Genomic DNA, 60,948 nt, shown 5'->3' on the forward strand with positions numbered 1-60,948 from the left:
TTTCACGAGTTTTAGTTTGTATTAATTATTGTTCTTTTTAATATTTTATCTTGTTATCACCTACATCCCCACAGTATAGGTTACTCCTACTGTAATTCCAGATTATAAACATCTCTCATGGGTTTCAATTTGAACTTCATCTCTTTTAACAGTTACTTGTTTTTTTTATAATTCAGCTGGATAGTTTTAATGAACAAATTGTACAAATATTGCCTAAGGAAGTTATTGAGATATGGAAGATATATTGGATATGGTGACTACTAATATCTATTATATAAAACAGAAGGGAAAACGATGACTGAGACAAACATCCTTATTTAATTATGCATATTGTCTAGAAGCCCTTCTCAAAATTTAAAATATAGTCCTTCGTAGAAATAAAGTTACCTATTTAAAAAATAATAATCCTTTCCTTATAGTACTTCGTAGAAATAAAGTACCTATTTAAAAAACAATAATCTTTTCCTTCTTAGAAATTAAAATAACTAATTTAAGAAAAAAAGAGACAAAATAAATTTTAAGGGTTAAAAAAAGAAATTAAAATCCTTCTCTCTCAATAAAATAATAACTAATTTAAGAGAAAAGAAACAAAAAAGTATTACAAGAAAATAATAACGAATAAAAATCTCCCAATAAAATATAACAATAAATTTCGTAACATTTGATTGATACAAGTGTCGTCCGTGCCCTAGGGCACGGGATATACCCTAGTACAAGATATGGAAGATATCGGAAGATACAAAATATATGAGATGGATCGAGATGAAGAGATCCGAAGATAAAAGAAGAGACCAAGATATATGAAGATCAGAAGATATATACACATATTCAAGATATCTCTTATATTGTATTCTTTCCTAAGAGATATCTTGAATATGTGAATATAATATAAGAATACAATATAAGAGATATCTTGAATATGTAAATATATCTTCTGATCTTCATATATCTTGGTCTCTTCTTTTATCGTCGGATCTCTTCATCTCGATCCGTCTCATATATTTTGTATCTTCCGATATCTTGTATATTAGTAGTCACCATATCCAATATATCTTCCATATCTCAATAGAAGTAATGATGATGCTTGCAAGCCAATAAGTAGTTTTAGTTGGACTTACTGTTAATCTTGAGTTACCAGTTTTACATAGCAATAACTCTTACATGGTGTCTCAATCGACTTTTCACGGATTTCTCAAGGCAAAGAAGAAAGACCAAATTTAGAGAGAGAGATTGCATTAAACAGAAAATTATATGATGATTCTTCTCTAATCTACAATCTTTAGCCATGCTTTCTTCACCAATCTATAGTACCTCGTCCTCGTGAGAATGGGGAAGAACTTCACGATTGTGATGGGAATTTTCCCTTTCCCAAATTTCCCAAATAGAGATGAAGAGGTTCAACAAAAAAAATAGAGATGAAGAGCATACTAACCAGGCAAGGGTTGGCCCAATGGGTTGCCTTGTGAAATAAACTAGGGGGTCCTAAATGTAATATCAATTATACAAGGCTAATTTTGGAAAACGGAATATTCCCTTCTGATTCTGCCAAAAGGGAGTCTAAATTGCAACAGTCCAAACAGCAAGTGAATTATAGGAAAGGGAGTCCAAACAGCAAATCTCCCTAAAGAAGAATCTCAAGAGATTTGACTAATGACACATTTTAATTATGGATCCAAAAATAAGATATTTGGTTATTTACCCCTAGTCTTCATCTCTTCATCATGACTTTCTCTCTCCTTCTTTATGCCTCTTTCTCTCTCAGTCTCTCTTTACATGTCGCTCTCTCTCTCTCTCTCTCACTCACTCTCTCTATAGATCTCTGTCTCTTCTTGAAAAAGAGAGAGAAATAGTTAGAAGCTTATTTAGGTCAATAAAAACACAGTCTTTATTGTTCCTGCTTATTTCAACGATTCTCAAAGACAAACAACGAAGGATGGTTGACCGCTAGTTTGGATTAAACGTTTTAGAATCATTAATGAACCTACTGCCGCTGCTATTCCTTAGGGATTAGATAAAAAAGCATCAACATGAGGTAGAATATCTTGATCTTTGATATTGGTGGAGGAACTTGTTATTAAAGATGGAAGAAGGAATTTTGAACTTAAAGCCACAACTGGTTATACTAATCTTGGTGGTGAACATTTTGATAATCGATTAGAAAATAATTTATTTATTTTTACAGGAATTTATATATAAGAAATACAGTGAAAAAAGATGAGAAACTTGTTGGGAAGTTAGATACGCATGTTGTAGTGATTTTGGAAGGAATTTGTAATCTAAGATATATCAAGCAAGTGTTCGGTGGTGAAATGCCTGGTGTGGCGGTTTTGGTGATCATGACAATCAGAGTAAAGTCTCTATAACATCTCCAATGGGAAATCCTACCCCAGCTAGATCAATGCCAAGAGGTTAAATCAGCCTTCATTCCTTCATCTCATAATCTGCAATTAGCTAGGAAAAGGTTGTTTGTTTGTTACAACAAGAACAACAAATAAAAGAGGTATATGACTTGTTAGGTGACTCTAAGATGAACTTTAGTTGCAGCAGTAAAGATCTTGAAAGTAATTACAATCTAAACTAAACATATTTACCTAAGAAACACTCAATAATTAATCCTTCTAAGAACATGTAAGATAATTAATATGCTAAATGGTTTCAAGGAATTAAGGAAAAGATCATAACAGTCATCTTCTTCAAAACCAGGTAAATCAATATTCATCTCCTCTGTTTCAGAAAACTTTTCTAAATTTCATGAGCTTTCTTTCTTCTAGCTCATCCACTGTTGGAAGTGAAGAGGAAGAATCAAAAAAAAAATTTACTTCAATTATAATAGGATTTTCCTATTTTTCAAACTTTTCTTGAACATACTTCTAATCATATAACACATTTCAAAATTTTGGATTATGAAAAAAAAAAGGAAGAAAGTAGATCACGAGGAATTTGTGAAAAATATTGTTGTGGAGTCCTTGACTAACTACACCTTAACTTACCATATTGTATAGTAACCGGTTTGATTATTCTTTTACGATAGTTTAAAATTGATTAAACCAAAATTGATGGAATAATTCAATAGTGGTGTGCCAAACTCTCATAAAGTAACTGACAGTTCTTCTAACATTGAACAACTTAAAAAAAAAAAAAAAAGATAAATCATTTCCCCCATTTTGGAATAACCAATTTTATGTAATGTCACCCATCAAAATACCCGTTACATTTGATGCAGATGAGATATAAACCTATTAAAAGCCCAATTAAATGGGCAAAAATTATGTGATTGTTTTTTTTGAGAAATCGACTACGATTTACGTTAGTCGTTACAAGACACTAATACATCATTAAGATTTGATAAACACGATAACCGTCTAAGGTGCTGTTTGTTTTTTTATTTTTTCAGATCTGAAATCTGAATTGGATTTCAATTCAGATTTCACATGTTTGTTTTTAAATTTTAGAAAATCTGAATTTTTTTCTGAATTGGGGTATGATCTGAATTGGCTGAAAAAGAGCCCACATATTTCAGACTTCAAAACAAGTCTGAAACATTGGCCCAACATCTGAAATTCGTCAAATGACAATTCTATCCCTCTGATTTAGAAAAATCACCACCATATTCAATATTTCACCACCAGCAAAAACCACCACCACCACTGAAAACCACCACCACCGAAAACCACCACCACCACCACCGAAAACCACCACCACCACCACCGAAAACCACCACCACCACCAGCGAAAACCACCACCACCGAAAACCACAACCACCACCAAAAACCACAACCACAATCGAAAACCACCACCACTGCAACCGGCCAAAACACCACCATTGCAACCGGCCAAAAGACCACCATTGCAACCGGCCAAAACACCACCATTGCAACCGGCCAAAAAACCACCACCAACACTGCAACCGGCAAAAACAACCACCACTGCAATACCACCACAATCCAGCCAACCACCAACACCAGAAAAACCACCACTAGACCGGCAGCACCACTACAAAACCACCACTGACTATTTAGAGAGAGAAATAGAGTGAGAGAAGACGAACCCTCGCCAGATCTGGCGAGGGTTTAACTTCGCCGATCTTAAAGAGGGAGATCGAGAGACTGAAGCCGCCGGGTCTTTGGCTAGAGAGAGTGGGACTGAGAGAGACAGAGATAGAGAGAGGACCGAGAGAGAGATCTCGCCGGAGAGACTAAAAGAGAGAAAGAGAACTCACCGGAGAGTCCGAGAGGGAGAGATCGCCGGCGAGTTTGGGAGAGATTCAGAGGGATAAAGATATAGAGAGAGAGAGAGAGAGGAAAGTTAGGTTTTACACTTTTTAGGGTTACATTTTCTTTATATGATAGAGAGGAGTTTTTAGGGTTTTGTCCAAAATATCATATACGGGGGTATAAAAGTAATTCTTTTAATTCAGACTTAATAATTCAGATTTTAAAAACAAACACCTAACTTGGAAAATATTTAAGTCAATTCAGATTCAGCCATTTCAGATTTAACCATTTCAGATTCAACAATTTCAGATTCAGACGTAAACGAAAAAACAAACAGCACCTAAGTTAGATCAATAATTAAAGAGGTCTAAAATCCGACAACGAAGAGCCTAAAAACCGACAAACATCTACTTTTATTTAGTACCTAAATTACATATGATAAATCTTGGTGATAAAATGCTTCCACCGAGAGTCCAATCCAAAATCTCGTGAGCTTAAAAAGGATTTCTTACTGGCTACTACTATACCAAAAAATTTGGTGGAAGTTAGACCATTCTATTAGAACTACCCATATTCTATACAAAAAGACCTCGATTAAAATATGGCACCGAGGGTTAATTTGTCAGCTATGATCTTGCCAATATTTTTTTATCACCCCACTGACAAAGGTTAGAGGTGGTGGTGGTGGGGTAGAAAGAAGATGCCAAATTTTCTCCGAGGAAAGCAAAGATTCTTTTTCCACCCCAAATTACAAGATTCTTTTTCCGCCCAAATTAAGACCAATTAAAGATCAGATAAGAAGATTATTTCGTGGGTGTCGCTGCCCTAATTCTCTCTGTCTCTCTCCTCCGTCATCTCCCAATTTTTTATCTTCTCCTGCAATTGTTGGTAAGAATTTAATGGCCGTTTTGATTTGGTTTATTAATTCGGCAATATCAATTCAAATCTAGTAATAAATCTGAAATTGAAGCATCTTTATAATCTTTTAAACCTAGTTTCTAGGGTTTGTTTTTTACTTTCTCTCATTTCAAAGGTCGTAACCTAAACATCGATTCTTCACCGGTAAGAATCAATTTTGATACTGTGGTTAATTGATATATTAGATTACTGAATTTGTCTTTTAGGTTTTCAATTATTCGTTCTCTGCTCAAATTGTATGGAATTACATTTTTGAATTCAATTGACTGAATACTTCATTACTCTTAAAAATCATTACTTTTAATCTGGTTGCTACTAGTATCCACGAACTGTAGTTATTTTAGGTTTTAAATTGGGCAAAGCTTACTCAACTTTTTTTTGAATTTGCAGAATTTAATCAAGAATCGTTTTTATTAGTTGATTTAGCTCAAATTTGCTTGGATTCGGCAACTTTTCAGTGATTATGGATGATGGAGAACTCGATTTCTCGAATCAAGTATTGAACATGGATGATCAGCTACCTAGCAGTTGCTCGATGGATAGTTTTTTCGAAGAAATTCTTAGAGATACCCATGCTTGTACTCATACCCACACTTGTAACCCTCCTGGTCCAGATTTATCTCATACCCATACTTGTTTACATGTTCATACCAAGATCCTTCCTGCCGTAAGTGATGATAAGGTAGGTACAGATGATACAGCTGAATCTGTTGAAACTAAACCTAAAAAACGTCCGGCGGGTAATCGGGAAGCTGTGCGGAAGTATCGTGAGAAAAAGAAAGCTCGGGCAGCTTCATTAGAGGATGAAGTTTTCAGATTAAGAACCATTAATCAGCAGTTGATGAAAAAGTTACATAGTCAAGCTGCTCTCGAGGCAGAAGTGGCTAGACTGAAGTGTTTGCTTGTCGACATTAGGGGGAGAATTGAAGGGGAAATTGGATCTTTTCCTTATCAAAAAACAACAAAGGGTGTCGATGGGATTTCTAATTTGCATCCTCAATCTAACTTGCTAGGTGCTTATGCTGTAAATACGTGTGATCTTCGATGTGACAATCAAGTTTTTTGCATGCATCCTGGGTTAGATAATAAGGGGGTTGGGGAAACTGCTGGTGGGTTTGGTACTGGTGAAGGATTTGGGGCTTGTGATGCTGGTTATATACCGTGTTCTGGGACTGCTAATCTAACAAACAAGGACCTTGCAGAATGTGGACAACAAACTATGGGGTCAAATGTTAATCTTCATCCTTCTACTGCGAGAAAGGGACGAGATTAGATCTTACATTATCTCATTGTTTCTTTCTCTGTTTCTATTAAACTCGCTTCTTGAATGTTTTGCTGGAGAACCATTTTATACTTAGTATTGTATTTGCTGCAGTTTTGACTTTTGAGTAGTTGTAGTGAGTAATTGAGTATATTGATCGTGTTCCTTGTTCATTAGAATGTTTATATAACCTTTGTATTGCTATGGAAGTGAATTTTCTGAGTATACTAGGGTCATCTTTTCAAGAATGATGTTTCAGATACCACATTTTAGGTTATCCCACTGATTGCTTTCTCGATAAACATAACACGTAGTGATGAAACTACTATCTTCTTTTTTACTCATCTACTTATTGTGGGTTGTGGGTAGTATTATTGACCTTCTTCATTAGAATGCCTTCATAAACTTTGTATTGCTTTGAAATCGAATTGACTGAGTACATGGTACTAGGGTCTTTTTTTGATAATGATGTTCTTTGATACCACATTTTAGGGTCCTCACGGATTGCTTACTCAGTGAACAAAACACTTAGTGATGGAACTACTATCTTGTTGTTGACCCACCTACTTATTGTGGGTTGTGGATAGTATTTGTCTTTTCATGTCTCATATACATCATACTTTTTGCCCTTTCAAAACTCGTGATTGCTTGCTCCGTTATAAGAAAAAAAAAATCATGTATAGGCACTTTGGTTAAGTTTGGGATTGCTTACTCAGTCATAGATCAAGCTTCAGTGCCCTCGGTTTTGATCTTTCCATTCATGATCTTTTTCTTGATCTTTTTTCTTCTGCATTACCACTTCTTTCCAATGAAGGTGATGACACTTACGATGTTATTTTCTTGATCAGGAGGAGCCCGTCGACCGATATAACTTGGTGAAATGGCTTATAAGGGGGTAAATATTTACTACAAATCAAGTAATTTTAGTAGAAGAACTACACTCTCTATCTTTACCCTCAAGAGTCTATCTTCTTTGTCTTCTATGATTTCACTGGGTCGGAAGTTCGTATATTTCCTGGTCTGAAATTTCCTTAAATTAGAAATTTGTTTCTCCAGTTGTGTTTGATTCTTAGAATATAAACCAAAATGTCACCATGTTAAGTTGGAATGGTTGGAGTTATTTTTGTTGTTGAGAAATGAACCTTAATGAGAATAATATGTTGATGGTTGCTTCTAATTTTGACCCTTTTAAGTTTGACTCTTTTGTGATCTACCTTGTATGAACTTGCATATTATTAGCAGTAGGATGAAATTAGAAACCCTAGCTAGGACCATGTTGATCATTCCTCACATACCTATTTGGTGCTTTCTTGTCATAAACACCATAAGCATATGGATGATCCACCTCTTCATATGAGTCCATAGGGTGAAGGTCACCTTCTTCCCTTCTTCCATTCCGCATGATCGAAATTGTTGATGCGGACTAGTCTTCTGAGTTGCTAGTGACACTGGTTTCCACATGATCGAAATTGTTGATTTATTCAGCGTCCGCTCTAAATTTATTCGAGAAAACTAATACCGAAATCCTATTCCAGGTGTTAACTAAAACGGCTCTATATCAAAAAACTAGTATGGTGATTAAAATGATGCGTACTAGTATTCTGAGTTGCTAGTGATACTGGTTTCTTTGACACTTTTGGTCTCATGGTTTAGGAGGTCTCGGCATTTCTCTAAGAAATTGTATTTAATCTCTTAAGAGGAGCACGACACTCCGTCTCTAGTATCACTGTAGGTTTGTCTACAACACAATCTCTCAATATTATCACATTATGGTGTCCGAGTCTTTTGAGTTAGCTAATGATATGTCTGCTTTAGCACTTTGTACCTTGGAAAGGCTTGAGTGGGAAATTGGGGTTACTCGTCTTTGTATTAGGTAGGAGACGTGGACAAACCTGAAATGTTGACACTAAAATACAATAGTACTCCAATATTTGACTACTTATTAGTTTTATGAGGAAAATGAAGGGGTGGGACCAACCATGCGTGACTCAACGTGGGAATCCTCGTGGTCACAAAATCAAAAGTGGAAGAGGGGACCCTTCTTTCTCTTTTATATCTTCTTTGTTTTGTTTCTTTACTACCCACCACCAAGACCAAGTAACCCAAGAAACGGTTCTCACTGTGTCACGTTGCTTTCCATTTTCCCCTATTGTCTTTTTTTTATCTTCTTCTTTGTTTTTCTTTTCTTTCATGAGAGATGAGTTTTTTCTTTTCTTATTTTAGATTCAAAGAATCATTACACACTATCAATTGTACTACTCCAAATTTTAAACACACACTGTGGGTATATATATTTAGGGGCTAAAGACCTAAGGGTGGGAGAGAGGACCCATCAAAAGAGATGTTTTTTTTTGTTGAAAAAAAAATAGATGTTTATATTAGTAATAATAAACACCATACTCTTTGTCTTTCTATCATAAAGAAGAAAAAAAAAAAGTAAATTTGTCACAATTCACCAGCTCTTCTTCCCAATGACCCCTACCACCACCACCAAACTAAACTGACACAACCCCTTTTACTTTATCTCTCTCTCTTAAAAAAAAAAAACAAAACAAATTCTGACTATTTCAACTTTCTCTCTCTCTCTATCTTTATCACACAGATGTGATATGAATTTGAACAAACAAATAGCTCTTTCAACAACGGCTCTGTTTACTCTGACCCTATTGTTTTGTCACAAAATCAGCATGTTATCTACTATTATTAATTTACTCTTTCTCTCTCCATCATCAATACCACCAATACACAAACAAGAAAGAATCAATCTCAATTTTGGATTATTCTCTCTTTTCTGTCTATTTATACAACCCCCATCTCTCTTTATCTTCTTTGATTTCTACTCATTTTACTTTCTCTCTCTCTTAAAACTAACCCCCAAAAAAACAAACAAATCAAAAGGTAAACAAAGAAAGCAAACCTTTTGTTGTGGTTGTTTGTTGTTGTTGTTGTTGTAGTTGAGAGGAGAGGAAAAGGTGGTGAAGGAGAAGAAGATAATGATCCATTCATGCAACTCTTCTGTTCTAACTATATACTAATATCATCAACCCTGGCCTCCTTCTCTTTTTCAGAGTCAGAAATTGATAGCTTTTAAATAGAGAGTTCAAAGTTATCTCAACTTCATTACTATCTGTTTTTGTTTTCCTAAGAGAGAAATAAAAAAGTGAGGGTTTTTTTTTTACCTTTCATTGATTGAGAAGAGATGGCTATTCAAGCACAGCAATATCCAGAGAATTTTGGTGGTGGGTTTCCATTTATGGGTTCTCAAGACTGGGTGGAAACTAGTGGTGGTGGAGGAGGATTTAATCATCTTTATAATTCTGTACAGCAAGAACAACAACAACAATTACAACAGATGATGATTTTTCAAAATCAACAGAGAAATCAAAATACTAATAATCAGAACTTGGGTTTTGATTGTGGGGGTCAATTTGTCAATACTTTTTCTAATTGTCATCTTCCATCATCATCAATGGCGTTTTCTCAGAATTTAGTGTCTCGGGTTGAAAAGCAACAGCGACATGATATTGATCAATTCATTGACTTACAGGTAAGATCAAGAAATTTTACAACATGAGTTTTGTTCAGATTCAAAAACCCATTTCTAAATTAACTAATTTCAATCTTGATTGATTTTGGTTTTTTTTTTTTACAGTATGAGAAATTAAGGGTAGCTTTACATGAACAAAGAAAACAACAATTAGGGGTTTTATTAAACAGTTTTGAATCAAAAGCAATGAGTTTACTGAAACAAAAGGAAGAACAATTATCAGACATGACAAGAAAAACAATGGAGCTTGAAGAATGTTTAAGAAAAACAGAGCAAGAGAATCAATCATGGCAGAAAATTGCCCAACATAATGAATCAATGGTTACTGTATTAACCAATACATTAGAACAAGTGAGAGAAAATGGTTATTTTTCATCATCATTATCAATAGTTGAAGATGCAGGTTCATGTTGTGATGATTCAATTGAAGAAGAAGATAATCAAAATCAAATTTTCAATGAAGAAGAGAAAAGGGTATGCAAAAATTGTAAGTCTAGAGATTCGTGTTATCTCTTTTTACCTTGCAGACATCTTTGTTCATGCAAGTTATGTGATGCTTTTCTTGATTCTTGCCCTATCTGTAAATCTGTAAAAAAAGCTAGTATAGAGGTTTACTTGTCTTGATCAAAACCCTAGAAAAAAACTATAATTACAGGCTTTCTTTTCTGTTTTTTTTTATGAATCAAGAAAGTAAATGAAACCCTTTTCGATTTCTGAGTCCAGCATTCTTGGGTAAGTAACCATATTTAATTTGCAGTTTTTTTTTCTGAGGGGAGTTTGAATAACAGAGCCGAAAGATTGAACTTTTTGTTCAGTTTTTTACTGAACAAATCAAAATTATGGTCTGGGTAGTTCTCTTTTTGATAAAACCAACATGGGGAAGATAAAATCATGGTGTCTGTCAATTTCATTTGAATAGTAATTCTTCCCGTTTTTGGTGGTCCTTTTTCGCTTTTAAATTCTGCCATTTCTGCACCTTGAAGGTACAGAAGAACCCCCATTGTCGTGAAGAAGAATAGTTACAGAGGGGACAGCATTTTTTTTTTTAAAAAATCTTTTTGGGAGGATTACATTTCGGTCCCACTATGTTGGTCAATTGATTATAAGGACTCTTTTTCGTTCCAAATCTTTTTGTTGGGAGGGACTAATAGGGACCTTCCAATTTGACCATAGGCGCTCACTCCGTATGGCTGGTTCAGACCGTTCGGATTAGGCCCAGTCTGAGTATCCTGGACTTCCCCGTTCGAGGGGCGCCAATAGAGAAGGCGGCCCTATAACGATTCTTGGGGCGGCTCAAGACTGTTTAAGAATGTTTTTTTTTTTTGAAACCCAAATAGTATTAATAACTGAATGTTACAAAGTCAGGATCAAATCCATAATAAATTACATATCAGGAAACCAACTAGTAACGTCGTCTATCAATCGGGGGTTAAACACAAACATTTAACTTTGGGAGGGTAAAACCGAGAGAGCTAGATCATGGGCGTCCTTATTGTAGATACGTGGACAATACTCTAGGGCCAGCTGTCTCTCATTCACTAACTCCCGAAGACTCTCTATCTCTGCCGCTAATCTCCAAGATGTAATAGCATCGACGGTCTTGATTAGATCAATCAGCACTTTTGCGTCGCCCTCTACTATAAAAGAGGAGGAAGGTAGCTCGGCCGCTAGGGTTACAGCTTCTTTGAGAGCGGCGATTTCGCTGTTGATGGGAGAAATAGGGTTTAGTCTTCTCGTTCTTGTACCTACTATTTCTCCATTCGAATTTCTAGCTATTGCAGCGCAAGATGCTTCGTTAACCTTGAATGATCCGTCAAAATTAATCTTTATCACTCCTTCTTCCGGAGGCATCCAGTTCATCTGCATGTTATCGTTAGTCGATGTATGAAGTTGAGGGATAGAGATATACCTGAGGTTTTCTTTAGCCTTCCACCAACATCGAGCCAGGTCAGGAATCTTGTTCTCGAAGTGAAGATCGCATCTAGCTTTCCACCACTCCCAATAAAGATAGGTTACTTGATACCATTTCTCCTCCGAAATTCTTTTGTCTTTAAGAATCGATGCTAGTGTTTTAATCGGGTCTTCTTTGATGAACTGCAGGTCGTCTAAATTGGCCAAATGAACCAAATCTTGAAACATTGGACAACTTCCAAAGAGGTGTGCGGTCGTTTCTAGTTCACCCGAGGAGCAGAGATGACACTCCTGATCAATGTAAGGGACTCTATCTCCTATAGCTTTTAGAAGTGGTAATCCTTCATGTACTAGTTTCCATGTAAAGGTCTGAATTTTAGGCATCATCTGATTTTTTTTCCAGAAGAGTTTCCATGGGAACTCATTTACCTGATCTGTTAGAATAGGGCTATGTTTGATTTCTTGATAGAAGGATTTAGTGGTGAACTTACCATGCTCTGTTGGGCACCAAATGAGTCTGTCTGATGACCTATTTCGATAAATTGGGACATTTAGAATAGCATCTGCATCTTCATGAGAAAAATGTGTTTGTATGAGTTGTTGATTCCAAGTTCCTGTTTCATGCACAATTAAATCACCCACCTTCATGTAATTTACAGGAAGGGTGTTAGGATAAGTTAGAAAATGGTTTGTGGAATCTGGTAACCATGGATCTGTTCTGATGTTAACCATAGACCCATCACCTATCTGCCAAATGATTTTATCTTTCAATAGAGGTTTAATTTTATTGATAGCTAGCCAAATATGTGAGTTGCCATTGGAATGAACATTACTCCAAAAATCAGAGTCTCTAAGATATTTGGCTTTCATTAACTTGACCCACATGTTATTTGGATTCGTGAGAAAATTCCACACAAGTTTTGCTATGAGAGACATATTCACTTCCTTAATGGATCTGATCCCCAGACCACCTTTGTGTTTAGGGGTACAAATAGTATCCCAGTTAATGAAGTGGAGTTTCTTCTCCTCCAAATTATGACCCCACCAGAAACATCTCTCAATTTTTTCTAGACTATCAATAGTGCCCTTAGGTAGTAACTGAAAACTACTAGTATAATTACAGAAAGAAGAAAGGATAGACTTAATCAAAATAGTTCTACCAGCCTGAGTAGTAAATTTTTGTTTCCAGTTTGAAAGAGAATTGTTAAATTTTTCCACTAACCAGTTGTAACTTTCAATCCTGTTTTCCTTCTTGAGTAAAAGGGAACCAAGATATTTCTCTCTATCAGTCATCAATGGAGCATTCAATTTGACAGTAAAGTCCTGAATGGTCTGGTTGGGAACACCCTTGCTAAAGTAAAGAGAAGATTTTGAGTAATTCACCTGCTGGCCCGAGAAGTTACTATAGTACTCCATTAATTCTATCACTTTATTGAGATTGTCTTGATTTGCTGTACCAAAAATAATAAGATCATCAGCGAATAGTAAATGTGTAATGCTAGGAGCCGCTGCATTGATCTTGATACCTGTAAATGTACCTTGATTCTCATAATGATTAAAAAGGAGAGAGAGAGATTGGGAGGTTAGGATGAAAAGATAGGGCGATAACGGACAGCCCTGTCTAAGGCCTCTAGAGGCCTTAAAATCACCCACCGTCACTCCGTTAATCTGGATGTTGAATTTAGGTGTAGTAATGCAAGACATTATCAACTGCAAAATGGTCCCATGTAGACCAGTAGCTCTCAGGACCGATTCAAGAAACTTCCAATTGACCCTGTCGTAGGCTTTAGCTATATCCATCTTAAGCGAGAAATGACCTTTCTTTGCTTTTGATTTATGCATTGAATGCAGCAGTTCCTTTGTTATTATTATATTTTCAATTATTTGGCGAGTCGGAACAAAAGCATTTTGGGTCCACGAAATACATTCTTCTAGATACGGTCTGATCCTATTTGCAACCAATTTAGTGATGAATTTATAAACAGAATTACATAAGGAGATCGGTCTATACTCCGAGGCTGTACTCGGATTCCTTACCTTAGGAATAAGGGCTATAGTAGTCTGATTAAGAAGAGGGTCGATCATACCTGTAGCAAATGCTTGTTGGATATACAAAGTTAGCTCGTTACCAATTGTGTCCCAGTTATGTTGGAAGAAAAAGCAAGGTAAACCGTCCGGCCCGGGACTTTTAATCGAGCCCATTTCCATGACTACAGCCTTGATTTCCTCTGACGAAGGAATCCTTGAGATATCAGTCAGTTGTTCAGCCGTGAACACCTTATAGTTATTCAAAACTTCTGTGGGAGCATCGTACACCGGTTCTTCCGTAAATAAATTCTGAAAATGGTTGATAAATTCTTCTGAAATGCTTTTTGGGTCTTTGGTTGATTCTCCATTTGATTTTGTTATTTGATTGATCCTATTTTTCTGTCTTCTAACGGACATAGCTAAATGAAACGCTTTAGTATTTCGGTCCCCGTTTTGGACCCACTTAGATTTTGCCCGTTGTTCTGCCTTTGTCCGGATGATCTCCTCCAAGAACAATAATTCTTCTTGAATTCTGCTTTCTGCAATAAGATTATCTTCTGAAGAGATCAAAGATTGGATATCATATAATCTCTTTTTAAGAATACTTAAGCGATTATGCAGAACACCAAAAGCCCTTTTACTCCATTTTTTCAAATGGTCCTTGACTTGGCCTGTTTTCTTCAAAAAATCTCCCGTTGCTTGTTCCCACTTTTCAGTGAAGGTGTTATGATACTCTTCATGACGCGTCCAAAACACTTCAAATTTTTCGATGGTTTTGTTGGGTTGACCGTCGACCTTGAGTTTAAGTAAAATTGGTGCGTGATCACTGTTATAACGGGGAAGATGGAACACACCCGATTCTGGGTAGTTCATTAACCAGTCCGGATTACATAAAACTCTATCCAGTCGCTCCTTTGTCAGATGATGGATTGACTTATTGTTAGTCCAGGTAAACGCCGGACCGTTGAATCCCAAGTCGATTAAGCCAGCATCCTGGATAAATTTCTGAAAGTGAGACATGAAGGGAATGTTAGAACTGCCACCCAATTTTTCTTTATTGTTACTCAAAGCATTTAAATCACCTATACAACAATATGGGTTGTTGATAGTTCTAAGGTTACTCAACAGGTTGGTCCAAAATGTCAGTCTGTAATTAACGTTTGGAGGTCCATATAGACAGAAAATGTCATACGGCGCTTCATTGGGTGTTCTAACAGTGGCGTGAATTACATTTTGAGAACTATGATGAATATACATATCTACTTCATGAGACCAATGGAGGATGAGGCCTCCACTCCTACCAACAGAGGGAACATACAAATGGTTCGATAAATTATTATTTAGAAAACATGGAAGAGGAATATAATTTACAAGCTTAGTCTCGGATAAAAATACAATAGTAGGTTTAATAGAGGAAAGGAACTGATTAAGAGTTTCTTTTGTCGGGGTGTTCCCAAGCCCCCGACAATTCCACGCTAGTATCTTCATTGATCAAGCGGCATTTGGGCTGCCGTTGCCCTATCATTGTCCAACACTAACTGATGAGGAGTGCGTTTATAGTATTTCAGTGCTCGTTCTCCCGATTGCGACATGTCTTCGTCCCTTTGAACTTCCGAACGGCGAGAACTACTAGTTGTTCCAGATCCAGAATTGTCTCCTTGATAGAGTACATTGGAGTGCATTCCTGTAACTACATAAGAATTTTCCATACCTCTTTTCCTGGATTTACACAAATGAGACAATAATTCTCCGAAATTAGTAGAGATAGAATAATTAATGTCTGATCCAGACTCTGTTTCAACTGATTGTTCTTGAGTAAATGAATCAACCTCCTTTATTTTATTTTTAGAGTTAAGAGGGACTTTAAAATCATCAGAGTAAGTCGGAGTCATTGCCTTTAGCACTTTGACTCTTTGTTCATCCGTGAGATTTTGTTTAAGGAGATCATGAAAGGCCAACATAGTAGGGCAAAACTTAATAGTGTGTCCCAAAAAACCACAATAAGTGCAGAACCTTGGGAGTTTTTCCACCCTAATAGAAATGGCAAGAATTTTAAAGTCAGATAATTTTAGATAAACGTTTGCCGGTAATTTGCTAGTAAGGCTAAGTTCTATCCTAACTCTGCCAAAAAGGCACCACTTCATAGCCTCCTCCTTGGTTGTTGGAACAAAATTCCCAAGGGATGCGGCCAAGCGATTAACTGTCTCCGAAGTAAGCCGATTCGGCGGGATTCCGTGGAGTTGGACCCAAAACCAAGCCGAATCGAATTTATGATCATTGGGCATCACGTCCGGTTGACATTTCTGAATAACGATGAGTTCCTCCTGGATTACCCAAGGAGAACTCTCCATAGCAATATCTAATTCCGTTCCGGTGGCAAATTTAATTAAGAAAACATTGTCTCTGACTTCCGAAAGATGGAATTGATGAGGCCCGTGAATCACTCTAGATAACCTAGATAACGCATTTTGAATTTCCACTTTTTTAGAACTTTGAAACCATATAACGCCCTGCTTAATAATCTCCCCTGATTGGGTATCCAGATCTTCTCCTTCCACCGTAATAGGGTCAACATCTTCGGTTGTTAATGCCGCGAATTGCTGAATAAACTGATTACTAGGTTCTCCCATACTACTTGATTGAAGACTAATCACTAACACCTAAATCTCGATCACAAAACCAGATACAGAGTCTCCTATAGAGCGACTTGAGGGGAATTCTCGGTTTGGAACCTTAATTCGAGAAAAACAGGAACCCTAAAACAGGGTCCAACTGCCAGAAACCGCCTCAACTGCAGTCAAGTAACCGTTAAAGTGACTGTAACCGCTCGAAAAACTAACTCTCCACCTAAAGTGGTGGTCCGATGACAAGAAAACCGAAATCTCCGCTCGGGAGCAAAAAACTTCTGAAACCTTGTTTGGATTTTGTTTAAGAATGTTAGGGAACAAAAAAACTTAAATTAATGTGCGTGCACTGTTAAGGCGAGTCTCGTATGCTTATACACAATTAGTCGTGATGTTAGGTTGAGATTATGCGATGGTAAGACACCGGCTTGAATAAAAGCCACATGTTGACGCGCGTTAGGAGAATATAATGTGAATGCTTATCTTCTGACACTCACGATTCCTCTAACAGTTAACGGTTGTGTGTTTAGAAAGTGAGTTTCTGACATCTCTATCCATCCACGTAATATATTCTTGTTCAAGTTATTATTGGAGCTCGGTCAAACAGAACTCATTTGACTTATCTTTTTACTCCAGACCTCGTATCAAGTCATGGCTCGGGTTAGGTATTCTAGAGTCAAGCTCTTACCAGAGCTGACCTGATTCAACGCGTCTCGTGCTAATCTCTCATGTCCAAACTCACGTTGCAGGGCAACGCCGATCTACGTCTCCGACGACTTGAGTTTCCATTGACTCGCGTGTTTCTTAGTGAAATTATTGACTTCTTGAATTGGTCAAAGTTAACCATGTCCCCTATATTTACTAGAAAGTGCTTCTTAGTTCATAGATGGTTTTTGAAAGGTGGTACACAGATAATGAAACTTCATTAAATATGGCAAAATACCACAAAAGCAGTTCAAAGAAAGATCCTCTAATATTTCACTCCCATAAGTGATAACATGGAGGAAATAACCAATATACCCAGATGCAGATTATAACAGTGAATAGACAAGAAATTGGGACCACTAGAGTGGATTAAAGTCATCATACCATAAATAATCCTCTAGAAATGTGAAATCTTTACTACTTTAAAGTTCCTATCACCTAAAGCATCACGAATCCCCCTTATCCAACACTAGTGGCACAATCTTTTAGAGGCCCCAAGGGCATAATGTAAAAGAGTTAGTAGCTATTGTCTTACTCAAAACACCTGCCAAAAACAAAAAAGTAGCTAATTTTGTCAAGTTCCATCAAATGTGACACATTTTGTTTTTTTTTTCAATGAAAGATGATAAATTATGTTAGCCATTATTATCCTATTCAAATACATATGGTGCTCAATTTCTTTCTTATCGGATCGGAAAAGTAAAACTAGGATAATAGGGGGTGGGGGGGACTTTTCACGATTCATGAACTTTGAGGGGCGAAACAGAGAGTCCAAAAGTGCCGTACGATACACGTGGGAAAGAGGTCGACGTGGATATAACTTTGTCGTGGGACCCGGTTTGGAGCACTTTTTGGAGGTAGCGTGTGGACCAAGCACAAAGAGATAATGGGGGTTTTGAGAATATCGAGGGAGACAGACGGTTTCCGTGATCTACGTTATTAATGAAATCACACACTAGTTAGAAGTAGACAATGACGTCATAAGACACATCATCTTATTAGATCTCCATTAATAATGATGTCAGATTTTGTTTGTTTTTGGAGTTTTTCTGACACATCATTACCCTGGTTGACGTGGCTCCTGTGAGCTCCCTTTATGTTGAAGGGATACAATGTGCCCACCCTCATAAGCTCACTCCCTATCCATTTGGCCCGCGGAATGCACCCATGCAAACATCCGTTGATAGAGATGCATTCAGAGGCGGAGCCAGAAATTGGCGCAGGTCCGGGCTAAAAGGTTAACGTTGACAAAAAATAAAGAAAAAAAGAACCAAACAAGCCTTTATGTTGTTGGTTTGTAGAAAGAAAGACTTAAGAGTAGGTGCTGGGACTTGAACTTGTGCCAATGAGGTGAACATCTCACCATCATACTATCTTATCAATGCATGCTTTTGATAAACTAAATGACTAACCTAGTAACTAGTTAAATATTTAGTAGGTTGACCCGGGCTGCAGCCCGGGTTAGCCTACTAACAGCTCCGCCTCTGGATGCATTGGTTTAGAAGATTTGGATTTCTGATACGCTTGTGATTTAGGGCGTACATGAATTTCCGACAGTATCTCTAAATATTTAATCTCCAAAATTTAAGCCTGTCACGTATGACAACAACTACAACTTTTTCTGTTTTAAATGGAGTTAACCCGTGATGCAGAGGCTAAAGGACCTCACGACCAATAAATGAGATTTAAGGCCGAGAAGTCGAGTAGGCCATACAATCAAAAGATGGGCCTCACAACCGAGAAGTCAACTAGGCTTCCCGACTAAGTAGTCTAAGTCAAGTTTAGGTATTTATTTATTTCTAAAATTATGTATTTTATTTGAAGTCTATAACATTAGGATCAGTAACAATCAAGAAACAAAAAGTTTAGTAATTATCTCTTTCCTAGTTCAAGTCTATATAGAAGAGTCTACGCTCAATAAAAAGGAGTCGAGTATGTCATTGTTAATTACCTAGGAATATTATCAACAAAATCTATTTTAATTTTAGTTATCTTCTTGTTAATTTTAACCGTTTAGTCCATCTCTGCTGCGACTAAATCAACCAGGGTCTGGTTTGTTACAACTGCAGTGCCCTTATAAGTTTCCTTTGTTAAGGCTCTTGGGGAAGCTCCTTTTAAGCCCAACCTTCTCTATACTTTACCAAGTTGGGCTAAGCCTTAATAATAGTAACCTTATTATTTGACAATTGAGACCCATTTTGAATGGGATATATTAGTTCGAAAGGCCCAGTAAGTAACCTACTTATTTTTTGTAGGAAATTTTCTTATTGGACTCGATAATTTGGCGCCAATTCAGTGCCGGGTAAGGTAAAACCCGCCTTAAAAGTCCAAACCCAGTCCAAGACTAGAACCATCCCCAAAATCAAAAACATATCTTTCTCTCTCTTCAATTGAGATCTCATCGTCTTCTTCGATTTTGGTCTTGTTTCTCTCTCTCTCTACAATTTCAAGAAGCAAAATATCAAAACCCTAATTGAAGATGCAACCAGGAGATTATAACAACACTCCTCCTTACTACCCATACCAATCTCACCTTCTTCCTCAACAACAACCAAACCCTAACCCTAATCATAACGATCTTTCTTCTGGTTCTTTACCTGTAAATTACGCTTCTGCTCCTCCATTCACGTCTCACTACTCTTCTTCTTCTTCTTCTGCTACTGATTACACTAACTTTTCTTCATCTGGGTACCCTCCTTATCCGCAGAATCCCGATCCTGTTATTAATCTCCCTCGGTCCGAACCTTCTTCGTACCTTCCACCAAACCCTAGTTTTCAATCCTTTAATCCATCTTCTCAATTGCCTCCTTACGCTACCGGACCAGAACCACAAGTAAATTATCCTCCTCCAACACAGCAATCGCCTTATTATCCACATTATGATCCTCACCAGACGATTCCAAATTATGGGTCTCCAAAACTTCCTTCAAACCCTAATCCTAATTCGAACACGAACCCTAATTCAGCCTTTTCATCTTCATACTCTTATGGGTCTTCGGTGCCATCAGTGTACGATCTTCCTTTTGAGAGTAGTTTGAAATTCGATCAAAGGGGTGGAGGAGGAGGTAATTATATTGATGAAAATTCTGCTAAATATGGGAATTTATCTATGTATGGTAGAAGTCAATCTGATATTGGTTCAGATTTTTACAATAAGAGACCTGGAAGTGGTGGTGTTCTTTATGATCGAAGCGGGCTTAACGACAATGGTATAGGAGATGGTGTATATGCTTATGATGGGGGCAAAATTGATCCTTATGGTGCTCGAGGAACTAGTGCAAAATCGTCAACTAAGTCCAATTTTGATGATTATGGGCGTTCGATTAGTTTCTCTTCTGGGAAGGATCAGGTTGGATCAGCTAAGGTTGTGAGAGCAGTACCAAAGGTGGAGGCACAGCAAGATGTGAAGAATGGTGTGCAGAAGTTTCGAGTCAAGCTTTTGACAGAAAGTGGAGGTCAAAGCCCTATGGATGTCCTTTGTCAGGTTTGATCTAAAAAACTTGAATTTTGGTTATCTTATTTTGAGTATGTTTATTTGCACACTTGAACTGTGTTAGTATGATCTTAGGGAGAATGGTTGGATCTTTGGAAATTAGATATCGTAAACGTATTCTCATCATCTTATGCATGAAGAAAAGATTTGAGTATGCAGCTATATTAGATAATAATTCAAATATTATCCATTGTTATATATGTTATTATGTTCTCTTTGTCACTGTTATCGGTGATTCAAAGCTATGGTCTTTTATCAACAATGATAGTCCTCTCTTATCTCTTAAGGCAATTGAAACAAGCTATTTCCTTTTATCGACAATGTTAAACAGTAGCATCTTGTGAAAGTATTCTGGCCCAAATAATGAATTTTTTGTACTCGTCTGCCAATTGAGTGATGTTAAGAGTAGTAGATCTCTAAGCCATTATGTGGATGTTCCACAAATAAGTTAGTGTTTATATCTTCATTCGAATACCAATCTAGGAAATACATGGACGACTTTTCCCCTTCCAAGTTCATGCTGAACTAGGATGGAGTCTTTGGACTGCGAGATATCCATAGAAGTACCTTTACATCTTTACAAGCGGTCTTGCAAGGGCTTCTTTCTTCTACCCACTTGACAAAGTTCTGACGTTAGTCACCCTAATAATAGTGAGTCTATATTCTATAAGACTCTGGATTTTACATCTATTGAGATTTTAGGTTCTGGTCTTTTGCTATCTTTGAGTCACTTGAATTCATATGGCATTATTGTTATGATTATGAGCAAAATGTAAATAACATAAATAAAAACAACTAAAAATGCTGACATTGTTTTCTTATACTCTATGAGCATGCGAGAAACTGATTTTGTTTAATTTTGCGTTACTTTTAATCTGTTGGTGGCTATGCCAAATTAATAGCTTTCAACAACTTTCTTTTAGATTGGTTTGGATGGTATCCGTATGCTCGATCCCAACACTAGCCGGACATTAAGAATTTACCCGTTGGAGACAGTGACTAGATCGGAGGTAAGGTGTTGGTTCTCTATTTTATTCATTGCATTAGTTGTTTATATCTTATTCGTTGTCTTCACACCAAAACGCTTCGATCTGTTTTTGTTTCATTAGGTAATTGAGTCTTCCATCTTTGCATTTTGGTCAAAAAGCTCGGTCGATATTGAACCAAAGCGCATCAGGTTGAAATCGAATAGCTATACTACCAACACCCTCCTCGACACTGTAACAGCTGCAACTATCCAGGTTGGGCCTATAGTCTACTTTACTTTCTGTTGGTCTGGTTGTCTTCACTCCTGTATGGAAGATCAAAACTGTACAAGTTTTGTGCTAGAATGGTGTTGTTGCTAAGATATACCAACTTGCAACGTATTAGGGCAACACTTCAAATATGTGCACTTTCTGCAGTTATTGGAGCACCATAAGTCTTCTGGGTTGTCATAAAACGAATCTTGTTACTGTTGTAAGTGTTGTTACTTGGACAGGTTGGAAAGGTGCCAAGTGTCCCTCAAGGCTAACACCTATGCGTGCTAGTTTAGTTACTTGGTGTGGTACCCGTTATATGTGCTGGAATGTAACACTTGACGGTTCTTATCTTTTACTAGGGGTAGAATTCTTTTTCCTTAATGCTAAATATGCAAGTCCATTTACAAAAAGCAATTCCTTTAATCATTTTGGATTCATTTGAAAAATTGTGTTAGTTTGTTGCATGACGGTTCTATAGAAAGTGCATTTTCTTTTTTACTTTGCCAGCACATATGGATGGTTAGGAGTCTATTGGTTGGCAAATTCAAAATTGAGAATCATGTAACTGTTTCCATTAAATAGCTGGGACAGATTTTATTGAGCTATTATTTGACTTCTGAATTCTTTGTCAAGTACTTCTCTTACTTCATGTTAATTATTATTCCAGTTACTTGTATCAACTATATTTCCTCTTTTGACGTTTATTATCGTCTAATGCATTCTTCCTGTTTGGGATACATTGTTAATCAATCGCCAGTTTTATTTTTACTGCCTGTGCCAAACTCTTATCTTCCCGTCTTGTTCATTGTTTTGTGAATTGTGAAGTTATGAACTAAACTTTTTTCCAAAATCTCCTTTTGTTTCCCCTCTTTAACAGTTTAAAGAGATGGGTGGAAAAGATAGTTTCAGGAGCAGTAATAGTGATTCTGGAAAGCCAGCTGAACAGACTAACGATAAGAAGAAAGGGTTGGTTGATTGGGTGAACTTGATAAAGCCTGGAAATGAAGAGAAAGATCACTGGGTAAGATTTGATTTGTCCCCAAGTTTCAAAAAAATCGATTTGTCCCCTGTGGCCATCAACAATTTAATATATGCTCTCTTTTACACTGCATGACTACTATGTGAGCTGATCTTGCCGATCAATAAAGAGTACAGTGGACCGATGTATCTACAAGATGTATCTACAATCCCATAATTATTTATCACCTATCCTTTTCATTAGGAATTTGTTCATTGACTCAGCCTGACAAGTCAGCCATTACACAGTTATAGTAAAGGAGAACTATATGGGCCTAAGGTCGCCATCGTTTTGAGATATCCATATATTATTGTTTATCTTCTTTACCTAATAAAGTTTTTGTTTTCGCATTTTGTTGTAATTTCGTTTCACTTTATTATTTTGAACTTCGGTCCTAAGATAAAATGGATTTGTATTTGGTTTATTTTTACCTGACAATCCTGGATAATAATTGATGACTCATTTTGGCATTTCCTTAAGGTTCCGGATGAAGCCGTTACAAAGTGTACAGCTTGTGGAACAGATTTTGGAGCATTTGTGCGAAGGGTATGTCCCTCGGCTCTAACCTCTTGCTTTACAATTGTTGATTTGACAGTTCTTCGTAAGGGCTTGGTGGTGTTATTTTTATATGTCTTAACGAGACATTTTTTTTGTTTTCAGCATCACTGCAGAAATTGTGGTGATATATTCTGTGACAAATGTACCCACGGTAGAATTGCTCTCACTGCAGAAGAGAACGCTCAGGCAGTTCGAGTCTGTGACAGATGCATGGTACACACTTCTGCTCGTTATTTACATCATTCATGTTTTACATTCACTCCATGAGTAAACTTTGAATTTAGAGATAGAGTTTCAGGCTGACACGAAATTCTTGGGCTTAGCTTGTTCACAAGACCTCACTTGAATATTGAACTTAAGAATCTTTTTGCCTATAATATTTTGAATGGCCAGGAATTGTTCCCTTTATTGGAAGAGGACATTTTGATACTAGAGTAGAATTAGGAAAGAACTACTTCCTGGACACCCCGGGTGATAGTCCTCTGCACATAAGTCCACTGTGAACACCTTCTATGAGGGACTTCAATACCTAAGGTGGAAAGTGAATGTTCTATTTAGGTTTGGTGGAAGTTAGGCGTCCCTAGTATAGGGTGCCCGCATTGATTTATGTGCACAGGATTGTCACTGTAGTACTCCTTGTAGCAAAAATTTGAAGAGGTATTTGCTAAATGTTCCGTGCTGCATGATGTGCAAAGTGGACAAGTCAACTAGTAATTGTCTGGGTACTCCTTCCACTTGCAAGAGTTTAGGTTTTGCCATGAAGACAGGCTAGAAAACGTTAGTAATTGCAGTAAAGAATCTTATCATGTAGTGTTCTCCTGCAGGCCGAAGTTACTCAGAGGCTCAGCAATGCAAAGGATTCTGTGAGCAAACCCGTTGGATTGCACAGTCATGAGGAATTCGCTAGGAAACTTCAGGTAACGAGATATTTCAAATATGTAGTCAGTATTTTATTTTTATTTTTTAATATACAGTTTTTGGGTTTTATTTCATTTGCATTTATTTTTGTGCAATCCTTGCGTAATTCTAGCTTGATACTGAAGTACTTCTTGGGGTCCATCTTTCTTGTCACTGACATGAGCATGAATCACATGACGCTTTTATGAAATTCAAAACTATTACTAGTGTTGCAATCTTGGAACATATTAAGTTCAAAATTTTCGTTTGCAATACTAAGTTAAACATCCTCAATATACCATTCAACGTTAATATTTTCAATCATCTGATGACGACGCTGATCATGTCATTTTCTCTCGCTTTTCTTTAGTGTTATTCTCCCTAGTATAACATTGTCTGAAAAAAGCTTTTTATGGCTACTGAAGCAAGATTCTTTTTTTTGAAAACTACTGAAGCAAGATTCTACGGAGCAGCTATTAATCATCTAGTATGCACTTCTAACTTCAGTAGATTAACACACATTAGAGTAGCTGTGGCTCTTCTGATTACCATCTTCTCGGAACAAAGTTTTGCCATTCGATATTTGACGAATGTTGGTTTTACGTTTGTAACAAGGTCAGCATTCTTTGAAATTTTTGTTCAAGAGTGACACAGGTGTTTGATACTTGTGGGCACACTTAGGTAGGTAAATTCACATTGTAATGTTAGGTTGTACGTGATCAGGTAGACCACAAGAACTGGTCTAGGTTAATGTTGTGTTCATTATAGATTGTTCTGGAAGTGTGAACTATAATGGGAAACCGAACACATGAAATAACTGAGGCTGGATATTGCGTGTGCTACCCTTTTTATGTTGTAGTTCTCCTAATCTCATTCTGGGCTTTGTACCAGTGAGAATCGGTAACATACTTGTCAGTTTCATTTTTATGTGGCTTTATAATGATGAGAGTTGCAACATTTCCTCTTTATCTTTAAGGAAAAAAAAATATTTCACTCATCTACTGATTTTGTGCATGTGTCATGTTTGTCTAACAGGAGGAGATGGACAGAAACCGGAAAGCATCATCAGGTATTCATCCATTATACTAGGTCTCAGTTAATTATTATAGAAACAGACTTATCAGTACCAAACTTCCCTGCCGAACCCATTAATGTTTGAACTTCCAGTCCTGCTGTGTCAGGTAGCATGCTAGTCGGGTTCTAATCGTTTTAAATTAGGGTTGTCATCTCAAGTAAATGTCGAACTGTGAAATTTTATAGATGTACCTGATCATGTTCTTTATGCATTCGAAACCTTCGGTCCCACAATCAAATACTTGATGTGCAGGTTCAAAATCCTCTGAAGGTTCCGGGAGGCGGATGAGAGAAGTTGCGTGTCCTACTTGCACCGTTCATTTGCAGGTTAGGAATCCCTTGCCTCTCCCATGTTTTTCATCTCAAGTTTGATACCTTGTTTCTTGGATTATCTTATGCAAATTCTCTTCCGAAGAAGTTGTCACTCCTTTTTATTTTTAGAATGATGAGTGATTTTTGATTGCAGGTGCAAGTCCCAAGCTCTGGTTCCGAGACAATTGAATGCGGCGTGTGCCAGCACCCATTTCTTGTGAGTGCTCACTGAATTTGTAATCCGTCTCTAATGCCATCATGTCTTAGCTATTCTAGAAAGGCGATCACTAGGAAAGCCCATTGCCATATCATGAGAATATTTGTGCAGTCATGTATGTCGTCATCGTGGATGTGTTGAACTGTGGTATTGGGTTATGGATTGTGAATATCATTTGTTTATTTCGTGTTTTTTTTTTCAAATAAAGAATGGTGAGCTTGTTGATATTTGTAATGGGATTTTCTTAAATTCTGCTTCTGTTTCGATCTATGTTGTGTAGGAAGTCTTTCTCACTAACGCATGTAAAAAGAACTTAATTTTTAAAAGAATTATAAACTGTTGCAACACAAGCAACTACGTGAACAGAAAATCACTTTGAATTCTTGGTTGAGTACTTTTAGAGAGAAGTAGAGAGAGTTGGTTCTGTCGAGAGAGAAGCGAGGGCAAGAGTTTGGGGGCTTGGGTTATGTGGTGTTTCCATATGGGATGGACCGTTGGAATCTTCAACGGTCCAAATCATATTTTAGCCGAAGGACCTAAAGCTAAACGCAGTTAAATGGTGGTGTCGTCTGGTTGGTTCGCTTTTCCAATGGCTTTGGCGTTCGCTCCAAACTGTATTTGTCATACATGAAATACTCTCGAGCAAGATACCTGAAAGTTCTAACTATACCATAATGTTCTTCAACCAAAGTATTTGGTGCCGTCATAGCAACCACGAAGCTGAACGAGTAAACCTTTGTAATGACTTGATTAACTTTTTCTGTTACTTCCATAACTCCGTTACATGTGGTGTGAATGTAGGGAAAAACAGGGTGTGACGACGCAACGGAAATAAAGCTTTCCCTCACTTGTGTTAGATTATAAGAAAAATATGTGGAAAAGTTGTAGCAATAATCTAAGAACATACACTTAATATTACGAATTTAACGTGGAAAACCTCCTCTATGACAAGCAAAAATCACGGGACTCCAGTCCCACTCAAATCCACTATGTCAATGAATGAGTTACAAGCAACCACGTTCTCCCTGTTTTATGGAACAACTCTCTGAGACTCAGACTTCAAAACAAAAATCAATCTCAACCACAAAAAAGACTCACTAGAAAGAGTAAAACAACTCGGAAGTTTGCAGTCTGAAGGGGCTCTAAATTCACTTGGATTCTGACAATCAAATACCAATCCAACTGTCTAAACACTAGATAAAGAAGTCTGCATATTTCCATCTCAACTAGAGAAGAATTCACAGTTGAATTTCCACGTCTAATACTAACATTAGTAGACATTGCCAGGTCTATCAATGTCCACAGCCATTAGCCCATTACTTTAACCCCCATAAAGTTGGTGAAGATTGGAATCCAAAGAGAACAACAAAAACAAAACAGCAAGCAATAAAAAAAAGTACTTTGGGGACAAGAGTACTTTGGGCCTTGGGGCGTCAGCCAAACATGGCGTGCTAAGTTTAACAAGGAAAGTTGTGATAAATCATAGAAAAGACTCAAGTTGGAGTATAATATAGAGAATATAGCCATGGATCAATGAATAGAGTAAGAGAAAGAGAAAAAGAGAGAGGTGCATAAGAAGGTGAGAAAGAGAGTATATTAATTCATTACTAAGAGAGAAAAACAGAGAGAGAATGGCAATAGTTGAGGGTCTAGTAGTTAATGGTGTAACTGAGATCTTGAAGAAACTGGTGGGTGTCATCTCAAATGAGTTTGGTCCACTTTTGAGTGTGAGAGGTGATCTCAAAACTCTTGAGAAGACACTGGAGATGATTTTGGCTGTAATATCCGATGCCGAAAATCGACAAGTGAATGATAATTCAGTCAAGCTTTCGTTGAAACGCCTCAGAGATGTCGCTTATGACGCTGAGGACGTTCTTGATGAGTTTGCATACGAATTAATGCGTCGACGTCACATTATGAACCTTCGTCGTAGGCGAGACAAGGTATGTGGTTATTTATTTTCAGTACCCAAGAACATCTCATTTGATTGCAAGATGGTTACTAAAATCAAAACTATCAACACAAACTTAAATGCTCTTACCATGGATATGGCTAGCTTTGGATTCAACCTGGTTACTACCACTACTAGTACAAGTACTAGTGATCGTCTTCAATGGGGCGGCCGAAACAACACTGACTCCTATGGCGATGACTCGGAAATTAATGTCGAAAGGAAGAAGGATATATCCCACATTGTTGGCTTACTAATCAACTCACATGGTGATGAAAAAGTTTCAGTCATATCCATTGTGGGTATGGGAGGGATTGGAAAGACAACACTTGCTCAACGAGTCTATAATCACCAGACTGTAACCGAACGCTTTGACTTATTAATATGGGTTTATGTCTCTGATCGTGATATTGTTGTCGATACAGTTTCAAAAGATATCCTTGAGTCGATTATTAAATCCACTTGTGACACACCAACTACTGATGTGTTGGTAGGTCGACTTCGTGAAGAGTTGAACGGCAAGAATACTTGTTAGTCCTCGACGATTTTTGGGACAAAGATATTGGAAAATGGGCAAGTCTTAAAAGTCGGTTGGTAGTCGGTGCTCAAGGGAGCAAAATTGTAATAACTACACGAAGCGTTGAGGTTGCATCGAATGTTAGGGGAGCGATTTCTCCTTACATTTTGCAACAGATTTCGGATGAGGGTTGTTGGTCTATTATCAAACACCGAGCATTTTCGCCTGGTGGAGCACGGGAGAGCTCAAGTATGATAGATCTAGGAAAAGGCATAGCAAGTAAATGTAGCGGCCTTCCCCTTGCAGCACAAACACTAGGAAGTCTCATGCACAACAAAAATCAACAAAGCGACTGGCTGAAAATAAATGACATGGGCATAATGACAATCTTAGACAATGAAAGTAGAATAAAGGAAATACTGAAATTGAGTTACGATCATTTGTCGCCTCGTCTAAAGCAGTGCTTCTCTTATTGTTCTATATTTCTGTAAGTGGCGGTTTCATGACTTGGATTGAGGCGGTTTCATGGCTTGGAAGAGAGGAGGTTTGATGAAATCAATTGGAGGCAGTTTTGGAAACCAAATTGAAGTCGGTTGGTGGAGCCAAATTGGTTTCCAATTTTATACTCAATTTGGAGTCGGCACAACCCAATCCCACCGGCTTATATTAAATATAAATAGGTGGGTTGAGTGCTTTTGTAACCACACCAACACAAGCAACAACAACTCTTCTTTAGAGAGCTAGAGAGAGAGCAAGAGTGAGAGAAATTTTTCATAGTTTTTGAGCGGTGTTAAATTTCTCGGTCGTCGAAGATTTAGTATAGAAGGTTAATTTCTATACGGTACCATCTTGGGATGAACTTGCGGATTGTGTTAGTCGTCTTCATCTATCCTTCAATAAAGATTTCTTGTTCGCCCGAGGACGTAGGCTTTAAAGCCGAACCTCGTTAAATTCTGTTCGCATATTTGATTTTGACTTAGCTTTTCGATTAATCTTCATAATCGGATCAATTTCTAGGATAGGTTCGATAGCTTCCGCGACTTTTAGATCTAACAATTGGTATCAGAGCCTTGTTGAGATTGAACGAAGAGAAGATGGGATCGAGAAGTGGTACGGTCAAATCAGGGAAATATGAGATAGAGAAGTTCAATGGGAAAAACGATTTTTCTTATTGGCGGATGCAGATGAAGAATCTGTTAATCTCGCAGAAATTACACAAGACGTTGACGGGAAAGAAACCAGGAGATATGTCAGATGAGGATTGGGAGAAGTTAGATCTCGAAGCACGGGCTACCATTATGTTGTGTCTTGAGAGGGACGTGGCGTTCCTAGTAGACGGAGAAACAATGGCGGCGGGTGTGTGGTTAAAGCTAGAAAGCAGTTTCATGACGAAAACTTTAACGAATCGGGTCTACTTAAAATCCAAATTATTCACATGTAGAATGGAAGAGGGTTCTTCTATTCAGGAGTATGTGAATAGGTTTGACAGGATTATCTCAGATTTGAAGGATATTGATGTTAATGTTGAGGATGAGGACCAAGCCCTCATATTGTTACTTTCATTATCTAAATCCTATGTGAACCTTGTTCAAACTTTGATGCTTGTTGGTGATGTCTAACCATGGAAGAGACGAGAAATTCGCTATTAGCGGATGACCTTCGTAAGGTTGCTACTAGCAGTATGGCGTCGGGTGGAGTAGACAAGGAACAAGCACAAGGGTTGTTTGTAACGAAGGGGAGGAGTAATGAAAGGGGAAAGGGAAAGGGCGGGAAATCTAGATCCAAATCTAGAGGCTCTTTCAAGAAAACGTGCTTTAGTTGTGGTGAGCTTGGCCACTTTAAAGCGGCTTGTCCAAAGAGAAAGTTGAAGCAAAAGAACGAAGGCTACAAGGAGAAACAAGAGATGCAAGAGGCGGGATATGTGTCAGAAGAGGCGGACGAATGTTTTTGGTGACAGAGGTGTCTGAGAAGATCTTCGATAAGTGGATGCTTGATTCAGGGGCGTCACACCATATGTGCCCAAATAGGGAGTGGTTTACTACCTATAGGAGTATAGATGGTGGTACAGTTATACTGGGTGATGATAGTATATGTAAAACTGTGGGACTCGGAACAATACGGATCAAGATGCACGATGGAGTGGTGAGAACATTGACGGACGTAAGACACATACCCGATTTGCGGAAAAATCTAATTTCCCTTGGTGTGTTGGAGCGGAACGACTGTAAGATAATTATAGAGAATGGCTCCATAAAAGTCATTAAGGGTTCTTTGGTGGTAATGAGAGGTACTCGTTACGGTAATTTATACAAACTTTTGGGGACAACAATTACGGGAGATGTAGCAGTAGGAATCAGTGGAAGGGATCCAACGGCTAGTACGAGGCTTTGGCATATGCGCCTTGGGCATATGTCAGAAAAGGGTCTATCTCTGATGTGCGGGAAAGGCTTGTTGAAGGACATGAAGAAGCCTTGCATGGAGTTTTGTGAGCATTGTGTGTTCGGGAAGGCACACAGGGTGACGTTCTCTTCAAGCAAGCACAGGAGCAAAGAGGTATTAGACTACGTACATACCGATGTCTGGGGACCGGCAAAGTTACCTTCCAAGGGTGGTTCCAGGTATTTTGTTACATTAGTTGATGATCATTCGAGATTTGTCTGGCTTTATTTTCTGAAGCATAAGAATGAGGTATTCAACACGTTCCTGGTGTGGAAAGCAATGGTTGAGAACAAAACTGGTCGAAAGCTGAAGACGTTAAGATCGGATAATGGGACCGAGTACACGGATGGGGCATTCAAGGAGTTTTGTAATCAGGAAGGCATTGTGAGGCACTGGACAGTAATAAACACACCTCAGCAGAATGGAGTCGCAGAGATATTGAACCGTACACTACTTGAGAAGGCTAGATGTATGCGCTCCAATTCGGGATTAGGCGTAGAATGGTGGGCAGAATCTGTTGCTACAGCTTGTTATATTGTGAACAGGTCTCCACATTCTTCTTTAGATGGCGGCATACCTTACGAGGTATGGTCAGGTGAACATGCAGATTACGGGAGACTTAAGGTTTTCGGTTGTACGGCCTATTACCATGTTAAAGGTAACAAATTTGACAATAGAGCAAAGAAGGCAATTTTCTTAGGATATGCTACAGGAGTCAAGGGTTATCGGCTATGGTGTACGGAAGACAAGAAGTTTGTAATCAAGCAGAGATGTGGTGTTTGATGAGTCATCTATGGTAGCTATGGCGAAAGCTACAGTGCCTAGTTGTGGTGATGTTGGGTCTACTAAAGCTCAAGTAGTGGAAGTAGAAGCCGAAGACCAACGAGTTTCTAGGAATCATGATCAGGTGGAGCATCAGGATAATACTCAGGATGAGGAAGTTGATGAACCCGATCATGAGGAGGTTCAAAGGGAAGGTACACAAGTTTTACAACAACAACAGCAGGATGTTTCGGTACACACTAGGCCGAAACGGTTATATAAGCCGGTACAGAGGTTAGGGTCAGACAAACCTCTTAGGCATTACGGGCAGGCAAATGTGGTTGAATATGCACTCTCGGTGGAAGACGACGAGCCGGTCACCTTCAAACAAGCTATTACCGTGGCGGAAAGAGAGAGTTGGTTGGTTGCTATGCAAGAAGAGATGGAGTCTCTTCACAAGAACCAGACATGGGAGGTTGTCCCATTGCCCGAAGGTAAGTCTGTTATTGGTTGTAAATGGGTGTATAAGAAGAAAGAGGATTCTTCCGAGATCAAGGGTACAAGGTATAAGGCAAGACTAGTGGCCAAGGGTTATGCACAGAAAGAAGGGGTCGACTACAATGAGATTTTCTCACCGGTCGTGAAACATACTTCTATTCGGGTGCTATTGAGCATTGTTGCTCATAGTGATCTTGAGCTGGAACAACTCGATGTTAAAACCGCCTTCTTGCATGGTGATTTGGAAGAAGAAATTTATATGGCACAACCTGAGGGATACAAGGTTGAGGGCAAAGAAAATCAAGTATGTCGTTTGAGGAAATCTCTTTACGGATTGAAACAATCCCCTCGCCAATGGTACAAACGATTTGATTTTTTCATGCTAAAGCATGGTTTTCGCAGAAGTGATTATGATTGTTGTGTATACATCAAAAAACTTCGCGAAGGTGACTTTATTTATCTCCTTTTGTATGTGGATGACATGCTTATTGCTTCTAGAAGCATGGTGGAGATAGATAAGTTAAAATCTCAACTCAGTCAAGAGTTTGAGATGAAAGACATGGGCGCTGCAAAGAAAATACTGGGAATGGAGATTAAGAGAGAGCGGTCAAGTAAGAAACTGTACTTGAATCAGAAAGGTTACATCGAACGAGTAGTTTCTCGGTTCGGGATGCAGAATGCGAAGGCGGTGTCAACACCTTTGGCACCACACTTCAGGCTCTCGGGAAAACAATCTCCCACTACTACGGTGGAGAAGGATCATATGGATCGTGTACCGTATGCTAGTGCAGTTGGCAGTTTGATGTATGCTATGGTGTGTACTCGTCCGGATATTTCACAAGCGGTCAGTGTGGTTAGTAGGTTTATGGCAAACCCGGGGAAGACACATTGGGAAGCTGTGAAGTGGGTCTTGAGGTACTTGAAGGGTACTACTGATACGGGTTTGTGCTTTGGTGGAGACACATGTCAGGTAAGCGGTTATGTTGACTCGGATTATGCTGGCGATCTAGATAGAAGACGATCTACTACTGGTTATGTATTTAGGGTACATGGTGCTCCAGTTAGTTGGCGATCGATGTTACAATCTACAGTTGCGTTATCTACTACGGAGGCCGAGTATATGGCTATGGCCGAGGGTGTGAAGGAAGCATTGTGGTTGTGGGGTCTTCTGGATGATCTAGGGATTAAGCAGGAGTGCGTGGGTGTATGGTGTGATAGTCAAAGTGCAATCCACTTGGCGAAGAATCAGGTTCACCATGCTCGCACTAAGCATATCGATGTCAGGTATCACTTTGTACGAGATGTCATAGAGGAAGGTGATGTTTCTCTCATGAAGGTACACACAGATGAGAATCCCGCGGACATGTTGACTAAAGTGGTGACGTGTAGCAAGTTTCAGCATTGTCTGGAATTGCTGCAAATCGGCTCGTGTTAAGTTGCCCGAAAGGGCGTAATGGCGACAAGATAATCTTTATGTGAAGGGTTGGTAGAACTACGGTAGGCTTGATCCTGTAAAAGGGTACGTAGGCAGTCATGGTCATATGGCGCAGTCGGATGAAGTTACAAGAAGCAGATATATCTTACAAGGAGTATCCTGGTGTTCATCCAAAATTTGAAGAGTATCAAATTGTGTACGAGGTGGAGAATTGTAAGTGGCGGTTTCATGACTTGGATTGAGGCGGTTTCATGGCTTGGAAGAGAGGCGGTTTGATGAAATCAATTGGAGGCAGTTTTGGAAACCAAATTGAAGTCGGTTGGTGGAGCCAAATTGGTTTCCAATTTTATACTCAATTTGGAGTCGGCACAACCCAATCCCACCGGCTTATATTAAATATAAATAGGTGGGTTGAGTGCTTTTGTAACCACACCAACACAAGCAACAACAACTCTTCTTTAGAGAGCAAGAGTGAGAGAAATTTTTCATAGTTTTTGAGCGGTGTTAAATTTCTCGGTCGTCGAAGATTTAGTATAGAAGGTTAATTTCTATACGGTACCATCTTGGGACGAACTTGCGGATTGTGTTAGTCGTCTTCATCTATCCTTCAATTAAGATTTCTTGTTCGCCCGAGGACGTAGGCTTTAAAGCCGAACCTCGTTAAATTCTGTTCGCATATTTGATTTTGACTTAGCTTTTCGATTAATCTTCATAATCGGATCAATTTCTAGGATAGGTTCGATAGCTTCCGCGACTTCTAGATCTAACAATTTCCAAGGGGCTGGATGTTTAAGAGAGAAACTCTGGTCCAGTTGTGGATAGCAGAAGGGTTTGTTCTACCACCAGTGGAAGAAGAAGAAGGAAATAAATGTTTTGATATTTTGGTAAACAATTCATTACTCCAAAAGTCCCCACGAGAAGTACGTGTATTCATAAATGCGTCACGGTCTATAGATAATAATTACAAGATGCATGATCTTATATATGAGCTTGCGCAAAGTGTTAGTGAGAATAACGAGTTCTTAAACGTGAAGGTGAGCGAAATAGAGGGCATTTCTAACCAAGAAGTTCGTCGTTTAGGGGTGGTTTTTGACAAGAAAGAAATTTCAATAAAACTACCAAAGAAACTGCGTACTTTTCTTACCTTCAGTCGGTGGGAAGCAAATTGCGTCTTTAGTAAGTACTTGCGCGTATTAGATGTGAAACATTTACGGGCTACGAATTTAGCTCCTTTTGCTAAATTGAAACACTTGAGATACCTTAACCTCTCATTTTGCTCACTCGAAGTACATGATTTGACTATCAGTGCTCTATACAATTTGCAAACACTGCTATTAAACAAATGCAATGATCTTCGAGGTCTACCTAGTGACATTGGAGCATTAAAAAATCTAAGGCATCTTTCCCTTGATGGATGTTCAGAAGTCGAAGAATTGCCCAAGTCTATTTGTAGCTTGTCTAACTTGCATTTTTTTTACATCCGGCTTTGTAATAGATTACAAGGGTTACCCAGTGACATTGGAAATTTGAAAAAACTGAGAACTCTTGATATCTATTGTACTAAGATAACTAAATTACCTGACTCCATTAATGATTGTCATGATTTGGAAGTGTTGAATGTTGACGGTTGTAGAAATCTTAGTGAGCTACCGAAAGAGTTGGGAGCTTTGAAACGTTTACGAGTCCTAAATATTTCTTCGACAAGTATAAGAGATTTGCCTGAAAGTATTACTGAATTGACGGAATTGACCGAATTTGATTTGCGGGGTAGTGGTGTAGAAATATTACCCAAAAGAATAGGAGATTTGAAATGTTTAAGTGTCCTAAATATTTCTGAGACAAGGATAAGAGATTTGCCTGACAGTACTACTGAATTGGCGGAATTGACTGAATTGAATTTGCAGTGTAGTGGTGTAACGGTATTGCCCGAAAGAATAGGAGATTTGAAACTTAGGAGACTCGACCTGAAAGGTACTAGAATCAAATTGTTACCACAGTCATGTACCGGGGGGCTATGCAATCTGGAGGAAGTAGATCTGGGGTGGTATTGTCAGCCTCCCGAATACATAGGAAATTGGATTTACCTGAAAAATCTTGATTTTACCTGCGACACCACAACAAGAATGTTAGGTTTGGATCGCTTAACTCGCCTTGAAAGGTTAAGTAATTATAATGTGAGTGCAAATAGTGGGTCACATTGTGGTGGTGGTGGTGGTGGTATTGGAGACCTGGGAGGTCTAAACCTCATTGGTGGTAAGTTAAGTATCAATCATTTGGAGAGGGTAAGAGGTGGCGGAATAGAAGAAGCCGAACGAGCTAATTTAAGGAAAAAAACAAATATTAACTTTTTGAGTCTAAGTTGGAGTCGTGTAGCTATTGACGTTGACGAAAATGGACATTTGGATGAAGACGTACTGGAGGGCCTTCAACCTCATTCTAATCTGAAGAATATGGTAATTGATGGCTATAAAGGTTTGAAATTTCCCTCATGGATGACTAGCACATTGTCTCTACCAAATTTGGTGGTGCTAAAACTGCGAAACTGTAACGGAATTCAACGACTTCAAGGCCTTGGTCAACTTCCCCACTTGGAATATCTTCAGTTAGATCATATGGAAAATTTAGAAGAATGGATTGAGGAGGAGACAGCTTCTTGTTATTTTCCCATGCTTCTTTACTTGGTGATTGAATATTGCCCAAAGTTGATTACAGTGCCAACTAATTGTCCCTGTCTTGTGGATCTCATCATTCAACAAGTCAATGCCAAGGTATTGAATATCACCAACTTCACTTCTCTGCGGCACCTTCGTATAAGGGATGTTCCACAACTTGAGTTTCTGCCACACCAGATATTACATCCTACACTTAGGGATCTGGTGATTAAAAAATGTCCTAATTTTCAAGGTTTCATTCCACATATACAAGATATTGATTTACAAGCCCTCGAGAGGATACAATGTTTAGATATTGAATGGTTGCATCCTCAATCTGATAGTACAAAGAAGGTTCTCTCAAAGCTCCCTCGAAGAAGATCAGGCACCTAGGCTAAACTAACATATACTACTTTGCTCTCAATCTGTAAGTGTTGTTACTTGGACAAGTGTGCCAAGTCTCTGTGAAGGCTAACACCCGCAGAAGAGAATGCTCAGCCAGTTCGAGTCTGTGATGGTAAGCACTTTCGCTTGTTATTTACATCATTCATATTTTACACTCACTCCATGAGTAAACTTTGAATTTCGAGACAGAGTTTTGTGATGACACGAGCTTCTTAGGTCTTAGATTGCTCACAATAACTCATGTGAATTCTTGAAGATTGAACTTAGGACCTATAAGTTGATAATGTCATAAGAAAACACTTCCTCTAAGCACATAAGAGGAGTTATGTCTCGTGTGATATGCATCTTCTCGGAACAATGTTTTGCCATTTGATATTTGACGATTATTATATGCAAATCTATTCCGAACCTCCACCTTTTGTTATTGGAAGCTGTTGAAATTGTATATCTGGTTATAGTTTATTGATAGTCCGCTTGCTCGAATATGGTTTTATCTTGTGTTTTTTTTTTCCGGAGACATTTTACCCACCACAGAAAATCTGAAATAAATGAATCAGTGGCGACATACTTGTCGGTTTCATTTTTACGTAGCTTTGTAATGATGACAGTTGCTATATTTCCTCTTCAGTTATTCATCCACTATATTGTCTCAGTTAATTATTACAGAAACAGGCTTATTAGTAGCAAGCTTCCTTGCGGAACCCATTAATGTTTGAACTCCCAGTACTGCTTTCAACTAGGGTTTCAATGGGTACAAAACGCCCATGCTTTAGCACCTGCATGCGCAACAACAAGCACCAGCTTGACTTGGGGAGGTGGTGGTTTGGTATCGGTAGGCGGCAAAGTCACTTCGTTTCCTATTCTATTAGGAACCTCAAATTTTTTGGTACATCACATTCATGTATTTACGATTCATGTGGCTTCCTCTTTCAGTTAAAGCAGTCCTCAAATGACATTCTTGGGGAATAACTCTGTGTGCATAGACCTGAGACCCTGGCCTTGATGGAGGCAAAACTTTAACTTTTCCAGATGTTAGCCTTCGAGCAGGAAACTGACACTGTGACTCAAGAGGTTCATCAAATTCCCTTAACCTTTTTCCGAACCAAGTAAAAACACTTGGTCTGTCTTGTTGCTGCTTTGGCTGAGGATGGTCGTAGATCAGGATTGAGGAGCCACGACCAGCACTTGTACTGCTTTGAAACTTTTCTTTGTTGATGGTTCGAGAATCACTACCTGTTCCTTTCCTTGTCTTGCCACTTGGTCTCCTGGGACGGCAAAAAGTGGTGTGAGGCCGGGTGTGACCAACCACTCTAGAGGTACTATGTTATTAGAGTTGTCATCTCAAGTAATTAAATATCGAATTGTGAAAGTTTATTGGTGTACCTGATCAAAGCTAAGAGTCGGAAAAGTATCAATAAGGTCTGGCCAGTCTGTTATTTATAATTGTCGTGGATCATGTTAGCATTTGATTCCTTCGGTCCCACAATCAACTACTGAAATGTGCAGGTCCGGAATCCTCAGAAGGTTTCGGGAGGCAAATGAGAGAAGTTGCGTGTCCTACTTGTACCGTTCATTTGCAGGTTAGGAATTCCTGACATCTCCCGGTTTTCCATCTCAAGTTTGTTATCTTCACAAGAAGTTGGTACCTCGTTTTTATTTTTAGGATGACAAGTGATTTTCAATTGCAGGTTCAAGTCCCAAGCTCTGGTTCCGAGACAATTGAATGTGGCGTGTGCCAGCACCCATTTATTGTGAGTGCCCACTGAATTCATAATCGATTCTAATGCTTGTGTGTGCTAGCTCTTCTAGAAAGGCGATTACGAGAAAACCATTGTCATACCGTGAGAATGTTTATACAGTCATGAATGTCGTCATTATGTTTGACTATTGTCTTGGTTTATGGATTGTGAATATCATTTGTTTATTTCGTGTTTTTTTTAATAAAGAACGGCGAGCTTGTAGAAATTTGTAATGGGAGTTTTTTTTTTTTATAAATCCTGCTTCCATTGTTTCGGTTTATATTGGATTATTATTTGAAAAATAGTATGCTTATTGTGTACTAATTAAATAATTATACTAGTAGATGGCAACAGACATGGACCCCATTCTCAACTGTTTTAGGTTTTATGGTTAGCTCCTATTTATTTTGGTGGAAATATATTGAAAGCAAAGTTGTATGGTATCTGTTAAAAGTAACATTTGAGTAATTTAATTAAGTGGTCGTCTTCGAAAAAAAAAAGAAAAAAAAAAAAGTTTAATCAAGTGGTCACATATGGTGGAGAATTTAAAGTTCCAATCCAATCTTTCTACTTACAAAAAGTGGATGAGTAATTTGAGATGGTAAGTTTTCATCTACCCTTTAACTGATTGATAAAAAGGTACAAAATTAAGTCTTAATGAGTTCATTTTACAACTGATAACGCAGTTGGTAGGGCGTGCATTCTTAAATTCTGGAAGTTTTGAGTTCGATTCTTAGTGGAGGTGAAATCTATAGTTGCAGTCAATTTTCAAAAAGACAAAGTATGTTTATTTACATTCTTAAAAATGAGGTCAGGTTGGGCAAGTCTACATGTAATATGTTCTCTTCCATTGGTCGTTTCCATCGAATCCGCTTTTTCTTATGATTGATTCTATCGACATGGGGAAATATGCGACAAATTGTTTTTATGTTATTTTTTTTTTAACTGCATTAAATGAAACTAGGTGTGTGTATTTGTTCTAGATTGAAATGAATGAACAGTCTTCTTTTTAGGAATAATCTTTTTTTTTTTTTTTTGTTAAGAATTTTAGGAATAATCATAGCCACTAAATGGAACCAGCTAAACATTGTTATTGTTATGAATAATTCTACCCAACCCGCCTAATCAAACCCTCAAGAGAGAAACCCATGTTTCTCTCTCCTCTCGCGTGCTTGTTCACCTTTGTGGAGCGAGAAACATGGGTTTCTGTCCTTGGCGGTTCAATTCGTGAGTTGATCATGCGGTCTGATTAGTCATATTCTATTGTTATTATTATCACCATCCTTATATTATTTAGTTGGTGTTAGGACATCTTCTCAACTGTTTCAATTCAATTCTTAAGTGGACATTGTTGTATGACATGACAATCTTATTTAGTTAGATATGATATATGTGTCTGATTTTACAGATGAATTTATTTTAGCTAAAATATTATTCTAAAATGTTGTCTGTAAATTAGATATAAAATATTATTCGTACAATTCAAAAATTGAAACACAACATCCATTTATTTTAGCTATATAATTTGAAAAAAAGGAATTGAAGTTGAGAATAGGAGAAAAATGTGGTTGTCAGAAGGCCAAGATGCAAATATACCACCCGACAGAATTTTATCGACTTCAATGGCTTTGCAGACAATATTTTAGAATAGGAGAAAAATGTGGTTGGAGATATTTATTATTCTTACAGTACGGTTACACCCAAAAGCTAAGCTATTCATGAAGAAGAAGAAGAAGAAGGTGTACCTACACATGAACTAAAAAAAATGGGATACTGCCCCAAATAGTTTTAATTGAATTTATCACAGGATGTCTGCCATATCATGACTATGACTAATAGATGATTTTACTGGCTTGATTGGTATTTATGCACATTAATATTGTTGGAAGTGTCTTGAATATGGATTAATATTTAACTTGATTTGCAGTGCGTTCATAGAATCTCGAGCCGTTTAACACGGTGGACTTCATGCTGGGATGACATGTATTATGAGGATTCGGTATAAGCGGTTATCACTATTATAGATATCCTTGTATATATATTTCTGAATTAGTAAGAAAGAGGCGGTGGATTTAATGTTTCAGTGGTTATATAAACTGAAAAATAAGACATCTCTTATGCGTCCCCACAAATTTCTTGTGTAACTTGTTATTCTTATCATAGTGAAAATCATTGCGCCGTTATTCGCCGTTGAGTAAGTTTAACAAACCGAACCACGTAAAACTCTTTAAGTTATATGTGACGGTTTATTCTCAATTACATTTTCTTGGTTCGTTGATTTCACCACAAAATAAATCACGACTAATCAGGGTAGCCCATTGGAGCCTAGGCGAATTAAGCGGCCGCCTAGAGCCTCCAAATTCAAAATGACTCTAAATTGTATAACATTCATATAAAGATAGTATTAGTACATGTATTCTTTTTATGTACATAAATATTAAATTTGTTTGGGAAGTAGAGTTCGTAGAGTAGGTGGTTAGAGAACCTAAGGTCTAAGGCTTGACATCTTTGAAGTACATCATTTTTTAAATAACTTTTTCTCTTTGATTAATAGAGCACTAAAAGAACAAATGTTTCAAATGTTTTTATAGGAAGTTTAAAAGACAAAATTATAACAAAGACGAAGACTAATATATGGTATAGAGGGCCCTCTGTATAAGGCCCCCAAGGGTCAATACTGCGACTAATAGAACTAAACTGATGGCTTACGAGATTGTAGACAGTAATTAAACTTCCCCACCCGAGTAAAACGAGCCACTCAAATTGGGTTGGTGAATGATTCTTAATTTTTCCCTCTCCTATAAAATCATTCTACATAACTTTTTATGGTTAAAAGTCACATTCATTTCTAGCTATCTAAATACACTAAATAATAAATAAATAAAATTATTGGGGAGGAAAGAATTGAATAGACAAAAAAGCGTGTAGTTATGAATACACAAAAAAGGTTGTAATTATGAATGGTTCCAGAGCCTCAAGACTTATGGTTCAATAGGCCCCTTTTAGCTTTTTTTTGTTGAAAGCCCCTTTTAATTTATTAGTTAAACAGATATGGTTCCTATTGAGGGTGACACATGAATATTGTGTCTTTCTCTTTCTCTCACTTCCACGTCTTCCTTTTCATTTCCTCTCTCTCTCGTTGTATCTGTTGTGGATAAAATCTTCAAATCTTAGTTACGAATGGACAATGGATTCAAAATGTAGTAGATATGAAGAGTGTGCATTGTCTAAGTATAATAATAAAATAATATTAATCTAAGCACACAAACGAACAAAGTAAAGATTCATCAATATCTTCAATGAATTGTCACTTCACATATATGGTTAAAGTTGTTTACTATAGGGTTTAATTATATTAGGTGGGGAATTTAATTATATTAGGTAGAGGATTTTAATTAAGGGGGCCATAAGGAGTGCATTACCTAGTATTGTTTCCTCTATCCCTCCATGTGAACTATAATGGGTTTCTTGTTTGCAGAATCAACAAGTGTGTCCAACATTATTAAACATGAAATCTGAGTCTTATGACGTGAGAGAATGCCAAACAGTTAATGGGATTTCAGCCCTTAATGATTTAGCTGAGACTGAAACATAACATTCTGCTGAATTTGATTTTTTACTGATTAGAAGTTAGAACAAAACATTTTGGTCGGTGTTACAGAAAAATAAAGAAATTTTTCGGGGTGTGAAGTTTTGAGTGAAAAAAAAAATAGAATTATTTGTTTATCCCAAACAACCAAATCCTTATACTTTTCATATTCTTCTTCCTTTTACCTACCACCACCATCTCGAGCGACAATTTTTTTTCACCTCTCGATCTCTGGCAAAGGGGAGGAGTCCCTTCGGGAGCTCTGGTTTTTGGACGAAATTAGATCTGGTTTCCTCTGAAAACCACACTAGTTCTTCAAACCAAATCTTGTCTGGTTTGTAGACCTGACGAGTCTAGTTTGTTTGAAGAAACCAGATCCCGTCTGCTTTGCAACCAGACAAGCTCCGGCGAAGGGGCTCCTCCTCTTTGCCGGAGACAGAGAGAAAAAGAGAACAGAGAGAAGAAAGAGATCCAGAAGAGAGAGAAGAAAGAGAAATAGAAGAGAGAGACAGAAGAGTAGAAGAGCGGGGAGAGATAGAAGATGAAGTCGCCGGTCGTCGCCGACAACATCCGACAGACGACTTTCTACCGGCGACATATAAGATGCGTTTGGTTTGAATTTTTTTCGTTTTTCACCGTCTTTTCCAGAAACTAGTCAGCTTTCTCCAAAACGGTGACCATATTTTTCATGCATGCCCACGAACATGCACACCCAAATTTAGTTATTTATTTTTTGGTCTAGCATACGAGTAATAATGAGTTCAAATAAACCTGACACATCAAGTTGGAGAGTTCAAATTATTTACTTGTGGTTTTTTAGCTTAGTCCCAGTGCACACCTTTAATACATATACCTACCATTTTATTTCAACTACCAACACTAAATCCAAGCTAGCAAATGTGGATGGCTGAAATTTAAACCTAGCTATATAGTAAAGATAGCTAGAGATCTTCACAAATCACAAGATATGCATCTATCTATTCAACCAAAACCATTGTGAGTGATCTTAATCTAATTATGAATACACAAAAAAGTGTGTAATTATGAATGGTTCCAGATGGAGCCTCAAGACTTATGGTTCAATAGGCCCCTTTTAGCTTCTTTTTTTTGTTGAAAGCCCCTTTTAGTTTATTAGTTATATAGATATGGTTCCTATTGAGGGTGACACATGAATATTGTGTCTTTCTCTTTCTCTCACTTCCACATCTTCCTTTTCATTTCCTCTCTCTCTCTCTCTCTCTCTAGTTGTATCTGTTGTGGATAAAATCTTCGAAATCTTAGTTACCAATGGATTCAAAATGTAGTAGATATGAAGAGTGTGCATTGTCTAAGTATAATAATAAAATAATATTAATCTAAGCACACAAACTAACAAAGTAAAGATTCATCAATATCTTCAATGAATTGTCACTTCACATATATGGTTAAAGTTGTTTACTATAGGGTTTAATTATAGTAGGTGGGGAATTTAATTATATTAGGTAGAGGATTTTAATTAAGGGGGCCATAAGGAGTGCATTACCTAGTATTGTTTCCTCTATCCCTCCATGTGAACTATAATGGGTTTCTTGTTTGCAGAATCAACAAGTGTGTCCAACATTATTAAACATGAAGTCTGAGTCTTATGACGTGAGAGAATGCCAAACAGTTAATGGGATTTCAGCCCTTAATGAATTAGCTGAGACTGAAAAATAACATTCTGCTGAATTTGATTTTTTATTGATTTTTTACTGATTAGAAGCTAGAACAAAACATTTTGGTCCGAGTTACGGAAAAATAAAGAAATTTTTCGGGGTGTAAAGTTTTGAGTGGAAACAAAAAAATTAGAATTTTTTGTTTCTCCCAAACAACCAAATCCTTATACTTTTCATCTTTTTCTTCCTTTCACCTACCACCACCATCTCCAACGACAATTTTTTTTCACCTCTCGATCTCTGGCAAGTGGGAGGAGCCCCTTCGGGAGCTCTGGTTTCTGGACGAAATTAGATATGGTTTCCTCTGAAAACGACACTAGCTAGACGAGATCTGGTTTGAAGAACAAACCAGATCTCGTCTGGTTTGTAGACCTGACGAGTCTAGTTTGTTAGAAGAAACCAGATCCCGTCTTGTTTGCAACCAAACGAGCACCGGCGAAGGGGCTCCTCCTCTTCGCCGGAGACAGAGAGAAAAAGAGAACAGAGAGAAGAAAGAGATCCAGAAGAGAGAGAAGAAAGAGAAATAGAAGAGAGAGACAGAAGAGTAGAAGAGAGGGGAGAGATAGAAGATGAAGTCGCCGGTCGTCGCCGGCAACATCCGACAGACGACTTTCTACCGGCGACATATAAGGTGCGTTTGGTTTGAATTTTTTTCGTTTTCCACCGTCTTTTCCAGAAACTAGTCAGCTTTCCCCAAAACGGTGACCATATTTTTCATGCATGCCCACGAACATGCACACCCAAATTTATTTATTTATTTGGTCTAGCATACGAGTAATAATGAGTTCAAATAAACCTGACACATCAAGTTGGAGAGTTCAAATTATTTACTTCTGGTTTTCTAGCTTAGTCCCAGTGCACACCTTTAATACATATACCTACCATTTTATTTCAACTACCAACACTAAATCCAAGCTAGCAAATGTGGATGGCTGAAAATTAAACCTAGCTATATAGTAAAGATAGCTAGAGATCTTCACAAGATATGCATCTATCTATTCAACCAAAACCATTGTGAGTGATCTTAATCTAATTAAAAACACACCCTAAAACCACATACCTTAATCAATAAATAGTACTACCAACTTAGCTAGCTCATAAGGGCAGTCAATAGTCTCTCTTTCTCCTTCATTCTTTCTTTCTTATATAATAACAATACACAAAGAAAGAAAGAGAAGCTTATTTATTAAGTAGCTACTAGTCTTAAACATGGCTTCTTCTTCTTCATCATCTTCAACCAAAACCATTTGTTGCTATCTATTAATAATTCAATTCATCCATATAGTTTCAGCCATTACTTTACCTCATGGTGCTAGGGTTCCGGCACTTTTTGGTTTCGGAGACTCCATTATCGACCCGGGGAATAATAACTTTATAAAAACATTAGTTAGATGTGACTTCCCTCCTTATGGGAGAGAATTCATGGGTGGTGTTCCAAGTGGAAGATTTAGTAATGGCAAAATCCCTACTGACATAATAGGTATATATATTTCTTTCAATATTCTCCTCACATAGTTTTAGTTACTAAAATGATGCATATTAACTTCCACTTTACAGATGATTCCATTAGTTCTTTCTTCTTATATCTACTTTAATGATGATGAATATAGTACAAGATTTTTCAAGTCAACAAAAAAGAACAAAAAACCTAAAATGGTTGTTTGTTGATTTTATATTAAAAAAAAAAAAAACCAAATTTAACATACATAATTAATTCTAGCTTTTCTACTTGAGGAATGCTAGAAAACAAGAAAAACTAGACAAGCTCTAGGCAAAAATCGTATGTGACTTACTGTGATTCGCAGTTGAGTGGATCAAAATCATCTGAAACACGAATATAGCAAGTCACATAAGATTTCTTCTAAAATCTACCTAGTTTTTCTTATTTACTAACTTTTTTTTCGTTTTTAATTTTTGTGTTTGTCATTGACAAAATTGTGGTTTAAGACTTTGAGACTACCATTCATAAAATATATTAAAGCATTTGCGGTTTACCTTTAAATAAATTCGAAATTAACTTATATAGTGTTGTCATGACATCCAACGACTATTATTATTTTTTCTCTATCTTGTCCCAAGAAAATCTCCAACCTATTTTTTTTTAGGTTTTAGAATAAATTCAACACTACAGAATTTGATGTATAATTGTTGTATTAACATAAACTATTATAATAACGTCTAATTGACGGCCATTTTTTTTATTAGAACCCTAATTAATGTTTCTAAGAATGGATATTTTTTTACAGCTAAAATATTAGGAATTAAGGATCTCATACCACCATACCTAGATCCATCTTTAACATCAGATGACCTACTTACTGGAGTGAGTTTCGCTTCGGGTGGCGCCGGATATGATCCACTTACAGCTAAAGCAGTAGTAAGTACAAATAAATAAAATAAGTTTCAATTTTAATTATTATAAAATATGATTATCAATTGAGAATTTTTTTTTGGCATGGGTTGAATATATATATATATATATATATATATATATATATATATATATATATATATATATATATATATCAGAGTGTAATTGGGCTAGAAGAACAACTAGACTTGTTCAAAGAGTATATAGGAAAGATTGAAGGAATAGCAGGAAAAGAGAAGGCTAAGGAGATTATATCTGAGAGTTTGTATTTGGTTGTTGGAGGAAGTGATGACATTGCAAATACATATTTTACTCTTAAAGTTAGGTCTAATTATGACTTCCCTGCTTATGCTGATCTTATGGTCCAAGGTGCTTCCAATTCTGTTCAAGTAATTCTCTCTCTCTCTCTCTCCTCTATATATATATATATATATATATATTATAAGCAATTCTGTTCAAGTAATTCTGGGCTGCTATTGATACGGTTTGTTTTGATATTTTTGGGACTCATGATTTTAAAAGACTTCACCAGGAAAAAGTGTTTAACTTCTTGAGAGGAGCACCACACTTTGTCTCACCACCGATGTGACACTGACAACACACCCTCCCAAGACCACACGTCCACACCGCACTAGAGCAATTTGTGTTAATAACGTGTTATAGAATGATGACCAGTCTTTTGGCTGTTAGGTTAATCCCACATTAGTTATGGAAGGGGCATGGTGTGTGTTAATAAGTGTGGGAGAAACCTTACCTCTTGAGCTAGCTATTGGGGTGAGAGAGACCCAAGACCACCTAACACTGGTATCAGGGCCCAGGTAATAACTAGTCTCGGCTCAATAACTATTGAAGTTAAGAGTCAATGTGTGAGGGGGAGATTGTTAGGTTAATCCCACATTGGTTGTGGAAGGGGCATGGTGTGTGTTAATAAGTGTGGGATAAGCCTTATCTCTTGAGCTAGCTTTTGGGGTGAGAGAGGCCCAAGACCACCCACATTATCAACATGATTCGCTCCCCTCTTGTCCTTTTTTGCTCGACAAACAAGTGGGGGTTAAGTACGCGCAAATTTTCATTGTCATTTTATGACGAGTAAAGATAAATTGTCTGCTTACTTGACCGTATAATAATAAGACAGAAGAGAGAAGAAATTAGAAATACTATATTGTCTTTAACTCGTATATTAGTGTGTTTTGTTATATTACATAAGATATAACTAATTTATACGTGTAAGTAGGAATTGTATAAAATGGGAGCAAGGAGATTTGGAGTATTTAGTGCACCGCCGATAGGATGCGTGCCATCACAAAGGACACTAGGTGGAGGAAAATCAAGGAATTGTGCAGCAAATTATAACGAGTTAGCTCAAATTTTTAACTCCAAACTCTCCTCTGAACTCGACCGACTTAACACCGAGTTCCCTCATGGAAGGGCCGTTTACATCGACATTTATAATCCCCTTCTCGATCTCATCAACAAACCTCGCAATTATGGTAACTTCATCTTTCTCTCGGCTCCTTTTTCAATATATTAATGATAGTCCTGGTGGTCGTATTTGTTAAATTTATGGTCATCCAACTCATAATTTTGTGTGTATAATTCTTATTTATTTTAGGGTTTGAGGAGGCAACAAAGGGATGTTGTGGGACAGGAAAGATAGAATCAGTGATATTGTGCAATGACCTAAGCCCATTTACATGTGAAGATGACTCTAAATATGTATTTTGGGACAGCTACCACCCAACTGAGAGAGCCTACCAGACCCTTTGTGATAGTGTTCTCAAAAAGTACCTAAATAGCTTCTTTTGTGGTGACACTGTTTGCTAAGCTCATTCTTTTCGTACACTTTTAACGGTCCCATCCAGATTGGATGGTTCATATTGCCTAATCTATCTTCGACTTTGTTGAAATTATTGTTGTCATATTAATTTTATATCAAGATTTATATATCAGTTTATTATAATTAATTTCAAGATTGTTTGTTAAAATTTATCATCACCTTTGGGTTTCACTGCATGCTTATTTTCTTGATTGTTCAATCCGAGGGCGAATAATACCTCAACAATGCTGGTCAAAATTGATTGACCCAAGTGAACGAAGTCATCCCAGATCAGATACTCAATTCCAATAATATTTTGGGTTAATTCTGTTTTAACCCCCAATTCTTGATCAGCTCACCATTTTGACCCCAATAAGTGTCCCACAATTTTATTGTTATCAAAAGAAATATGTATCTTCCTCGCGAACTAGTCACGAAGATATTAACCACCACATCTATTAGGACATCACTCTTCTAACCACCACATCTATGAAAATACTTTAATGAAAAAATTGTATACAATCCATTAAGAGAAATCTTTTATTAAACCGGATTCAAACACGAGTTAAGTGTTTACGGTGTACAAAAAAGGAAGTATAAGATTGCGACACATTGGGCAATCTTCTGAAACATTCAACCACTTAATAAGACAGTCGACATGGAATAGATGGTTACAATCTATTGTTTTGAAAACATTGACTCCATTCTCAAACTCATCTAGACAAATGGAGCATTCCTCTCCCTTACCACAATTGGCGTCGTCCTCGTCATTAAACCTCTTCAAGTGAAAGTTATTCAGTACAGTACAAGGTTTGTATAGTTCAAGATTATTAACACAAATCTGAACATCTTCGGGTATATCTTTCTCGTCTTCGAGATTTATTACTTCAATAACATCTATAGCTGCGGTTAAACTCATTACATCAAATTTTTCGCTCGCATGACGTTTCGCAAACCTATTACAAATCTTAGATGCTTTACGCAAAAAGAACTTCCAAAATTTTTTACTGTCAGATTCATTAGTGAGGTTTATAGACAGAAGCAACTGTAGATCGACGTTAGCAAAAGGATTTGGAGCAAATAGATCGAGCAAACTAAGCTTGAATAGGTAGAATGGTTCTTCTTCCTCTTCGTCAATTGTTAGTGGATGGTTGAGTATTCGACCATAGCTATTACGATACATAAATTTCAATCTAATTTGGACTTCAAAAAACACTTGAGTTTCTGTTTGGATGTCCTTCTCTTCAAGTTCATATGCAATTCCTTGAAAATTTTGCAAACGAATTGCCATGTTTTTTGTGATTAACAATTTGGCCACAACCCTATTCATATATATATATTTATACATGGAGAGAGAGAATGAGTAATAGAAATACTACAAGAAATAGAAATACTAAAAGAAATAGAAATATAGATTTTATTTGTGTTTGTTTACAAATTGAAAAACTCTATTAGGGCCGAAAGTCTTTGATCCGTTTTGCTGTAATTTGAGTTAAGTCCCTAAATATTTCAATTAGATCCACGTTTTATGTAAAGTTGAATTCTGTTCCCTAGATAAATTGAAAATGCCGTCAACCATACTTTGACTTGTGTTTAGAGAGATTCAAACTTCGGTAATGGTTTGTTGTTTTGATTGTTTGCATGTTGGTGATGTTATATATGTGCATGGAAGTCTTTAACCTGAGTTGGAAAGTTTGAATCAATTTTGATATATCAAAAGACCAACTGAGTTACTGAGATTCCTTATAATGTGGTCTATTATGTGACTTCTGTTATGGGCTGATCGAGGAGTCCAAGGATGGGCAAATAGGGATAGATGTTTGGCGGACCTAACACAGTTGCAGAATATATGTAGGAAAGACATGATCTTGACGTAATATGTCGAGGTCATCAGGTCAGTTAATTTACATACTGACTTGTATTCAGTGATTTACATTCGGACGGTGTAATATGAAACAAAATACTTGCTACATAAAAAAATGATAACGAATTTTAAGTTGTTTGTGGATGAACAGTTACCAAGAGGGATAAAATGAAGCTCTCAATCCATTTAAAACCAGTGTTTTTTTGGTTGAGTTCATAAGGCGTTCGGGTTTTCTATCATCAGCTAGATAACAAGACGGACCCGTCAAGTTTTCTGCAACTAAAGAAGAAATTAAGTTGTCTGGACGGTTAGGATTGACTTTGAATGCAGGGGATGTATCATCATTTACCCCAAATTTAATTTTTTGAGTTAAACCAGTATATTCACTCATATGTAGGAATTCAATCCAATACATTTTACATGATTTTGAGTCTTTTGGCTCCTAAGAGTGCAACACATGCATATCGTGAAGCTAGTTTTGATCATGCAATTTTCGACGTCAAGAATCGAACACATGCGTATTATAGTTGACATAAAAATCAAGATAGTGTATCTACAACTGTTGATTCTTTGTGTTTCTTCAACAGATACGTGGCATCTCGTTTGTTTGGTCGCAAAGAACCCAAAAATAAGAGAAGAAAAAAAATAAATATTTTTATCTTGAAAAGTTAAAATCTGACTTTTTAGTCAATACATAAAAAAAAAAAAACCAGAAAACGGGGTCATCTCGACATTTCTTATACTTTAGGGGGTCAGGAAGGAATGCGGTCATACATTAAGGGGCCAATCGGGTAATAACTCATGAAGTCGGAAGATAGTATAGCCCTATTGCCCGTTCCCCCTAACCAATTTTAACTAACTTTTTCTTGATTTTGTTCTTTAAGGCCTACAATACTTTCTCTGATCCTGCCTTTTCATCCGTTTGATCAAAACTGTCAAACCCTAACTGAAATTCTGTTGTTCTGTTTCAAGTAACAGATTTTTTTTTTTCTTCTTCAATTCTTGATTTTGAAATCTTGGGGGGTTTTAAAGTAGTATTAATAGGTGATTAGAGGCTCTTCCTTTCTCTCATCCAAAGTTAGAAAAACAGCTTCTCACTAATCTAATCAACCATAAACCCTCTTCTTCTTTCTTCTTCTTCTTCTTATCAGAGAGTGGATTCGTAGTGAGAGAGAGAGAGAGAGAGAGAGAGAGAGAGAGAGAGAGAACAGATGGAGAGTGTGGGCTCAGTTGGTTCAAAAAAGAGTGTGGGTTCAGGAATGTTTCTTAATGGAGGAAAGAAAAGGAAAGAAAATGCCAAGAAAAAGATGACTGAAGAAGAAACAGAGGATGATAAAATTGGTACCATTTCTTCCCAATTTATGGACAGATACGACAATAACAAGCAGTCTAGGAAGAAATTGAAGGAACAAGTACATAACAGAGATAATGAACATCTAATTCATTGGAGGAAGATGAATAAAGAGTCCAGTTTGCAGAAAAATGAAGACATAAATACCAAAAGAAACCCTTCTTTCTCCAATTTGAACTAGCATTGTGTAATTTGTTCAAGAATCAAGTCTGGTGGGGGGTTTCAATTTTGATGAGGGGGTGAGAAAACTTACTTGATATTTCTTTTGTTTTTTTTTTCTTTCTTCTTTTTTTACTAGTGTTCTTGATATTTCATTCCCTAATCTCTCTTATTGTATCATGATTTTTAATGAATGAAAGAACACTTGACATCATTTGTGTTTTCACTGTTAATTTTATCAAATTGTTTGCTTGACTTAATTAAAAACAAATATTTAGAGTTTGATTCCATGTTTATTTTCTTGATCCGTCAATCTGAGTGTGGATAGAGAGAGAGAGAGAGAGAGAGAGAGAGAGAGAGAGAGCTGGTCAAAATTGATCCAAGTCAAACAAGTTATCCCAATACTCAATCCCACATATTATTCTGAGTTGAAAATCATTGAAGAAAGAATACAAGGATATTGAAATCCTCTGTACAAGTCATCTGTAAATCCTGCCAAAATTACAAATTGAAGACATTTCATTAATTTAAGACTTTTTTTGTGATAACTTGGAGTTATTCGGCTTATCTTTACAACTTTTATTAATTAAAAATTAAAGTCCTTAATTTTGACTCTCAGTTTTGGTTGAGTTTGACAAATTTTGATTATTCCTAAAACAAAAAAGAGTAGTTTTCACGACATAAAATTTTAAACCATTGGGCAATTGAAATTTGAAGTCTATCTCATGAAAATGGCATCCCATTATGCAACAGAGGTTTTAGATGACAGACGTAACTAATCCGACCCTAAATCAATTTAGTTGGATTCAATGTCGGGTACTATTAACTTCCAAATAGATCAAGAGGAGAAGAAATAAATTAAGGAAACATTTCAAATCAGTAGACTCGTGCCAAATTTTGTTATAATAGTAATTCGACTTAAACCCACTTATTCAAGTCTAGAACATTCGAGTTGAATTTGGTGGATCTTGAACTGAATTTTGCAACAAAATTAAGACAAACCCCACTCTAGTAACATAAAAGATTAGTTGGCGCTGTGGTTTTAGCTGCAAGTATACGTGGAGAATGTTTGGAGTTCGACTCTAGTAGAGTTCCCACTTACCCTTTTTATTGGTAAATCCGTATGTCCCCTAAGTTTTTTTTTTTTTTGATGATAATAGTCCCCTAAGTTGTTATTAGTTATATCACATTGGCCCTATCTTACTTAATTTTAGCCCGCTATTCACATATCATTTCATTTTTTTGGCCCTTTTTCTTTGGACATTCGTTGTTGACACAAGTAAAGTTAAATTCTGGTCCCTTGATAAATTGAAAATGCCGTCAACTAGACTTTGTCTTGTGTTTAGAGAGATTCAAACTTTTGTAATGGTTTGTTGTTATGATTGTTTGCCTGTGGGTGACGTTATATATTGTATGTAGGAAAGACATGATCTTGACCTAATATGTCGAAGTCATCAGTTAATTTACATTCTTTCTAAATTTAAATTTAGGTCATTTGACGTCCAAGCGTTTATCACATTCAGCTGGTGTAAGACGGGTATGACGAAAAAGAGATTAGTTAAAAAAAATCATCACCAAACTATGGAGGATAATTTGATAAGCCAGATGCTTTAATCGTTTCTCATATATTTTATTCTAACCGTTTCTTTTTGCGGTTATTTAGAAAGAGAGTTATATAGTCTTATTGTTGGGTCGAAATCAATCTAATCTTAGCTTAGAGATCCTAATTTTAAGTTGAACAAATTTGGATCAAATAAAACCCACTCTTTCTCTTCCTCTCCTTCATATGCAACAACAATATAGGAAGAGAGTAATAATTCTCCCTAAAAAATGGATTCTTCTACATCTTCAACCAAAACCATCATTTGTTGTATTCTAGTCCAGTTTATCCACATTGTTTCTGCCCTTACTTTGCCTCGCGGAGTCAAGGTTCCGGCGATTTTTGGTTTCGGAGACTCGATTATCGACCCTGGAAACAATAACTACATACCTACATTGGTTAAGTGTAACTTCCCACCTTATGGGAAAGAATTCATGGGTGGTGTCCCAAGTGGAAGATTTAGCAATGGCAGAATCCCTACTGACTTGATTGGTACTTTTCTTTCTGTAGTCCTCAATTGATTGGTTATTTAGCATTTTTTGACATACATACCACTATAGAGGCTGAGGAACAAGAAAAACTAGACAGTACAAAAATTTTAGGTGTTTGCCGTAATTCATGCTTCCAATGATTCCGATACACTAAATTACGAATCGCGACAAATCACGTAAGACTCTTGCCTAGAGTCCGCCTAGTTTTTCTTGTTCCTTAGCATTTCTCCCACATTAATGTCCGCACCAATGTAAACCAAACCTAAATTCTAACATCTCTAAAATCGATTTCTTTGTACAGCTCAATTATTAGGAATAAAGGATCTTGTACCACCATATCTCGATCCATCGCTGAAACTACATGATCTACTTACTGGAGTAAGTTTTGCTTCTGGTGGTGCCGGATATGATCCTCTCACCGCTGAAATAGTAGTAAGTCTAGGTGTGCGTGTCTGTATATATATAATTTGTTTATTTGAATTTTAATTGAACTTAAAATTGTGATTATAGTTGGAATTAAGGTTTGACAGTTTTGGGGGGTTGGAAATCAGGGTGTATTGGGGATGAAACAACAACTAGACTTGTTCAAAGAGTACACAGGGAAGATCCAAGAGATAGCAGGAAAAGAAAGAGTTGCTGAAATTTTGGCAGAGAGTTTGTATTTGATTGTGGCAGGAAGTGATGACATTGCAAATACATATTTTACTGTTAGAGTAAGGTCTAATTATGACTTTCCTTCATATGCTCATCTTATGGTCCAAGGTGCCTCCTATTTAATTCAGGTAATATATTCTCTCTTTTCATATATATATATATATATATATATATATATATATATATATATATATATATATATATATATAGATATAGACATAGGGCTGGGAAAACCGCCGCGAGCCCGTGATCCGAAGGTGACTGCACGGACCAAGGGCCCACGCGCAAAATGAACTCGAGCGGGGCTTACCCGGCCCGTCACAGCGAGTTCTTCTAGCAGTCAAGACATGGGCAAGGCCTTCTACCCGAGTCACGGCTGTTATACCCGTTAATTAGGGATTCAGTGTCATCCGCTTGAAAATCCGCCCTTATTATAGAGGTGGGAAACAGGCAGGACCGTTCAGGCTTGGGCAGTCCTTATTCTAAATCGAGATGGGCTGCTAAGAATTCGTGAATTACTAAGGTTCATCGGGTATAACGAGCCAGACATTTTCTATCATAAGGGTGCCCATGGCCCGGTAGTGCTCGCTAGGAATTCTACAAAACGGTATCCGACAATGTCAACATAAGTTTATCTGTTGCAAACTTATTTTCTTTTAAGTAGGAATTGTATAGAATGGGAGCACGAAGGATTGGAGTATTTAGTGCACCACCGATAGGATGTGTTCCATCACAACGGACTCTTGGTGGTGGACTTGCAAGGACATGTTCGGAGAGTTCGGACAAGTTAGCTCAGATTTTTAACTCTAAGCTCTCCTCTGAAGTCGCCCGACTTAACTCCCAGTTTACCCATGGAAGAGCTGTCTACATTGATGTCTACAGCCCTCTTTACGATCTCATAAACAACCCTCACAATTATGGTAACCTAATTCTAACGCTTCTCTACAATGCCCCGCCGCTTCGTTATGATCCTTACCCATTAGTATATGACTAATATACATTTACATTTCTGTTTTAGGGTTTGAGGTGGCAACAGAGGGATGCTGTGGGACAGGAAAGTTAGAAACAGTGGTATTATGCAATGACTTGAACCCATTTACATGTGAAGATGACTCTAAATATGTATTTTGGGACAGCTACCACCCAACTGAGAGAGCCTACAAGGCCCTTGTTGGTCCTCTTCTCAACAAGTACCTCAATAGTTTCTTCTGAGATGACACTGTTTGCTAAGCACATTTTTAGTACACCTTTTGGCCGTTGGATTGAGATCTGATGGTCCACACTGCTCAATCCTCGTCTTTCGTTGTTGTGATTGTTTTCTCAATCCATTACTCTCGGCCTTTTTTGTTGTTTGGTCTAATCGATTGTTAATTTGTGACTCGGATTCTAAGTTGAGAAAATTTGAACAAGACGGTGAACTAAACATATTTTTAGGATTCTAAATCATCCACAAAGTAATGAGACAAAAAACTGAAAAAGAAGTGTTCAAACCCACATCTTCCATAACCAGAATTACAATGAAGTTTCTAAAGGCGGAAAAAAATCCTCGTGTTCTACTCTAAAGAAAAAACCTAGAGCCTCGATAAGCAAAAGAGAACGATGACAGGAAAGCCGTATCATCGGACAATTTTCGCTGTACACAGATAAATTAAAAACTCAAAAGGAAGTTGGAAGAATGGGTAATCAATATAGGCTAAACCCAAAGTACTGACTGACTAATATGGCAATTCCAAGAGCAATTGCAACTAGAGAAGAAGCCCAAGTCAGTTTTTCGGTTATCTTAGGAACCCTTTCTTTCAATGCTTCAGTACATGAACCTATAAACACAGTATAACTTCCCATGGCAATAACAGTTCCAAGCAAAAACATACCTAAAAAAGCTGCACCGGCTAATCGTGATGGCAGAGCAAGTGCGGGCAAGACCATCATAAGAGCATCTGGTTGAAGACCATGGATGATGCCAGTGGCAAAGGTTGCAAACCCGATTTTTTTCTTCCCCACTTTTTGATTGTCGAGCGGTTCAAGGGCATTTAAGTCCAATTCCCCGTTTTCTAGGGTAACAGAGGCCTCAGATGCCTCTTTGATTCCCATAGCACCTATAACAAGAAGAGTGAGGCCCACTACCCTTGTTCCCCATGTTTGGAGTACCTCAATGTGTAGACGATCCTTGAGTAATAGAAATAACAAGCCAAATATGACTTGGCCCGCTTCATGGCCTAAACCCCAGAGAGCTCCAACTGCAGCACTTCCCATCCGGGAACGACCAATTGAGAGAGGAGCCAATGCAGCAAGGTGGTCTGGTCCCGATAGCGTGTGTAAACAACCGGCAAAGAAGCCTGTCCAAGCACTACTTAGTAACTCGGTCCGAACAACCTTCCCCCCTACAGATTTAGTAGCAGATTGAACTGTGGCAAAGGCTCGAGGTGGGTTAATAACAACCAGTATTATTGCAGATAGCACCAATATAACAGCTGAAACGGGAGTCGCCTGAAACATTTAGAGTATGAAAAGTTGTAGTAGTTAGCATAAGAAATCTTAACTGTTACGGTCTTACGGACATTTAAAGAGTAAAGTTAGTTAAAATGAATCTCATTACTTGTTAGTTGTTAGTGCATTCTCCTGCACAGGCATAGTATATCGAAGTAATACAACACATATTTCAGAATGCAGATATAGATTGCAGCCAAGAATCAAAGAAATTTAGCGTCATTATTTATTGCATTCATGAACACCCAAGCACTAGTTTTATCAAAATCGAAAATTTTCATTCCAGACATCTGATTCTCTTGTGAACAATATCCACATTCCTTAACAAGACCCTTTACAAAGCTATGTGCCCCTGATCCCTTCGTAACACACTAATACTTACCCATCTGTGGAGGAAGTTGAAACATAAAGACCTTTGTCAATTCTTCCATAAAACCATATAGGTAATATGAAATCTTGCTTCCATATTATACAATCATTTAATAACCCCATGGTTAGCTCTATTCTTAAGCAGGTCATAGTGAGAGGAACCCCTAACGCCGTACGTGTAAAACGCCAACATGTGATAATGGTTTGAATCTTCTATGACATGTGGGCATAGGACTGAGACCATGTTAAGTTAGTTTGTGGTCATCCATCTCAAAACCAATTAATAATCCCACATTGTAAAAAATAGTAACCAAAATGTATGTATTAGCTAAAATGAAAGACAATTAACACCTCCCTCAATAAGCACAAAAGAAAAAAGGAGATTGGTAAAACCCACACAACAAATTAAACAAATATTAAAAACAGAGAAAACCCTAAACATAAAATATGATTGGTGACATGTATAAGTGTATACCTTTTTTTCTTCATGTGAAGTTCCTCGAGCAAGTTGCTTGAGAAAGGGAAACCTGGGTATTAATCGGTCTGAAGAATCTAGCCTAAAATTTGAAGAAGAAGTAGTAGAAGATGATGAATTTGTAGGGAAGAGTGAAGTAGAAGATGAAGAAAGAAATTGAGGGTATTTTCTGTTGAAGAGAAATGAGTCAGATCGAGAAAACTTGATAAGAGAAAATCTGGGATTACCAATGGCGGGAATTGGGTTTAGTCGAGGTGGGAGATGGGAGGGGTTTAGAGAGATGGTTTTGGAGCACGGGAGAGAAGAAGGAGAAGAAGAGCAGATAAGCCTCTCCATGACCTTCCTTCTCTTTCTCTCTCTAACTTTCGATTTCAGATTTCAGGCCCTCTCTAAAGAGAAAGATGAATTCACCACTTCCATTCTAAAGTCTAAACAAATATTTTAGAGGCACAACACGTCTACAACAATGAGTAAGCCCATGTGCTCCAAAACCCTAGAGGCCGTAAGTTTAGTTCCTCGCCGGAGTAAAATTTATAATGGCCAGCGCTTTGGGGAAAGCTAAATGGTTTCCGGGGTTTGAAATTTTAAAAGGAATGTGTAGAATTTTAGAAATTTTCGGGGAAAATAAATTTTGAGGGGAAGTAAAAAAAAACACTCCACCTCACCTCACTCTCTCCACCTCACCTCTCTCTTCTCCGACAAGGTCGCCGCCGGAAAATTTTCACTCTCTCTCCCTCCTCTCTCTCTCTCTAAAAAAACTTTTTTTTTTCTTCTTCTCTCTCTCTCTAGAACAAATCTAGAGAGAGAGAAGAAGCAAAAAAAAAAAAAGTTTTTTTAGAGAGAGAGAGGAGGGAGAGAGAGTGATTTTTTTTAATGGTCGCCGGCCGTTTCCGGCCGGCGACCTTGTCGGAGAAGAGAGAGTGGTGGGGAGAGAGAAGCTGAGGTGGAGAGAGAGAGAGAGCTGAGGTGGAGAAGCTGTTTTGCTTTCCCCCTAAATAAAACTGTCAAACAAAATTGACCAATTTTTGACCAAGTCTTCACACCCCGGAAACTATTTTGTTTTCCCCAAAGCGCTTATTGAATTTGGGTTATTAAAACGTATAAATTTAGTACTTTAGTTGGATTTAAGCGTAGTTTAGTTGAATTTTAGGTCTGTTTCTATACAGATTTAAATTTGACGGTTATCGTGTTTATCACATATAGTTGATGTATCAATGTCAATGACTATCGTAGTCAAATTCCAAAAAAGAGCCATTAGTAAACCCAAGTCAGATCACTATAGGGGCCCTTTGCACTGAAAGGAGGCACTTACAACAATGTTGCAGTATGTAGTGTTGATTATACAGAGCTTCGGCAAGAAATCCATCGCATACCCAGCAAATGGGCGGGGAAGAAAACATCACCGGTTCAAGTGATGGATGTTTCACCCGTTCGATGTCGTGACATGGATGTGCTGAGAACAAAACTTTAGGTAGTATGATAGTTCATAATGTTTTATGGAAAATAAAAGATTTTGAAATAGACAAAGAAAATCATAAAAATAAATACGACGATTTCGACCTTAGAGAGAAAGGTTATGGAAACTATATAAAAAAAATATTCTTCCAAAGATTGTCTGGCTAATGTTGAGAAGGATAAACGAATTTGTCGAGCAAAAAAATGAAACCAATGATGCAGCTTAAATTGATGATGATATACTCGTTTCTTTCTCTACTTGATTTCTATTTTCTATGTTTCTATACGTGACATTAATGATGAACCAATGATAAATTTTTACCTCTAAACGAATAATCGAAGCATCGAGTGTTTGTCAAACATAAATAGAAGAAAACAGATTTATCTTTGTAGACTAGTCTGAATTTGATTTTAAAGCTCTCATTAGTTTTTTGTTCTCAATTACTTTGCCTAAGATTGAAATTAATCTAAAAAATTGACAAATCACCTGCTTCTTAACGAGTTAGTACTTAGGACTCATTCGTGACACAAAACGAATTCTATATTTGTTTAGATAGACAACTATTAACTTATTTTCCCATCTTGAAGTATCAATATTATAGTTAACCATGATTTTTCATTGCAAATGTGTTAATTTGTCTACTTATATATAGGACATTTGATGATATGAATGCAATTCCTCTTGAAGAAAAAATTACCTAATATTTGTCACTCTTTTAGGGGTACAAAATGGTAAATCCCATCATTTTTGGGTCATGTGCTATATTGTAGTGCCCCACACCATGTGATAGCCACTAATTTACCAAAATTTATGTATCCTGGTGGAAATAAGTGTATACCCAACACCATTTTTTTTTGGATGAGATTGTACCCAACACCCTTGAATATAGTACTATCTATTTTCTTTTATTGAGATAGCATTGGCTCCCAAAAACGAAAAAGACTTCCTATGTTAGAATATGTATTCGAAAAGTACAATATAGTTTTAGGTGTTAGACACACCAGACGAGAATAGTTTTCTAGGTACGGTCATATTCGAATATTTGATTTTCATAACATATGAAACAAATCTAATTTGCAGATTAAGTTGTCCTTCTTTTTGCTGAAGAAATAATTACATTATTGAAGAGAAATTCGATTAAAACTTCCTAACTTAAAAGGATGTTGGATTTTTAAGCAAAAAAAGACAATTATTTACATTTCTAACAAAAAATAAATAACTTAGATTTTTAACCATAAAAAAATGTAACTTATCTTTCCAACTTTAAAAAAAATTAAAATTGGATCTTCCGCATAATTTCCTCTGATAGTGTGGAAAGTTTTAAAATAATTCTGAATTTTAATTTAGTGACATTATATCGACTATTTTTAGCTATCACAAATGAAATAGATAAAATACAATGTGACTAGTTCTCTTGTAGACTAATTGAAAATTAGACATGTCATAACAGGTGGAGTAAATATGTATGTTCACAAAATTCACTTGGCGTCAAATGAAACAAAATTAAATACCAAAGAACTAAATTAGATGTTGAATTGAAAAAAATACGTATTCCTACCTGTAAATTTGCTCTATGGACATGAAATAAGAGATATGTCACTTTCTTCCCACTAAAATAGGGTCTCAATTATTCACACCTTAAGGAATAGAAAGCAATTTTAGAGGCTAGAACTTGACAACTTGTGGAGTTGTAACCTAGACACAAACCATTAACCAAATTTTATAGTGGTATCCATAGTGGAGGACTTAACTGTATTTGAGTTCATATCAATTTTTTTTTCTTAATCAGTCACTTTTCAGTACTAAAAAAATTGAATCACTTTTCAGAACTAAAAAAAATGAATCACTTTTCAGAATATAAAATGAAAAAGGAAAGTGATTATTCATTGGTAGCCTTTACAATGTCTACCACTTTTAATACAAAATTATAAACTCATATGAATTAGCTTTAACCATGCCTCATCTCCATGAATTCTGAGTAAGAGAATGAGTTTGCGACGATTTTTTTTATTATCTATGTTAAGGATAGAGTGATTGGTCCCCATCAATTTTAGTTACAGATAGGATATATTCGTTTTTTTTGTTGAACTAGATAGGATATACTTGTTGCCCTCCACAAAAAATTTCAAAGAACAGGAGAGTTGGCACGTAAGTTTA

General features: G+C 37.2%; 4 protein-coding genes, 1 long non-coding RNA gene and 2 pseudogenes across 9 annotated transcripts; 6 read left to right on the plus strand and 1 right to left on the minus strand.

Annotated features, from left to right (window-relative positions):
- Positions 1-4,955: 4,955 nt before the first annotated feature.
- On the plus strand, positions 4,956-7,570 carry LOC147570708 (basic leucine zipper 23-like). Of its 4 annotated transcripts, none has more exons than XM_086657248.1 (3): positions 4,956-5,102; positions 5,523-6,398; positions 7,240-7,570. In XM_086657248.1, the coding sequence occupies exons 2-3, from the start codon at positions 5,596-5,598 to the stop codon at positions 7,262-7,264; spliced, it is 828 nt and encodes a 275-aa protein (XP_086513374.1). In that variant the 5' UTR covers positions 4,956-5,102; positions 5,523-5,595; the 3' UTR covers positions 7,265-7,570. The 4 variants fall into 4 exon arrangements, with proteins under 4 accessions (XP_086513374.1, XP_086513376.1, XP_086513375.1 ...); XM_086657250.1 differs by having other exon boundaries at positions 5,013-5,102; positions 5,591-6,398; XM_086657249.1 differs by lacking the exon at positions 4,956-5,102 and adding an exon at positions 5,130-5,276.
- A 1,185-nt stretch (positions 7,571-8,755) lies between these two features.
- On the plus strand, positions 8,756-10,665 carry LOC147570709 (putative BOI-related E3 ubiquitin-protein ligase 3). The gene is made up of 2 exons (XM_086657252.1): positions 8,756-9,940; positions 10,046-10,665. The coding sequence occupies exons 1-2, from the start codon at positions 9,593-9,595 to the stop codon at positions 10,562-10,564; spliced, it is 867 nt and encodes a 288-aa protein (XP_086513378.1). The 5' UTR covers positions 8,756-9,592; the 3' UTR covers positions 10,565-10,665.
- An 8,492-nt stretch (positions 10,666-19,157) lies between these two features.
- Positions 19,158-26,286, plus strand: LOC147570710 (protein FREE1-like). The gene is made up of 10 exons (XM_086657253.1): positions 19,158-20,692; positions 21,625-21,711; positions 21,811-21,942; positions 22,820-22,963; positions 23,441-23,506; positions 23,621-23,731; positions 24,343-24,435; positions 25,451-25,484; positions 25,743-25,816; positions 25,956-26,286. The coding sequence occupies exons 1-10, from the start codon at positions 19,688-19,690 to the stop codon at positions 26,031-26,033; spliced, it is 1,824 nt and encodes a 607-aa protein (XP_086513379.1). The 5' UTR covers positions 19,158-19,687; the 3' UTR covers positions 26,034-26,286.
- Positions 26,287-27,613: 1,327 nt separating this feature from the next.
- LOC147570711 (putative disease resistance protein RGA1) lies at positions 27,614-36,759 on the plus strand (annotated as a pseudogene).
- A 508-nt stretch (positions 36,760-37,267) lies between these two features.
- On the plus strand, positions 37,268-38,636 carry LOC147570712 (uncharacterized). The gene is made up of 4 exons (XR_015231496.1): positions 37,268-37,508; positions 37,610-37,992; positions 38,183-38,256; positions 38,365-38,636. It is a non-coding gene; the product is annotated as an uncharacterized LOC147570712 (long non-coding RNA).
- A 6,042-nt stretch (positions 38,637-44,678) lies between these two features.
- Positions 44,679-55,294, plus strand: LOC147570713 (uncharacterized; annotated as a pseudogene). Its single transcript, XR_015231497.1, has 10 exons — positions 44,679-45,178; positions 45,945-46,075; positions 46,228-46,458; positions 47,304-47,559; positions 47,682-47,868; positions 53,095-53,351; positions 53,652-53,782; positions 53,902-54,132; positions 54,669-54,924; positions 55,023-55,294. The product of XR_015231497.1 is annotated as an uncharacterized LOC147570713 (transcript).
- Positions 55,295-55,475: 181 nt separating this feature from the next.
- LOC147570714 (chloroplast protein FOR GROWTH AND FERTILITY 2-like) lies at positions 55,476-57,839 on the minus strand. The gene is made up of 2 exons (XM_086657254.1): positions 57,336-57,839; positions 55,476-56,491 (listed from the first exon to the last, which is right to left on the minus strand). The coding sequence occupies exons 1-2, from the start codon at positions 57,669-57,671 to the stop codon at positions 55,688-55,690; spliced, it is 1,140 nt and encodes a 379-aa protein (XP_086513380.1). The 5' UTR covers positions 57,672-57,839; the 3' UTR covers positions 55,476-55,687.
- Between the last annotated feature and the right edge of the window lie 3,109 nt (positions 57,840-60,948).

Source organism: Eschscholzia californica, unplaced genomic scaffold, assembly GCF_041429995.1.
Source record: "Eschscholzia californica isolate CP2 unplaced genomic scaffold, dmEscCali1.0.p SCAF_1, whole genome shotgun sequence".
Lineage (NCBI taxonomy): Eukaryota > Viridiplantae > Streptophyta > Magnoliopsida > Ranunculales > Papaveraceae > Eschscholzia > Eschscholzia californica.

What these genes read in the sequence shown, in the direction of transcription:
- LOC147570708 (XM_086657248.1), top strand. Translation starts at nt 5,596, where the DNA reads ATGGATGATGGAGAACTCGATTTCTCGAATCAAGTATTGAACATGGAT. An exon ending in TCTACTGCGAGAAAGGGACG is followed by an intron (nt 6,399 to 7,239) that starts AGATTAGATCTT and finishes ATTTTCTTGATC; the next exon opens with AGGAGGAGCCCGTCGACCGA.
- LOC147570709 (XM_086657252.1), top strand. Translation starts at nt 9,593, where the DNA reads ATGGCTATTCAAGCACAGCAATATCCAGAGAATTTTGGTGGTGGGTTT. An exon ending in ATCAATTCATTGACTTACAG is followed by an intron (nt 9,941 to 10,045) that starts GTAAGATCAAGA and finishes TTTTTTTTACAG; the next exon opens with TATGAGAAATTAAGGGTAGC.
- LOC147570710 (XM_086657253.1), top strand. Translation starts at nt 19,688, where the DNA reads ATGCAACCAGGAGATTATAACAACACTCCTCCTTACTACCCATACCAA. An exon ending in ATGAAGAGAAAGATCACTGG is followed by an intron (nt 22,964 to 23,440) that starts GTAAGATTTGAT and finishes CATTTCCTTAAG; the next exon opens with GTTCCGGATGAAGCCGTTAC. An exon ending in TTGGAGCATTTGTGCGAAGG is followed by an intron (nt 23,507 to 23,620) that starts GTATGTCCCTCG and finishes TTTTGTTTTCAG; the next exon opens with CATCACTGCAGAAATTGTGG.
- LOC147570714 (XM_086657254.1), bottom strand. Translation starts at nt 57,671, where the DNA reads ATGGAGAGGCTTATCTGCTCTTCTTCTCCTTCTTCTCTCCCGTGCTCC. An exon ending in CTTCACATGAAGAAAAAAAG is followed by an intron (nt 56,492 to 57,335) that starts GTATACACTTAT and finishes TAAATGTTTCAG; the next exon opens with GCGACTCCCGTTTCAGCTGT.